At 36.5% G+C, this 72,089-nt stretch overlaps 3 protein-coding genes, 2 long non-coding RNA genes and 4 pseudogenes across 6 annotated transcripts; 3 read left to right on the forward strand and 6 right to left on the reverse strand.

Moving 5' to 3' along the window:
* The first annotated feature begins 4,188 nt into the window (after positions 1–4,188).
* Positions 4,189–5,716, forward strand: LOC112100240 (annotated as a pseudogene).
* Positions 5,717–7,701: 1,985 nt separating this feature from the next.
* On the reverse strand, positions 7,702–8,322 carry LOC112099795 (annotated as a pseudogene).
* Positions 8,323–11,417: 3,095 nt separating this feature from the next.
* On the reverse strand, positions 11,418–14,464 carry LOC18049512 (annotated as a pseudogene).
* Positions 14,465–23,590: 9,126 nt separating this feature from the next.
* On the reverse strand, positions 23,591–28,613 carry LOC18049513 (annotated as a pseudogene).
* A 1,939-nt stretch (positions 28,614–30,552) lies between these two features.
* LOC112100208 (2-alkenal reductase (NADP(+)-dependent)-like) lies at positions 30,553–44,117 on the reverse strand. The gene is made up of 5 exons (XM_024188904.1): positions 43,893–44,117; positions 32,474–32,648; positions 31,459–31,625; positions 31,267–31,349; positions 30,553–30,931 (listed from the first exon to the last, which is right to left on the reverse strand). Exons 1-5 carry the CDS (start codon positions 44,115–44,117, stop codon positions 30,553–30,555), a joined length of 1,029 nt encoding a protein of 342 aa, XP_024044672.1.
* A 9,319-nt stretch (positions 44,118–53,436) lies between these two features.
* On the forward strand, positions 53,437–54,032 carry LOC18049514. The gene is made up of 2 exons (XR_002906640.1): positions 53,437–53,526; positions 53,827–54,032. It is a non-coding gene; the product is annotated as an uncharacterized LOC18049514 (long non-coding RNA).
* A 1,614-nt stretch (positions 54,033–55,646) lies between these two features.
* LOC112099796 (protein FAR1-RELATED SEQUENCE 5-like) lies at positions 55,647–58,152 on the reverse strand. The gene is made up of 2 exons (XM_024187264.1): positions 56,813–58,152; positions 55,647–56,656 (listed from the first exon to the last, which is right to left on the reverse strand). Exons 1-2 carry the CDS (start codon positions 58,150–58,152, stop codon positions 55,663–55,665), a joined length of 2,334 nt encoding a protein of 777 aa, XP_024043032.1. The 3' UTR covers positions 55,647–55,662.
* An 8,029-nt stretch (positions 58,153–66,181) lies between these two features.
* LOC18049515 lies at positions 66,182–68,554 on the forward strand. Its single transcript, XM_024187265.1, has one exon. The coding sequence runs from the start codon at positions 66,182–66,184 to the stop codon at positions 68,552–68,554; it is 2,373 nt and encodes a 790-aa protein (XP_024043033.1).
* Positions 68,555–69,585: 1,031 nt separating this feature from the next.
* LOC18049516 lies at positions 69,586–71,922 on the reverse strand. 2 transcript variants are annotated; one of them, XR_002906774.1, is made up of 4 exons: positions 71,677–71,913; positions 71,402–71,541; positions 70,067–70,253; positions 69,586–69,982 (listed from the first exon to the last, which is right to left on the reverse strand). It is a non-coding gene; the product is annotated as an uncharacterized LOC18049516 (long non-coding RNA). The 2 variants fall into 2 exon arrangements; XR_002906773.1 differs by having other exon boundaries at positions 70,067–71,541; positions 71,677–71,922.
* Positions 71,923–72,089: the final 167 nt, after the last annotated feature.

Raw genomic sequence — 72,089 nt, forward strand, 5'->3', positions numbered from 1 at the left:
GCTTGACCACCCATTTAATGGTTCAAGTTAAGATAGAGTCGTAAAAGGGCATGTCTTAGTGGATATTATTAAGGTAATACCTGATCTTAATTTAAGGGCCATACTTGAAGTTAAGATTTGTGAAAAACTAGACATAAGTACTCACCTTGTAGGCTAGAGGGAATTGATGTTCATAATGTCATGCCGTAGGCAGAATAGCAACTGGTCATTGCTAAGATGCTTAACGGTATGAGAATTCCAATATGCGACAACTGAGGATGCAAAATAATTCTGCCCAATGCTATAGAAATTGCTGCAGCAACTGGTGTTAAGTTGATGAAAAGTAGTCAGCTCATAAAGAGAGTTTAATCATTCAACTACCTTATTCTCATTTGATTCTTCGACGCATTTTATTTAATTTATTTCATTACTGCATTGTTTCATTTTATTCTCTCACAATTATCAATTTCAATAGTAACCAACTTTGCATTTGTTCATATCGGAATCAAGGTAGATTACACTATTGTGGTTGCTGTAGTATTTCTAGTAACATCAATCCCTGTGAAGATGATCTTAAATATTCATCACTTTATTACTTATTGTGTACACTTGCACATTGGCATCAATACCATTTGATTAAAAAATAACCAACAAGGAGCTATTTCATGAGGCTCAAAGAAGCAAACTTGTATAGCAGACTCCGCTATGGCTGTAGAATTTGTAACTTTGGCTTTATATAGCAAGGAAGCTGAATGGTTAAAGGCATACATTCAAATTTGCTAATAGAAATTCATATTTGACCTAAACCAATGTCTTTTGTATCCATTCACTGTGATAGTGAGGCAACTTTGTCAAGGGCATGCAGTCAAATCTATAATGGAAAGTTTAAGCATATTGGTTTAAGACATAGTTATGTGAGACAATTACTTACAGATGGAGAAATTACAATTGACTTTGGGAAAATCATGCCAAAATTTGGTGGACCCCTTAACTAAAGGCCTTACAAGGGATATTGTATTAAAAACTTCTAAGGGGATAGGACTGAAGCTAGCATCATCTTATCACCAATAATGGAAACTCAACCCCACACTTGAAATATTACGATCTTGGGTTCAATGAGTAAAAGTACATCATATGTTGTGATAACAAGTACTATAATATTTTAAGATGTATCCCAAAGGTTAGTGCTTGATACCTGTAACATATGGAAAAGGTTAAACTACTTAACTTTTAATAGACTTATAAATATTTTAGTTACAGGGACATTCAAGATAAGTCTACCTATGTGAGTGTAGGAGTTGTTGCCGCTTCCTATGTAACTTGTCTAGTTACTAAAGCTCTCATGAAAATAGGATGTAGACATAAGGCCAATCTACGTGTCAACTAAAGAATACTTGAGAATTTGAAAACTTATGTGTGAGATATATCTGGTTAGTCAAACACGATCACTGGTTCAAAGCTTGTCTACCATGCCACCTTGATTAACGTTGATGTGTTGTCACTAAGTAAAGGTTCAAGTCCAAAAGCCACCTTAATTTATGCATAAGTTTTCCAAGTTAGTGTAAGATATTTTTGTCAAAATTCATTTATTTTGAAAATGGTAGGGAAGTGTTGGAACATTTTTTAAAATAATCAGTATCTTATTGTAAAGACATGTCTATTTAATTGTTTCCTATAAAAGAGGTATCTTTTACTTAAGGATACATCTTTTCATGGTGACATTTCATTTGAAATAGTGATGATTCAATTTGGACCATTGATTAAAATTAAACCTTGATCCAATGGCCATGAATGAAAGGGTATCATGAAAGATGACAACCCAAATGGAATGGCACAATTATGTCTATAAATAGAGGGCATGTTTAGGTCATTTAGATATGAAAAGAATGATCCCACACCACTCTTTTCTCGACCCTCTTTTCTAAAAAAAAATTCATCATTATTTTTTGTGCATTAAATATTCAATATATTATTCTCTACACAAACAATATATTATTTTTTTGGCAGGCCTACAACATTCAAGAGTATTTTGGTTTGCTTTCATCGATGCACAACGCAAGCAAACAAATGAGTGTTTCATTGTATCACGAAGGCATATTTGCTCAACCCATGTCCATCACTCAATTGGTGGGAGCAAATAACAACTTAAGGAAAGCCACAACCTTGAATTCCACATTATTTTTCGACAATTTACTTATTACCTTTTTTTCTTATTACATATAGAGTGTAAACATATAGCCTTACACAATAAAGTTTACTATTATTACTGCAATTCTCTACATTTGCAATTCCCCACAAGTACATACCACCAACACAGCGCTCGACATTTAGGGCAAGTTAATATCAATAATGGAGATTACCATTTCATGCTTAGATGAGAATTCAGAGTCTAGACCGAGCATGCAAACACTTTGTCAACTGTTATCCAAATGAATTTTAGTCAAATTTATGGTTTTACATAAATGAATAAATAAATGCTGGCATTTCAAATTATATTTATTTGGTTTGAGTAAATTTGTTGAGGGAGGCTCCGGTAGCTCGTCCAGTTGTGCAGGCACATATAGATCTTTTCCTACAGTTTAGCGTTTAATCAGTAAGGGAGACGGTGTCTAAATGAGTGTGATGAGTACTGAATAAACGGCCATGAATTGAGTGCACACAAGAGTAAATAAATAAAACTAAAAAGTTAGAGCCCAGTAACCCACGGAGTTACAAGCCACCCCAGCGTGGATCGTTCGGACTCTGATAGATTATCAACCAGAGTTGGACTGTTAGCACTTTTTCAAATTATCGAAATAGATTATATTTGATAAAACTCGCTTGGCTTATGATCTAATTTCAGTGAGAGCTCTTTACACAAGTACTACAGGTGCATCTTCAAAATTTCAATCAAATTCTATATATCGCATAGAAACTGCAGCAAGAACTAAAACAAGATTGTGCTCCGAAGAAAGGAGACTTTCATTTTGGCCAGCTTATTGGGCAATTTGCAAAGTTGATGGGTTGCTATGTTGTGGAAAGTGCTCGAAGTAAAGAAAAGGTGAACCAGAGTTGAGCTATTGAAAAACAAGTTGGGGTTTGATGATAATTTCAATTACGAAGAAGAGCAAGACTTGCATGCAGCTTTGAAACGGTTGGTATCAATGGATCATCTGAAGCTTTGTAGCTGGAGGAGATGGGACTTTAGAGGCAGGGCAAACAGTGGCCAACAAATTGAAAATATTCTATGAACGGTGATAGCATTTTCATTATCTTTTCTGTCAAAACTTAAGCCTATAAGTTAGAAAAGAATGTATGAATAATTTTTTCTTATCCTGCGTGTGTTTTCAATAAAGTATCGTAGCCTTACTTACTAAGTGTATCAATCTGAGCTCTTTGTTTTGGCTTAATGCTTGAATCGTATCAATGTGAGGCTAACAATTTTTTTCCCACTGCTCAAGTGCTTCCCTGAGGCATTGACAATTTACTTCGACAACGCAGGAAGGAAAATGATGGATGCAGTGCTCCTAATACGGAAAGATCTCACAATACAATTTTAATCATCCCAAAGGTCTACACAATTTTCAAAACATTTTCTTAAAGCTGATGCACATGGAAGGATTTTCAGCTATGATTACTTTTCCCAGTACCCGAAGTTTTTAAATACCGTGTTACCTTTTATACGCGAATAGAAGGGTGTTTATGCGGAAGAACCAAAGGTCTGGAAAATGCTCCTGCCACAGTGCTGTTCTTGTAGGTCTATTCAGTGGCCGCAATGTTGGGAATCAATCAGTCGTAGTTTCTCAGGAATGATTCAGCCTTCTTTTGTATATCATATTTCAATTCTTCTACTGTCTTTGTGGGTTATCATTCTGCCATTTTTACTTTGATTGTGACTGACTGGAAATAATATCTGTTTGTTATTGATTATTCTCATGGAATTTAAGTATCGTGCAAATTGGATAATTCTCACCATTAATTTTATGTGGTGCAGGTACTGATCTTGACTTTTGGTTTAGTTTTTAAGACGCATTTTGTGGAATATTATGCTTAAGGAGTTGGCTTTATCCTATTTTTGTTTGTTTCTTTTGGGAAATGGAAGGCTATAATTTGTGGTACTGATTGCACCAAAAGTGTTACCAAAAAATAAGATAAACAAAACACAGATTCTATCAATCTAAGAACTGAAAGTTTCTCTGTAAAAGATAGCCGAGAGAGAGAGAGAGAGAAATGGCAAGCGATGGTGCAGAGGCAGTGAGCAACAAGCAGGCGATATTCAGAGACTGTGTCTGGTTTTCCAAAAGAATCAGATATGTACTTGACCTCTGCCACTGTAAGCTTGAAGGTAGCAGAAGGATCTAACACAGTTCCTGTGAAGAATCTTTACTTGTCATGCGATCCCTATTTGCGGATTTTGATGACAAAGCATGAAGATAATGGTGTATTCACTTCCTTAACTCCAGGCTCAGTCATGCTTCTTTGCAAACTCATTTTTGCATGACTTTCAGTACTTATATGTGAACGTGTTTAGAATACAAATGATAAAATTTTCACTGGTGTGCTTTTTGAGCAACTTCTTTGTCAAATCTAGCTGACATGCAAATGATCTATTAACTGTTCATTTGAGCTGATATCATGCAGCCAATAGAAGGGTTTGGAGTGGCTAGAGTAGTAGACTCAGGACACCCAGAATTTAAGAAAGGGGATCTAGTTTGGGGAACAACTGGATGGGAAGAGTACAGTGTGATAAAAAATCCTGAAGGCCTCTTTAAAATTCATCAAACTGAGCTTCCCCTCTCCTATTATTCTGGAATTCTTGGTGAGTTGCTCTATTAATTTCATCTCTTGATTAGACTATACAACTAGTACTGATTATAATCTCCACAACATTTCTTTGTGTATTTATTTTTCCGACAGGTATGCCTGGGATGATAGCATGGGCTGGTTTCTATGAAATTTGTGCTCCTAAGAAAGGAGAATATGTCTTTGTTTCAGCAGCATCTGGTGCCGTTGGGCAGCTTGTTGGGCAATTTGCAAAGTTGATGGGTTGCTATGTTGTTGGTAGTGCTGGAAGTAAAGAAAAGGTGAATCAGCTGTTAAACCTTGGGTTACATGCCATTTCCTATCCGACTGTTACTTCCCGAAGTTTTTATAAGCAGTGGTTCATTTGGATGAGAACTTACTGAAATTTCTGCCGCTTATATATTAGATTGAGCGATTGAAAAATAAGTTTGCATTTGATGACGCTTTCAACTATAAAGAGGAGCAAGACTTGGTTACAGCTTTGAAAAGGTAAGTGTCATTGCATAGTTCGGAAGCTTCAGCTTATTTTAAGCATAAAGGATCGGCACATAATCCTTTTTCGTTTTTCGTTTTTGCCTTTGTCACGTGCTTTCCTGAAGGCATTGACATTTACTTTGACAACGTAGGGGGCAAAATGCTAGATGCAGTGCTTCTAAACATGAGACTCCACGGGAGAATTGCAGCATGTGGAATGATCTCACAGTACAATCTTAATCAGCCTGAGGGTGTATGCAATTTGATGAACATTGTTTATAAGCGAATTCACATGAAAGGCCGAGTGGTTTTCGATTACTTTCCCCAGTACTCAAAGTTTCTTGACGTTGTACTGCCTTTGATCCGCGAAGGCAAGATTGTTTATGTTGAAGACATAGTCGAAGGCCTGGAAAATGCTCCTGCTGCTCTGTTAGGATTATTCAGCGGCCGCAATGTTGGAAAACAAGTAATCATGTTGTAATTTGCAAACAGCTTGTATCATCTGGCCACAAACTAAACATAGTGTTATTCAGTGCTCCAAAAGTTATCAAGGAGATTTTTTTTTCCCTTAATGTTTTATGATTTAAATATCATTTTATATCATACTTGAGAATGTCACGCATGTGTGATATTTTAAAATTTCTGTTACAAGATTATAATGGTAACACTATTTTGGTTTTTATTTACATTTTTTGACCTTTTAAAACCATGCTTTCATATTTTCATAAAATTAAAAAAATCCAGGCTATGTAATGGCCTAATAGGCTTAATAAGCATGATTGCACACAAAAGGGGAAAAGCCCATCACGACCGCAGCCCTCCTGAAAACAGGCTTTGGACTCATGTTCCTCCTGAAAACAGGTTTTGGATTTGGACTCATGTTTGGTAGTTTTAGAGCCGGATTCGCATTAGATTTTTATTTTTAAATATTTACACTAAAAAATAGTTAATGTTAAAATATATTAATGAGTATATAATTACATAATTGACCTCAAGATTGTGGGCTGAGTAGTTTTTAAACAATTTGATTTAATTAACTAGGGATGGCAATGGGGAGGGGAGGGGAGGGGACCAATCTCCCCATACCCATCCCCGATATTTTGCGTATGTCCCCGTCCCCTCCCCATCCCTATCAAAATTGTTTAAGAGAATCTCCATCCCCTCTCCGAATAACTAATACATTTTTTTTGTTTTCGATTTTGAGTTACTCATATTAAAATAAAAAAATTCAAATAAAAGTAAAGTTCGAAATATATCTTACATTAGTATCCATTACAAAAGTCACATACATTAAATTAGTAAGTAACGCAGCATGCAAGGGATACAAACTATCATGAACAAATTAATAGCCTAATACAAAATTGTTACAAATAAAATCAAATTTAGATTCAAAATTAACTTTTCAATGGTGGCGTGGGCATTTTATAAATGTGGATTATTCCCTTTACAGCACAATAATTAAGTCGAAGCAAATCAAGAGCAAATATTATATTAGATTAGATATTAAAATTGTGATTTGCTATGGGCAATTATAACATCTATAAATAAATAAAAAATAGATTTAAGTTTAAAATATTTAATGAATATTCAAATTAAAACAAAAGTTTTGAGCTAATAGAATCTGTTCGGTCTTTTTAATGTCCTAAATAAAAATTTAGGACTTTAATTAGTTAATTAGGCCTAAAAGTTTAATAATATAAATATTTTGATATTTTTTTATTTTTATCAGTACTTATAATTTTATAATTCAAATTTTATAATTTATTTACTAGTAATTTTAAAAAATAAAAATTAAATTAAAAATTAAAATGGGGAAATGGGTAGGGGATGGGGATTCCACCTCATCCCCGTCCCCTCCCCGAATAAGAAATTGGGTAAAAAAAATTCCCCGTCCCTTCCCCGAATAAGAAATTGGGTATGAAATTATCCTCATACCCTCCCCAAATGGGGAAAATCCCCGAGAGTACCCGTCCCCGTGGAGATTTTTGCCATCCCTATAATTAACCACTCAAATTCAAATTCTCTGAGATATAAGAGACTAAAAAGTAAATTTGGACTTTTCCACCCATTACCTTTAAAAATAAATAAATTAAAAATATAATTACATGATTTAAAATATTGGAATGTTGCTGGCAATCAAGAATTGTGACAGTTTGCCATCATTGATTGACGTGTCTTGATGTTATTTAAACATAAATTTGATATCATTAACATCCTCATCATCAAAGCTATGCAGTGGTGCTTGACAATAGAACTTTCATTCATTATAGATCTATAGTCAACATTTTGAATTTAATTGATTGTACTAAAAATTATATTTCTTACATGTGAAAGTACTTCAAAATGTACTAAGTTGGCTCAAGAAAATTCTTTAGAACTATTAATAAATATCATCGTGAAATAACATTCCAGCCCAGCTGCCATTACTTATATTCCTTATGGTCCACAATACAGATGTATCCTAAATTATTCAAGAGAAACGTCGATTATTTGTCTGCCAAAGGTTGCGGCCGGTGAATATACCAACGAGAGTTTCAGGGCCATTCAAAAGTCCTTCAGCTGTGCCTTCCGCATACTCAATCTTGCTTTCTCTCTTATGTAAGGCAAAAGCATCTCCAAGAACTCGGGATAAACGCTACTGTAATCGAAAACTATGAATCCTTGCATTCGACTTCGTCCGAAAACTACGAACATCAAATTGTGAACATTTTCAGGCAGATCAAGATTGTATTGTGAAGTCATTTCTCAAAACCGCAATGCGGCCGTTTGGTGGCATGTTGGGAAAAACCGCACCTAACATTTGGCCCCCCAACATTTTCAAAATACTTTTCAATACCATCAGCAAAACACCTAGATTAACAGTTGAAAATACATTGAAAAAAATTAAAATTCTTAAGCCTGATTATTTTTCAAAGGGGATTGGCTTAATTTGTTAATCAACAAGGCACTAAAGCTTCAGAGTGAGCAGCACACTGACCTTTTCAGTGTTGCATTCAAATCCAGCTCCTCTTTGTAATTAAAAGCATCGTCAAATCCAGATCTATACTTCAATTGGTCAACGTAACATAAGATAAATGATGAAAACATAATTATTATTAAAAACTGTATGTTGGTACACGATCCAATTAACATGAAACTTGAAAGAAAGAACAAAAAGAGAGAAAGCAAATACTGGAGGTAGAAAGTGTTTTAATGAAGACATGCCCATTAAATTTCCTCAGAATTTCGAGGTGAAACCCTTTAAATTAAAAAAAAAAATCCGAAAGGTCAACAATTATAACATAGAATTTATGAAGTTAAATCGCGCATCTTGGAATTTCTTTAATTTTGTTTTTGATGATTTTCTTGGGGGCGTAAATCAGGTTGTGTCATACTGACTCGGGTCATCATTGGCTCATTACTATTGTAATGCGTCTACCTCTGGGCTTTCTCTTTTCTAATTTTTTTTTTTTTTTTGAAATAGCTATTATGTCAATTTAATAGTTATATAACAATTATGAAAGGTTTTGTTGACTTTTTTCTATTTTTTATTTCTTTTTAAAAGAAAAAATTAAGTTAATTGTATTTGTAGTTTTCTACCAGTCCACATGCCGACTAATTGAGCTTTTTATGCTTAAAATATTTTAACATCTCTAGATTTTTATGCGAGTCTTATTCATATACAATTCATACTGCATAATATCAACCTTAGAAACATAATTTTTGTACAAATTATTTTGTAATATACACATCTTAGGAATGAAAAAATTAAGATTTAAACAAAATAAAGGAAAGAAAATAATTGTATAAACTATGTCATTTGGTGAATACTTTTCCAATGAGATATTCTTGATCATACTAAAGTAGAGAATATAAGATTAAAAAATAGAATAAATGTAGATTTTAATATAGTACAATGTATTTTATCATGTAACGTATTAAAATTTTTTTTTATTTAATTTTTTATTAACTTTAATGTAATGAGGTACTCTTGATTAGATGCTCTTGTACAACTGAACTGAATGCTGCTGAAATGAACACGTATTCTTCTCCCATTTTCGGAGAGAAATTCTCAAACAAGTTCGCATAAGCTGTCAATCCAGGCATCCCTACGAAATAATTCAATATGCCACAGCTTAACCTAACTTTTCTATTGTTTATACATTTTTTTTTTTTAAGTCTTGGATGAAACAAGTGTCCTGCATTATGTACTACTAACTAACAAATATGCTGCTGCTTTAGTGTAATAAATGAAGGAATGATATTTAAATAACAAAATTGATAGAATATTAATAAAAAGTGATAAATAGTGTCAATTTACTTTTTTTTTTTATAAAGATAAATATCTACCGATTTATCAGTGTTACCGCCAACTTTCTATCAGTGCTATATCTCTTTTAACATTTTTCTTTTTAAAGTGTATACCTAGGAGAATTGCACTCTTGATGGAAAAAAAGACCATTCAATAACATTAAAATATTGAGCAAATAAGATTTACCGAGAACTCCAGCATAGTATGAATTTAATCTAATATTATTAGGTACTTAATCCAACGTCACACTTATATGTTAATAATTATTTATTGCAAACTATCATATGAAGTTAAGTTCAATCACAAGTAATTTATTAAGATTTACGATAATACAGGCATTAATATATCAAATAAGTTGTAGACTTTTAATGTATAGAGACTTAAGGATAATTTCTATTTTCATAATAGGTTGAAATAAGAATATATAGTCAGCTCACAATAATTTCTTTAATATTCGTTAAATGCACAATTATCCATTTCCAATGAATACAAGATCTTTTGGACGATTCTATAACAAAACTCCAATATTAGAGAAGCAAAATAAAATGGTTGTACATAATATGTTGTGTAATTTCTTTGGGGTGTTAAAAAGCACAGAAGTACAGCTCCCGCAAGTGGCGGTATGAAATTACTGCAGTAACACTAATGAAATAATAATAATAATAATAAAATGGGCAGAGCTATTTGAACCCACCAATTTTCTCTATGCTCCTTCTTTTTGTCTAAGAATTTTATTATCTAAATAATTTTTAAAAAAAATTACTTAATCAACCTTTTCATCTCTTTCTCTTCTCAATTTCACAAATTCTCATTAATTTATTTAAATATATTCTTTTAGTTACAAATAATTGGTCACTAACAAAGAGGAATAGGACCCATCCTTTAAAAATGAACATCTACAAATTTTATTAGTCATGAAAAGTAATGAATATTAATTAAATTAATTTTTACCAAACATGAAAGCTATGAATATGAAGGAAAAAAATTAGATATAAAAAACAAGAAATATAGATCATGATACACTAAGAAAAGTAAAAAAAAAAAAAAAGAATCCAAAAAAGAGTGATATTAAATATTTAGTTTATAGAATGTGAAAGTAGAAAGAGAATATATAATTGTAAGATAGAGAGAGAAAGAGATTACTAAAGAAAATTTTGAGATTGTGAAATTTTAAATTTTTAATAATGAATATATTTTTTAAATGGGTAAAAAGAAGAATTTAGTGGGATTAAATAGTCTCATCCACAATAAATTGATGAAATCGTTGGCCCATACTATTTTTGTTTTTTCTTTCTTTTGGAAAGATTAATTGGCCTTACTTCTTACCATAACTTTTGTCATTATATGTATGATTAGATGATGTTATTTTAACTTATATTTCTCACTTATTAGTATTTTTTTTTTTAATCCAATGGAGAATAAATTGGCATCATTAGATTTTTCTTTAACTTTTAATATGTGTCATTGGATTGTATAAAATCGATAGTTCAAAATTTATATCAAAATTTTAAGTCGAAAATTTAAACTAAAATAACATCTCCATTAGGTTTATTCATATAAAATCTGGAGTACTTTTAATATGTATTATTAATATTAACGTTTAATAAGTTTTCTTACAAGCTCATATGAGAATGAGATGTACATTAGTATGGAAATGAGATGTATGCTACATTTTAAAATTTAATGAATCTCAAAGAAACAGAGAAAATAAAAGATCTATTACTTGAGAAAAACGTTCATAAACATGGAAAATGTAGGCAGGTATAAGTTAATGGAAAGATCACATAATTAACTCATGATTTTCTTTCTCAAAATAACGCAATTAAAAAAATATATACAGTTGAATTTTCACAATTTTATTGCATTATTAAAAACTTACATCATAGAATTGTCAACGAGGTGACAGTGTGGAAAGAATAACTTCATTAGCAGAACAAACTTTCAAATCTGAAGGGGATTTAACTCGGCCAACCGAAAATGCCGGTTGGGTTGGTTGAAGAAGTGTTATGGTATCAGTTGCCAACATAAAAACCACTGAAGACATTGTAGGTCTGTCTGCTGGATCTTCTTGTACACACAACAACCCAATGTGAATCCGTTTCAAAAGTTCCTCTAGGATAAACGATTCCTTCAGTACTGGATCCATCAGCTCTTGTGCATTTCCTTCACACCACAGTTTCCACGTCTGAAATTTTTTTATCAAGCAACGAACTGGTAATTAAGCTATTGTTATGGCAGTTGATCGAAACAGTTTACAATATTTTAGCTCTAACGTTACATCTCACTAAGTTTTTCATTACCCGTGTTGTTAACAAACAACTTGATTCGTGCAATATAAAATCTCGGGATGTGTAGTGGAAAAGTAGACGCGTTGTAACAATAGAACTATTTAGAGGGTTAGATGTAGCCTATGAAAAACACAGATGGAGATAGTTACGTACATAAGTGTAAGAGAGATTGTAACATCTTTCAAGTTTTTTGGTTTGATATTCTGGACGAAAACGGTTTGCCGTTTATTGAGAAAACGGCTAACCGTTTTACTCCAAAGAGCATGTTTTATGTTCTAGAGAAAACGGTTCACCGGTTATTGAGAAAACGGTTACCCGTTTATGTACAGTGAGCAACGTATTTTACATTCTGAAATAAAACGGCTCACCGTTTATTGAGAAAACGGTTAACCGTTTATTTCCAGAAAGGCGTCAACTAGAAAACGGTTAGCAAGCTTAAAAATTTCAAGTGTCAAACGTTGCAAAATCAAACCAAAAAGAGTGTCTTTGAAGAAATACCATTTCGAATGGTTGTATTCTTTATTAAACATCTTCTTCATAATAAGAAAGATATACAATAAGATATATCAGATTTTTTGTAAGGTTTCATATATGTTCTGGAAATACAATCTTATTTGCTAGAGATTGTATTCAGGATTTGATATATCTTGGGGGTAATTTGCCATTAAAACTCTATAGCAAACCAAGATTGGTGAGGGCAAATAAAACCTTAAAGGAAAGTGTGCAAACACGTCTCAAATCCTAAGAAATATTCTTTGTTCTTTGCCTCCATATTCTTATAATTCACCAACAATAAGTGAGGAGGCTTTGACCCTGTTCGTAAAGATAAAATCTCGTATTCTTTCTCCCACTTATTATCTCCAGTAGAAGAACCCCGAAACTAAAAACATCTGATTTAACTGAAAATAGTCCTTCCAAGGCATATTTTGGGGCCATGTATCCACTGTTTGAAATTGGAGAAGCAAAATTAGTAGGTAACACCTAGAAATATTGTCCTCTGGGAAGAAAAAGAAACAACAAATAGGGATAAAATGTACTTACTATGTTCCAACAACTCGGTTAGTATTAGCTTCACTTTGATTTCCACCAAATACCCTTGCGATTCCAAAGTCTGATATCTTTGGATTCATCTTGTGGTCTAGCTTTAAGGTCTCGATGAATAATTTTCAGTCGAGAATCTTCATGCAAGTACAAAAGACCGCGCGCAATTCCATTAATAATGCACATCCGTCTGTTCCAGTCCAGCTGCACACTCCTCGTTGAATCTATCAATGAATTGAACAAAACATATAACTTGACTAATCACTCTGTACTGCTATATGGCTAAGGAAATATTTGGATTGTACAAGGAAGCTGTATTTAGTGATTATTGGATAAAGAAAATGAAAATAAGTCAATCTTAACCATATACACATGCTAAAATCAGCACGAAATCCGAGTTTAAGGAGATGATAAATCCAATAATTCTAACTTGCGCGAGTGAATATATTTGAGAGGCAAACCAAAGAGTAGGAAATCGAGGCTTTTGTTGGGCATGTACTCGCAGATAAGCAACAGTTCATTTCCCTCTAAGCAGCATCCCAAAAGTCTCACAAGATTTTTGTGCTGTAATTTGGCAATTAAATTCTTGAACTCTTGTAGCCCTTGCCCAGACGATCTTGAGAGCCTCTTCACTGCAATCTCCTTGTCATCATTTAATACACCCTGCAAACAACATATTATTGTTTTGTAACCAACTGCACTATGTCATGGTGACACTCACATTACCATAATGTGAACAACATTGCCTCTTAAATAGTTCCTCTATAAATTGAAGCCATCATCTTGTGATTACTTACCTTGTACACAGGTCCAAACCCGCCTTCTCCAAGCTTATTTTCATTAGAGAAATTACGTGTAGCCTCGTGTATCAAATCTAGTGGGAACAAAGGTAATTCTTGAGATTCCACCTTCTTCTTTCCTCGTAAAATACTATACGAGTAGCCTTCATCATCATCATCATCTCCAGTTCTACCTTCTCTGGAGCGAAGAAATTGAAGCACTTGCTGTTTTGCATTTTCCTCTGGAAAGCATGTTTTCGTTTTGCTTAGCAAAAAACAGAGGAAAGCAGAGCAGAGGTTGACATAGTTTCTGTAATACCAAGTAAATGATCAGTACCTTTATTTTTTCTATTTCTTTTCCTTATTTTCCGAAGCAAAAAAAACTAACGTCATGACTACTTCCCAAAGCAAAGAGTTTTACTTTTAATATTCAAGATTATGAATAATGACGATAAATTAGGAGAATGACACAACCACTGTATTTTAAGCAAAAATGATAATGATGTAAATGGATCAAAGAGGTTGGAAAAATGTAAATTAGCTACATCAGAAAATTAATTGGCGATAGAAAAAATTACTTTCGAATGCCGTCTCATGTATCACTAATTAGTTGGTGATAATAGATTGTCGTATTAGTAATAATACAAAAAGTTAACAATACCTGGTAGTCTGGTACCACACCCAACTTACTAAACATAGCTTTCGGGAAGGCATGAAGCAGTGGTTATACACACAGGCACACAAAAACACACGCAAAGGTTAATTACCCTCAGATACATGTACTCACCTTTTGTACTTTGGTACTTCAAGCATATTATTCTTCTATTCATTTTTAGTATGTATATAAATATTATTACGCATAATTAATATATCGCCACGGTAAATAATAAATAATTAAAAAAACACCCACAGAACAGTACACTTAAAAAACTCAATAATTTTGCTTATTTGTTTGACGGCTGGTCCGAAAGGGCATGCCGCTTTGAGCTTTATTCTCCGTATTATAAATGGCCACCGACAACGATATTTACTTTTTTTTTTTTCAGTTGTTTGTTTTGCCCGTCGGGTTTGTAATAAAATTACTTCAGAATTTTTTATTATTAAATAATTAAAAAATTAATTTTTGATTGCTGTAAAATTTAGTACTCATATCAATTTTATTATTATAACTGTAAAATTTAAAAATTATGTGCAGTGCAATCAATTAAAAAATTGAAAAAATTGTGAAAGTTACCGACAATGATTTTAAATAATAAGAAATTTAGATCAATGTACATTTGTGCTAGTCAGTTTGTGGGTGTGCAGATTATAATCAACACTCAACATGTCCAATCGTAATTCAACATTTTTTTATCAGCTTGTGTGATACATTTTCATTTTGGGCTTGTGCAAACGAGGCAACAACGCAATTTTCTTCTTTTTTAAAAAATGTTCTTCATTTCTTTTAATTTTTTTCATTTATTTTTTAAATAATTTAATAACTTTTTCCTTCCAACCACATTCACACACTTGCCTCACGGCTCCACAAAAATTAAGATCACAAGATTCACTCATTCACAAATATTTATATTTCACTAAATATTTTTTACTTACTGGATGGACTACTCTCACCTACAAAGTAATAAAATTAATTTTTGTCTTTTTACCACTATATAATATTATATATACACGCCAATATGCTATGATAATTCACAATTCTTTTTCCTTTTTTTTTTCCTCTCAAACTTTTCAATATTCCAAAAGCCAAAATTACCATGGATCTTCAAGAACACAATATGAATGTAGAAGAACTTCAACACCCTCAAGAACACGGTGTTGATATAATTGGACCTCAACAAAACAACAATGCAAGACTAAATCAGTCCAAAAGTCGTCATTTAAATGAGCTTTTTCAAAACTTTACTACAATAAGGAAGGAAATAATATATAGTGGTTTGCATCGTCCTTACAAACGGATGATCTTCATGAGCAACTATTATCATCGGGAAGTTATTTATTCAAAAGTGCATGGTACAAAGGGTTCATGTCAGCATGTGTCAAATTGTTTAGCTCGCTACCTTAGACAGAGACAAAATTAACCTTGCTCATTTACCGTATACATAGTGTGATTAATCAATGTTATTTCATGCTTAATAATCAATATTTTGTATTTTCATACTTGTTATTCGTCGATTTGTCATAATACGTATTTCGTAGTTGTAACTTGTAAGTTGTGACTTGTGATTTGTTATAATTGATATCTCGTAGTTGTAACTTCTTGTAATTGTTATTCCAAAATATAATTTTAATTTTCATTAATAATTACAATTATCTATGGAATTAAATTTATGTATTGTTGTGTTATAATTGGTTATTGTGAAATTAAATATAAAGTGGTGAAATTGTGATAAATTGATAATAAAATGTTAATTACTCCCTTAATAAAAATTATTATTGATGTTGTTATTATGATGAAGATGATGATGATTATTATTATTATTATTATTGGGCTGGTGGATTTAAAAAAAAACACGTCAGGCACGTGAGATTGAATAAACTATGCTAGGCAGGTGGACATTTTTAAGCACACTGAACAGATTGGCCTTTTATGGGTACAACCCATAGCACGGTCCGAGCACAGCACAAGTGGGCTTGTGTCGTGGGCTATGCCAAGCCTTTAAAAAAAATTGGGCAGAGCATGGCACAGCCTATTCACTTGGTGGGCTGTGCCATGCCGGCCCATGGGCTCTAGTGGGACGTGCTTTGCAAGCACAGCCCGTTAGCCATCTTTGGACTACTCTCTTTCAAAATACGAAGCATAGCTCTTTAAAAAAAATTGTAAATCAACTATTATTAGAAGTCCGTGGGACTAACTATTGTTGTACTCTTTGGCTAATAATGGTGTTTTGTATAATTTTAAAACAAAAAAAAAAAATTGAATAATTAGCTCAGATTATACGGCTGATAAATTATATACCACATGTTTAAATTTTTGGTAAGATGTGCATGGAGATGGAGTAAATGGATTTGTAGGAAGTTTTTGTTCGGTTTGAACCATCTTTACGTGAACGGTTAGAGAGGGATTGACTTGCTATCACTCTAATGACAAATTATTTAAAAAAAAGAAAAAAAAAAGAAAAGAAAAAACATGTATCCTGATATCATGGATTTTACCTTGCAGTACTAATATTGAATTTTTTTTATTTTTTATTTTTCTCTAATGATTACGAGTCCGTATGACTAAATACATTAAATAAAATAAAGTTAGTAATATTAAAAGTAATATTAATTTTCTAAGACTCATTACTAATTTCTTTATTTTATTTAACATTATTTATTTTTACGAAAGAATAAATATAATAATAAGCCTATGACTATCTAATATTAAATAAAATAAAATATTTTTAAGACTCACTGCTAATTAAACAATATAAGTTTAAAACAATCTAGACTTATGTGCTAAATATTTTAACTCTTCAACATTTTGAGTTTTTAGTAAATATCAGGAAGCATGAAGTTAATATTCAAATAGATAAATGTCTACCGTTGAAACTATCTTCTTATTAAATCCAACAGTAAAGGATTGAAATCACCAAAAGATAAAAATTAATGGTATCTTGCAATTGTTGCAAGGTAGTTGAGTCCATATGTATAGAAAATTCTAAGATCACAACATCAATATCATGATTATTGTCTACCATTAGATTAGATCAAGAATTCACAATAATTATAATATAATAAAAGAATTTAATTAAATTACATATAATTGGTTACAAGCTGGTTAAATATTGTTTTAAAAGTAAAATTTTACCAGTTTAAATTTTTTTTTAAAAAAAAAGGAATTTGCTTTTAAAAGAATAATAAAATATAAAGGCAAAATTGAATCCCTAATTATCAAATTGCAAAAGAGAAAGTCACACCCACTGCCGCGTTAACTTCCATTTGGGTGCATCACCAATGGTTAGTGTGTTGTTTTATGGAATTTATGAATTATAATATATGTTTTAATAAAAAGAAAGCTTGCAATATTTTTTGTAACGATAAGCCTAGTGTAGTGGGAATGGTTTTATTTATTGAGTTGACAACTCACTCCTCATCATTACTTTTTACAGATTAAGTACTTTGTTAAGAGATGTGCTTATTATTGGAGTTAAACACTCATTTCTTTTTTACCTAATTGAATAAGAGAAGGAATAAACTCATGTTGCTTTTAAATTTATTTATTTTATGAACTTCTAATTGGGGAGTTATGAGACTTTTGTTATTTTTATGTCTTTGGGATAGATTATTTAGTAATTGACACATGGATTTGTGGTTTTTAGTCGACTAAATATTTGAAGTATTACAATTTGAGATTTTTGTATAAGGATTTGGATTTGTTAGTAATCTCGTCCATCGTGTACTCTGCAAGTCTGCATGTATTAGATTTAGGGTGTCACATGCAGTCTGCCTCTTGGCCCTTACTCTTTTTTGTTCTTTCTTCTTCTTTTGGAAAGATTAATTGGCCTTACTGCTTACTCTAACTTTGGTCATATATATGTAGTTTTAGATGAGGTTATCAATTAATTTTTTTTATGATTTAATGAAAATGAATTGGCATCAATGCCATTTTAACTTTCAATATCTTTTATTGGATTGCATAAAATTAATGGTTAAAAATTTGTATAAAAAATTCAAGTCAAAAATTTAAATTGAAATAATATCTCCATCAGTTTTATTCATATAAAATATGTTAATATATATTATTAATATTATTTGAGTGGTTAAAATATCACTGCCTACACATGCACACATTTGGTCGAGGTTGTAACCCCTTCGTGATTAAAGCAATATTCTAAGAGATGTTGGGTGTATCCAATCAAGAAAAAGTCAGATGTGTTTCCAATATTCAAATAGTACAAAGCGCGGGTAGAACTTGAATCCAGAAAAAAAAAATCAAGTGCTTGAGGACAGATAATGGTGGAGAATATACAGACAGTGAGTTTCTTACTTTCTATAAGCAAGAAGGTATTCAGAGGCAGTTCACAGTGGCATACACTCCCCAAAAAAATAGAGTGACAGAGAGGATGAACAGGACTCTTACTAAAAAGATAAAAGTTATGTTGAGAACTGTTGGTCTACCCAACTCATTTTTGGCAGAAGCAGCCAAAACTGCATGTTATGTAGTAAATCGGTTGCCATCTACGTCAATTAGGTTGAAGACTCCAATGGAGATGTGGATTGGAAAGCCAACTAATTACTAGGGGTGGGCGCGGTTCGGTTCGGTTCGGTTTTTTACTAAATTTTTCATAATCGTTCGATTATGATTATTTTAAAATCATAATCGCGATTAATCAAATTACCGAAATAATCAAATACTCGATTAATTGAAATAATTCGATTCGATTCGGTTCGATTATTTCGATTATGGGCCTATTGTGCCTATTTTGGGCTTTTTTAAATTTAAAACCTTAAATTAATAAATCTACCATAAACATAAAAAGTTAACAAATAAAAAATCAAAATATATCTCAAAGTATATTCAATAACACATAACATGTTCAAATAACAAGTTTAAATCAAAATAAATAAGCAAAAAGTCTTTTAAAAGTAACAGAATCTATGGAATTAAGCAACTAATAAAAGAGAAAAACTCAATCATGGAACAAATATTTAAATAAGTTTAAACGGTACAGAGTAAGTTAGAAAACAATGAAACTATCCGTATTCCGTAGAAACAAGGCAAACAACTGCAAACAAGAATACATACTATAAAAATCCAACAATCACAATGTTTTTACAAAATTCTGAACATACCACAACAATCAGAGGAACTAAATGGGGAATCCACATGCACATGGAAACCAGACACTACAAAAATTCATTTTCCCATTCCCAAAGTTATAAAAAGGACAAAGATCACCAGGGGAATAATTTTATAAGCACAAGTTTATTTCAAGCTTAAAACTGCATGCTGCAAACGGCCATTTGTTTATTCTGTCGTGAAGACAATAAAAAAGGCAAAACATATTAATCAACGTGTTCCTCAAATTTGCCTTCAAAGAAAACGAAACAGATTTCTAAGAATGCGTGTCAATAGCACGTGAAAAGCCAAAACACAATCACAAGTTGAATTATGTGGCACTTTACAAATTAAAATTAAATAAACTTAATCGAAACTTGAGTTTTGATTTTATTTATGTTCATCACCAAATTGCACTGTTTTCTCCAAATTGGAGTCGAAGAAGAATCGTGGAAATTGGTTAAAACCAATGGCACCAGTAAAAACAAAGGGAGCATTTAACGCCAGCAGCAGCAGCTGTTTGTTTGATTACCTTTTCACGCCAGCAGCAGCTCAAGTTCTTTGCAAAAACAGCTCAAGCTCAAGCAGCTCAAGTTACCAGTAGCAGTTCACAACAGCAGTCAGATGGCAGCAGCAGCAGTGGGGACGCAATTCCAGCGGTGAAGGTTCGTGAAGGATGAGCAGCAGCAGCAGCAGCAGATTTCAGCGGTGAAGGTTTGTGAAGATCAGAAGATGAGAAGAATCAAGAATGTGTTAGATTAGGGATTGTGTAAAAATCAATTTGCGTTCGGTTTTTTTCTGTGGTCGGTTCGGTTTTTCGATTTTTTTTTTAAACCAAAAACCGAACCGACTGATTTTACTACTTCTACTAAATTACTATTTCGGTTTTTTGGATATAAAAAAAACCGCAAAAAAACCGAACCGAACCGAACGATTCGGTTCGATTTTTGATTAATCAGCTTTTTTTGCCCACCCCTACTAATTACTCCTACCTACATGCATTTGGATGTCTTGTTTATGTGATGTACAATACCTAAGAAAGAACAAAGCTGGATCCAAAATTTAGAAGATATATCTTCTTGGGGTATGCTGATGGAGTAAAGGGGTATCGTCTGTGGGACCCCACTACCCACAAGATCATCATCAGCAGAGATGTTATTTTTGTAAAAGATCAACTGCAAAGGAGATATGGGGATGATAGCACTGTAAAAGAAAAGTCAGAGACTATACCGATATATGTAAAAAAATAATTTGGGGGGGAGAAGATTCAGATTCTTTTAAAGCAGCACCAGAGCACGAGCAACAAGAACCAGTCGAGTCCGAGTTCATAGAATTTCGACGATCAACTTGTGAAAGACGACCACCGGCGTGGCACTCGGAGTATGTCACAGAGATTAACGTTGCATGTTATCTTCTAACAGAGGATGGAGAGCCGTCAATTTTTCATGAAGCTTTAAACATCCCAGATGTTACTTTGTGGATGACAGTAATGTAGGAAGAAATTGAAGCTCTATACAAAAACAAGACATAGGAACTTATACCGCTACCACGCAAAAGAAAAGCCATTGGAAACAAATGGGTTTACAAGGTCAAGCGTAATGACAATGACCAAGTGGAGCGGTATTGTGCAAGATTGGTGGTGAAAGGATATGCTTAGAAAGAAGGTATTGACTTCAACGAAATATTTTCTCTGGTAGTTTAACTCACAATAGTCAGAGCAGTCTTGTGCTACATTTGACCTACATTTAGAACAGTTAGATGTGAAATTGCATTTCTTTATGGAGAACTTGAAAAGGAAATTTATATGCTCCAACCAGAAAGTTTTGCAGAAACAGAAAAGTAAAACTTGGTTTGCAGGTTGAACAAATTTATATATAGTCTCAAATAGTCATCGAGGTGTTTGCATAAGAGATTTGATTTCTTCATCATGAGCCTTAGATATAACAGACTCAGTTCAGACCATTGTGCATACTACAAGAGGTCTGAGGATAATAATTTCATCATTCTGTCGTTGTATGTGGATGACATGTTGGTAGTAAGCCCCAACAAAGATCAAGTTTAAGAATTGAAGGCACAGTTGGCTAGGGAGTTTGAAATGAAGGACTTGAGACCAGCAAACAAGATTTTAAGCATGCAAATTCACCGAGACCAAAATAATAAGAAGATTTGGCTTTCTTAGAAGAATTGCTTGAAGAAAATCTTGCGGCAGTTCAACATGTAAGATTGTAAGTCAATTTCTACTCCACTTCCTATTAATTTTAAATTATCCTCAAGTATGTGTCCCCGTAATGAAGCAGAGAGGAAGGAACTGTCTCGAGTCCGGTATGCATCTGTAGTGGAAAGTTTGATGTTTGCTATGATATGTACTAGACCAAACATTGCACAAGCAGTGGGAGCAGTCAGTCGATACATGGTGGACCTTGGTGGAGAGCATTGGATAGTTGTGAAGAGAATTATGAGATACATCAGAGGAACCTCAAATGTTGCATTATGTTATGGATTATCAGAGTTTACTGTCAGGGGCTATGTGGATTCAGATTTTGCAGGAGACCTTGATAAAATGAATCAACTACTGGCTATGTGTTTACACTTGCGGGAGCAGCTGTAAGTTGGGTTTCAAAACTGCAAACTGTTGTGGCATTATCTACAACAGAAGCAAAATACATGGCAGCTACACAAGCCTGTAAGGAGGCTATTTGGATACAAAGGTTATTGAAGGAGCTCAGGCACAAACAAGAAAGTATTCCCTTATTTTGTGACAGTCAGAGTGCCTTGCACATTGCAAGGAATTCAGCCTTTCATTTCAGGACGAAGCATATAGGAATACAATATCACTTTGTTCGAAAAGTAGTGGAAGATGGAACTGTGAATATGCAAAAAATTCATACCAATGAGAACCTAGCAGATGCATTGACCAAGTCAATCAACATTGTCAAGTTTGTATGGTGTAGATCCTCCTATGGCCTAGTAGAAACATAAGCAGTACGACGATGGTGAAGACGAAGGAAGGTGTGGAGATTGATTAGATCTCAATCAATTCCCCAAGTGAGAGAATTGTTGAAAATCAGTACAAGGCTTCTAGAAATTGTTGAAAATCAGTGCAAGACTTCTAGAAATTAGGTGTCGTCATTGACATTTTAATTTAGTAATTGCCGACCATGGACAAAATAAAATGGAGGTGGGTGAGTTAGGTGGCTGCCAAACCTAACTTGTGGAATTTATTAGCCAACAATTGGCTATAAAAGGGGAGCCATGCAAATGAGTTTTGGATCCCATTTTGAGTGCATCCGAAATCTTATAAAAAAGAGAAAAATAAGTTTTTCTTTGTAAGCATTTGTTTTCAATATTTATAAATGAGAGTGTGGATGTAATAAATTGGGTTTTGGGTAGTAAGGAATTTATCTCAAAATACTTGTAATTCTCCTTATATAGTGAAAAAATTATCCTTTTATCTTTATCCGTGGATGTAGGATAAAAAGTCGAACCATGTAAACTCTGGTGTCCTCTTTGTGCTTATTCTTTATTTTTCTTCTAATTTCATTTTAGATGTGGCCCTACTTCATCCATCAATTTTCTAACATCAGGGGCTCCTCCTTTGCTTGGAACAGGGGTATTCAGCTGCTGTGGAGGTTGATAGATTATGTGTTACACAGCTTATTCATAGTCAGACTTTATCTACTAATGCATTATCTTCTCTTGTCAATGGCATCCTGAAGCTCCTCTCTCGCAATTGGCAAGTTTCGATGCATCATATTTATCGGGAGGCCAACTTCGCAGTAGATTTCCTTGTAAATTTCGCACTCTCAATTCCTCTTAGGCTCCATGTTTTACCTGCCCCTCCCCACGGGGTTGATGTTTACTTGCGTGGTGACAGTTTTGGGACTACATTCCTCACATTGTTAAGCTTTAGCTTTTGCTAGGCTCGCCTTTCTTTATCAGTTAAAAAGAAAATGAATAAATCTCAAGGAAACAAAGAGATATTCCCAAAAATAAAACATCTATTCCTTGAGAAACACGTTCATAAACATGGAAAAACTAGGCAGTTATAAGTTAATGGAAAAATAGCATGATTAACTCAGGGAAAAACAACATAATTAAGTCACGATTTTCTTTCTCAAAATACTACTATTAAAAAATATACCGTTTGAATTTTCATAATTTTATTGCATTATTGAAAACTTTTATCATAGAATTGTCAACGAGGTGACACAGTGGAAAGAGTAACTTCATTAGCAGAGCAAACTTTCAAATCTGATGAGGATTTAACTCGGCCAACTGAAAATGCCGGTTGGGTTGGTTGTGGAAGTGTTATGGTATCAATTGCCAACATAACAACCACCGAAGACACTGTAGGTCTGTCTGCTGGATCTTCTTGCACACACAACAACCCAATGTGAATTCGTTTCAAAAGTTCCTCTAGAATAAACGATTGCTTCAGTACTGGATCCACCAGCCCTTGTGCATTTCCTTCACACCACAGTTTCCATGTCTGAAATTTTTTAATCAAGACATAAATTGGTAATTAAGACATTGTTGTGGCAATGCCGAATGGGTCAGTCTGCAATATTTTAGCTGTAAGGTTGCATCTCACTAAGTTTTATTATTACAACTGATTCACGTAATAAAAAAGTTGGAATGTGTAACAGAAAATTCGACACGGTGTAACATTAGAACTGGAGAACTGACAAAGCTAACTTAGAAACACAGATGGAGATAGTTACGTACATAAGTGAGGAGGCTTTGACCCTGTTCGTAAAGATAAAATCTAGTATTCTTTCTCCCACTTATTATCTCCAGTAGAAGAACCCCAAAACTAAAAACATCCGATTTAACTGAAAATAGTCCTTCCATGGCATACTCTGGGGCCATGTATCCACTGCTTGAAATTGGAACATCAAAATTAGTAAGTATAAAAAAAAAAGGAGCACTTGGAGATGTTGTCCGACAGGACGGGAAGAAATAGAAACAAAAAGGACAAAGGACAAAATGTACTTACAATGTTCCAACAACTCTGTTTGTATTAGATTCATTTTGATTTCCACCAAATATTCTTGCCATTCCAAAGTCAGATATTTTTTGATTCATCTCATGGTCTAGCAGAACATTACTGGCTTTAAGGTCTCGATGAATAATCTTCAATCGAGAATCTTCATGCAAATATAAAAGACCTCATGCAATTCCATTGATGATGCATATCCGTCTTTTCCAATCTAGTTGTACGCCCCTCATTGAATCTATTGATGAATTGAACACAAAATGTAACTTGATTAATCACTTGTTATGCTATATGGGGAAGGAAAGATTTGGATTATACAAGCAAGTTGTTTCTGTTGGGAAAATATGCTCTTTAAAAGCATATGTGTTTATTTAATTGTAATAAACAATTTTTCTGATTAATAAAATAAATGAGGTATTTTATTCAAATATCTTAATTGCATTAATATTTGTATTAAAGTCCATTTAATCATATTATATATATTTATGTGATCACCATGTGGATTCACAGAAGACATAAATACAAGTTATCTTATGATTAAATAAATTTAGTTCGCAGTTGATAAATAAAGTTGGGCACTTTATTTAGGTATAGACTGTAATAAATTCATTGAATGATTTGTCTTAATCATGTATGAATTTATTGATGTAGTACGACTACATTGAACAGGATCACATATGAGATTTAATTAACTTTGTAATAACTGTCAGACTTATTAAATCTCATAGGCGTTGATTTTACTGTAATCTTAATCTTGAGTTAATTATGATTTCATGATTGTGATTGTTATTTCATTTGAGTTACCAATGGGCACGACACATTCTTGTGGTCAAGATTACCCGGTATCTTGGTGGGAGCAATTATGAGTATTAGAGTTATGGATTAACAATATAGAATTTGTACAACACATCTCTTGATAGGTTTTCGGTACTTGATCATAGAATTCTCTGGCCAGAGTGTGTCAACATATTTAGTATGTTGAAAATGATCATTAGAGAAAACCAGTAAGGATCAAGGAATAAGATGTTATTAAATTGATTGGACAGTTGAGATATCAATTTAATTAACGATGTGGTACAAAGGATTGTACAGTAAAGAAATCAATGTGGCTTGGGACGAATTATTATTCGAGCATACAATTATGGAAGTCAGTTCCAATCTTTTAGTGGAGTAGATTTGGAATTAAATAATTGGGCTAGTTTAATTACAGGCCTAATTATTGTAGCCACTATTGTATGTTCCCAAATGATCCCCGGGTTAGCTCATTTAATTGACTGCACCACTACTGGACTAATAAGTAAGATAACTAGCTATTTGGGTCAAAAGCCTAAATATATCATTTAGTGGGAGGCTCCATTTAATTAGCTTTTGTATAAGGGGCCTTATGTTATTTTACAAGGTGGGTCCCCTATTGAAAAAGAAAATAACTTGAGTTTTATTTAGGGCATTATTTGGAGCCTAGGGTTTTCACTAAATGGAGATATATAAGGCTTATTTTCTCTAAAGAAAAAAAAGAGAAGTCATTTTATACAGATCAGAGAAAAAGATTTTTCTCTCTATTGTTGAGAGAAAAATTTTCTCGTGCTAGTTGCTTTGGTAGTGATAAAGGCGCCCACACGTCAAGTGCAGATCGAACCTGAGTCTTAACCTGGAAGATCATTGGAGACTGTTCGTGATCTAACAAGCGTGGTGGTGACGGATCGTGATCTAGGAGCCTAAAACACTTCAGCAGAAAAAGCCAACTCGGATTTTCAAGGTACGATTTCTAGAATACAAATTCTTATATATTATATGAGAGCGATCTTCAAAAGGTTTTATAAAAATTTAAAAAAACCGGATTTTTCCCCAACAGTTTCTAGTGGTCATCGGATGAAAAAATAATGTAAAAATAAGTCAATCTTAATCTCATACTATTATAAATGTATTATATGGTATAAAATCTTTGTCCGCACAACTCAAATCAGTATAAAATCTGAATTCAAGGAGATGAGGGTAGAAAAGAGATTTAAGGACCGACGATTTTGAGAAATTAATCTAATAATTCTAAATTTCGGGAGTAACTATGTAGCACTAGAAAGTTTGAGAGGCAAACCAAAGAGTAGGAAATCAAGGCTTTTGTTGGGCATGTACTCGTATACGAGTAAAACTTCATTTCCCTCTAAGCAGCATCCCAACAGTCTCACAAGATTTTTGTGTTGTAATTTGGCAATTAAAGTAACTTCATTTTTGAACTCTTGTAGCCCTTGCCCAGACGACCTTGAGAGCCTCTTCACTGCAATCTCCTTGCCATCAGCAAATATACCCTGCAAAATACTTACAATTGTTTTGTAAGCAACTGTGTTACGGTGCAACTCACACTACCACAATGTGAGGAACGTGGCCCTCTAGATTGTTTCTCAATAAACTAAATCCACCGTATTCTGATTACCTTGTACACAGGTCCAAACCCACCTTCTCCAAGCTTATTTTCATTAGAGAAGTTATGTGTAGCCTGGTGTATCAAATCTAGTGGGAAAAAAGGTAACCCTTGAGATTCCACCTTCTTTTTTCCTCGTAAAATCTTATACGAGTAGTCATCACCCTTATCGTCTCCAGTTTTACCTCCTCCCGAGAGAATAAATTGAACCACTTGCTTTGCTTTTTCCTCTGCAAATTAAGCATGTTGAGTTCTGTTTAGGGAAAAACAGACGAAGGCTGCAGAGCAGAGGTTGATATAATTTCTGTAATACCAAGTACATGATCATTACCTTTATTTTTTCTATTTCTTTTTCTCATTTGCCAAAGCAAAGAAAGTGACAGCATGACTGCTATTAGTGCTGATACCATTGCAAAGATGGCAAGCCGATTTGCTTTCCTTCTGTTCACTGCTTCCCAAAGCAAAGGGTTATTAATTTCAATATTGAAGATTATGAATAATGATTATATATGAGGAGAATGAGGCAACCAAAATGTTTAAGCAAAAGATAATGTAAATAGATCAAAGAGGTTGGAACTCGAAAATAAATTACTTATGAAATGACTATTGCTATGCTTACAAAATTAGGACACAAAGCTCTGTGTAAGCTTGTGGTGCGGCAGCTTTTAAACTTTAGCTATTGTGAAATGGAAGCTCTAACTATGAAATAGAAATCGATAATGATTGGTAAATATGACTTTTAAGTAATAGTTTTGAGGCTCTAACAAATAATATAAAGAACATAGAATTTTCATCAGCCATGGGTAAAATTACCTTAACTTTAAAACAATGTGTAAAAATCTACAGAACAGTTTAGAGACCTTAGCTTTTAAAGTACAGCTGTATATATCTACCAAACATTTTAGATCTGAGTTTTAAAGCCACAACGACGGTACCATAGGGAGCCAAAACTGGTATGCTATCTCTTGTGTGAGAAAATCTTGATTAGTCAATAATTGGTACCACATTATTACTCAGAAAGGCATGATGAAGTAGCTATATATCTTAGTTAATTACCCTCAAATACATGTACTCACCATTCGTATTACCGGTCTTACTAGTTGCAGATGGGATTGGCCCTGGAGCTAAAGTTGCAGGGACCTTGGAATTGGGTAAGGGTTTTAGCTCGTACCTCATGTTACAACTCGGCAGTAAAACTTTAACCCTGGAGTGGCCTCCTGACAAGCACTCTGGCATATATTCAACGGCATGTTCAAGGCAATATTGGCAGTCATCTATTGACAACTCTGGTATGCACTGCACAAAACCGTTTAGCGAAACAGAGGTAGTGATGTTTGTGGCTTCGGTTGCGTAGCTGTGAATAATTGAATCAATCATGTCTTTGAAGGATTGAGTCAAAATCTCCGCAAAACTATCTGGTACTGGTACAGTAACATTTTGTTTGCTTCCGGAGCATGTAATTGTGTCCACGTCCAGAACAGGTAACGAAGTATCAGAATAGCGAATCATGCACTCATCAGACCATACAATTGCCCTCTTGGTGCCATTACACTTTTGCATAACGGTTTCGCCTGCAGCAACTATGCAGTTCTGGCACGATTGCATACTGACGTCGATTCTACAGAGGTAAAGACCATAAACGGTGTCCGGAGACTCCCCTTCTGATGCGTTGTAATAGATGGAATCCTCAGCTAGTTGGTAAAGGTTTTTTTCCAAGAGGCATTTAAGGTTGTTTGAGAACTCGCGGGAAGCTTTATTATCAGCTTCAGGGCAATACAAGGTGGTGTTTTCATCAACATTATACATGATCGGCATGAAAGATTGTGACATAACTAGAGATAGAAATGAAAGCAGGTAAAGCAAGCAGTAAGTCCTCGAGACAAAGAATACAACAAAAATCGGCATTGCCCCACTTGTTCTTGAATCTTAATGAAATATTTTGTTCTATAAGTGAAGTAATAAGGACCATTGAGAATTGAGAAAGGATTGATTGATTTAAGCGTGAAGCGCAAAAATATTAATTAGAAAACGAAAAAATCATTGAAAAGGAGAAGAGGCCGGCATGAACAAAATAAAGGAAAACAAGACAATAGCTACAATAGTGTGAAGAGGCCGGCGCAAACATAAAGCTGTCGCACAAGAGAATCCGCAGTGTCTCATTCTTGCCTTGTCATTATGGAAAGAAAATTTAGTTCAAAGGATTAAGCCGAGGAAAAAAAAAAAAAAAACTCGCTTATAAAATTTCTTTGCCAGAATTCTTCATTATTTCACATTAACCAAAAGAAAGAGGAAATAAAAATGAATGGAATGGTGAGTAATAAGCAAGTGATATTGAAAGAGTGTGTGTCTGGTTTTCCAAAAGAAACGGACATGTGTATAGCCACAAGCTCCATAGAACTGAAGGTGCCAAAAGGTCCAAATGGGGTTCTGTTGAAGAACTTGGTCTGTGATCTATCTTATGCGACCCAGAATGAGAAAATTCAAGGATCTTATGTTGAATCCTTTAAACCTGGTTTGGTTAGTACATTCTCGTAGCTATTTTTTTTTTCACATTAATTTCAATGTCTTCTTATCCTTTGCTAGTTCTAGTATTTATAAAGTTTTCTGATGAATGCATGCAGCCCATAAGTGGATGTGGGATGGCTAAAGTTTTGGAGTCAGAGAATCCAGAGTTCAGGAAGGTGACTTGGTTTGGGGAATGACTGGATGGAAAGATCACAGTCTCATTACAGCTCCCTCTTTGTTCAAAATTCAACACACAGATATGCCTCTTTCTTTATTCGAATTCTCGGTAAGCTCTGATTATTCAATATATTAATTCTAGATCAAACAGTGGAACCATTAAGAAATTTAGGCTTGTTTTTGTTTTATGCTTTAGTAGGAAATTGCTACAAGTTGAGAAAATTGAGTTGTTTGTTTTGTTCACCTGAAATATTCAGGGTGTCTCTTGTTCTGTTATGTAGACTAAACAGAGTTCAATATTTAATTTGAAAGGCTTGAAACAAGATGTGTAAATTTGTGATAACCACAAAGAGAGAAAAATATAATGCCTTAAATGGAGAGTAATAAGCAGCATATATTCAAAGAATCTGTCAATGTTTCCAAAAGAAACACCCATGCATGCAACCACAAGCTCAAGCTCCATCGAGTTGAACGTGCCAAAATGTTCAAATGGAGTTCTTTTGAATAAGTTGTACATGATATTTTGATCCATTCATGCGACCCAGAATGACACAAGGGAAAGGACATTGTGTCGATTACAATAAGCCTGTTTTGGGCATTCCCATAGGCATTTTTCTTCATCAATTACGGTTTATCTCCCTTAAGGTTTTCTATAAACAAATATCCGATGAATTTTAAATTTGTTGCATTTATTTATTCTTCAACCTTTGCATTGTGGCTTTTCTCCCAAACAAGGCATTAAAACTAATCATTTTTTATGTGCTTTCTCTGTGGCTGTCATATTTTATCAGCACAATACACTAACCATCTATTAAGGCTTCTTTTGATAGCAATTGAGTAGCAGATTGGTTTAGTAACATTATCAAAACTGCGACCACAAGAAGGTGCTAGGCTAGCTGTTATAAGTTTCTATATTTGATTCAGCAACTATCATAAAACTTACACTCCTTTGATCATATTATTTATTAGCTTTATCAGTAGCACTCTCTCTCGACCATTGAAATTTTGTGACGAGTAAAAACATGTACCGTTCTTGTCAAAACATGTATCACTAACTAATTCTTCATTCAGTAGCAACTTCAACCACCTGTTTCCCCACATTCCTGCCTGAGAATAGCCCGACAAGAGCTGCAGGTGCACTCTCGAGACCTTCAGCCTTATCTTCGACATACACAATCTTTCCTTCTTTGATGCGAGGAATCATCATTTCCAGAAACTTTGGATAGAGGTGAAAGTAATCAGGAACCAGGAAACCTTCCATACGAATCCGCTTCGATATAAGACACGTCAAGTTGTGTACCCCTTCAGGCTTGTCATTATTGTACTGTGAGATCATTCCGCATAGAGCAATTCGACCCTGGATTCTCATGTTGAGTAGCACTGCATCAAGCATTTTTCCGCCAACGTTTTCAAAATATATGCCAATCCCTTCAGGAAAGTACCTGTCAAATTGGCAAATCATTGGCATGACATTTTAAGTCCCAAGTAAAAGATCATAGAACACCAACATTTTGATAAGAAAGAATATCGTACTTATCAAGCTGTGGTTTTATATCTTTCTCAATTCCTAAACTGGGACTAGAGGCAATGGAAAAATCTAGTACAATTTCTTTTTTAAAGGCTTTTGATTTTCTAAAGGACAGCATTTTTAGTGATCTTTGTTGATTTGCTAAACTTTACAGTAACCCCAAGACTCTCAAATTACAACCTGATATTAATCACCTTCCCAAATTACAATGATATCTATTAAAGATGCAACAAATTTTCTGGTACCAACCTTTTCAATGCTGCATCCAAATCAGGTTCCTCTTTGTAGTTGAATGCCTCATCGAACCCAAACTTATTCTTCAGTAGATCAACCTTACGGTTGAAAGTAACAGAAAAGACATTATGATGAAATTTCCTTTCTTAAATTAAATGTTTGAAAGTAAGATGGGAACACTCAAGCACTTGTCAGACTGTTACATACCTTGTCTTTGCTTCCAGCACTTCCGACAACATAGCAGCCCACCAATTTTGCAAACTGCCCGACAAGCTGACCAACTGCACCAGATGCTGCTGATACAAAGACATACTCTCCTTGTTTAGGAGAGCAGACCTCAAAAAATCCAGCATAAGCAGTCATTCCGGGCATACCTATCAAGTATTATACTGTATTAAACCAACTTTGATCACTAACCCGAGTGCAAAAAGATCAGAGCAAAAATTTGAAACAAAATTCTCTGAATATATAGAATTTTAAAAATCTGAATCTTGTTCACACTTTAACATCAATAATAAAATATCATACGGACTCTGTTATATTCTTTATAACAGAACAAGTTTTTGTAGTTCATAAAACCATGTTTTTGTTTGCTTAGTGTCATGCCTCGCATCTTTCTGGGTATTTAATCCAACACTTGGACTGTGACCCACCATCCATGGGCAAACTGGTCTCCAAGTAATCAAATGCTCAAGTGAGCATTTAGCTTTTCATGACTGTCCAATTAACACTTGCAAGCCATTAAAGCAAAAGCTGCCGCATTTTCAGGTATAAAATGCATTTTTTGGCTTAATCACAAAACCAAACTGATAAAATGAATTAAAAGTAAAACCAAGCATTTAGTTTGTGAAAACTGCCTGAGAACCTAGGAATCTGCATTTTCCTACATGTTCAACTAGCTATTGAAGGATCTTTTACTCGTGAAATTGTGCCAAAAAGCACAAGAACTAACTTGATGGAGTATATCAATCAGAAAACACCACTATAGTGAAAATGCTTAAATTTAAGTATGCAAAAGGGGACATATCTATAAAGCTAAACAATGAAAGGCTCACTCTATCTCCAATTAGGACATTCTAACTGTCATAGACATAAAGGACAGCCTTATAATTAATAAATTTCCAAATTTCACATCATATCCCACAGAGATATCCAAAGTATTTAGAGTTAATCATCCTAATTTTCCTTACATTCTTAATTATTACAGCAAATAAAATCTTACCAAGAATTCCAGTATAGTATGAAAGAGGCATATCCGTGTGTTGAATTTTGAACAAACGTGGAGCTGTAGCTAGACTGTACTCTTCCCAACCAGTCATTCCCCAAACCAAGTCTCCTTTCTTGAACTCTGGATTCTCAGAATCCAATACTTTAGCCACCCCATTTCCGACTATGGGCTGTACTAATTAATCAAAATTTCTGTGTCACCAATTCAATTTCAAGCACAAGACTTCACACAACATACACCAAGTAAAAGAATAAAGGGAACATAATTTACCAATTTGATGTTAAGTACGTTCAAAAAATAAGCTAAACCAGTGAACTTAAGTTCATTGACAATATATTTGTTAAGTAAATACGAGCACCAGGTCGGCCATGCTATCATTTCCACCCCGGCGTGGATCACCTCAGCCTATGGTACGAGCCGAACACAGGGACAAGCATAAACCGACCAGAGGGGAACCCCTGCTAGGGGAATGTACCGACCAGAGGTATACACCGACCAGAGGTATACACCGAGCCGATACCTGTCCCCCAGAAAGCGGGAACACGATCCCACAGAACCGCGGCCGTTACGCTGTTCCCAGAACACAGAATCGCGGCCGTTACGCTTTTCCCAGAACACAGAATCGCGGCCGTTACGCTTTTCCCAGAACCGTTGAGGGACACGTAAGTCCCCACGTTTGCGACAATGCAACGGTTAGAGTCCCGTGAGGGGCTGCCACTACCCGAAAAAGGGGGGGATGAAGGGCAAACGGAAAGGTGGGGACAGCGGCTATAAAAGAAAAGGAACTCAACGGAGAAAGGATAGAAAAACTGGAGAGAGGGAAAACGCTGCCAAATTGCAACCAGACCATTTTCCTACGAATTTCAGATAAACTTCTTGAACCCAAATCACATTGTTTTCCCGTAAACACCTTGAGCTAACTTAGGCATCGGAGGGTTTACGCCGGCAAAACCACCGGCGTCTCTGATCCGTTTTTTGGTGAGCGCAGGTCTATTGAGAGGAAGGGGGACGATTCCAGTTCCAGTGAACGAGCAACAACAGATAACACAAACGTTGGTGAAAGAATCTGGTCGGTCAAAGGGCGAGCAGATTTCAGCATCAACATTTTGGCGCCGTCTGTGGGGATAAGGATAAAAAGCTACCACCGAATTAGCACTTACCGGAGAGACAGAGAACAAGTAGACATGGATTTGTCAAGGAAGGACGCTTTGAGGGAGGATAACGAACCGGGGGAAACAATCACCCTTCGGGAAATTGCAAATGAAGCCCGAGAGAGGGTGACGCAAGATCGATTGGAACGGATGGAGAGGCAAATGGAGACTCTCGCCACCATACTGAATGAGCTAAGAGATGAGCGGAGAAGGGATCGCGAAATCCCCGTGGGGAGAGATGATGTGGGAGCAGAGCCCAGCATCCGGAGGCATAGAGTCGAGGAGACCCCTCCGCCAGCGGACCAACCTTATGGGGTTCATCCCCACAGAAGCACTGGTTGGATTCCTGGAGAACAAGTAGACGAAGGGAGGAACCAACCTCGCCCCAGGCAAGTACCGGGAGCTGATGGCCGAGGAGTCAACGCTGATGAAAGAGAGCTCAGACAGCGGTTGCAAAATGCCGAGCAGGAGCGAGATCAGATAGCTGCACGTGATCCTGACCGTGCTGTAGAATTGGAGGGAGAGGTGCGCAGACTAGCGCAAGTGATAGAGGAGATACAGGGTAAGAGGAAACCCCCGAGCTGGAGGATAATGCTAGATGAAGAATCTCCGCTATCAGCTGAGATCATGGGTACCATAATCCCAAGAGATTTCCGCTTCCCCGACCTCAAATACTCCGGGCGAAGTGATCCACTGGTGTACATTGAGCGTTTCAACGACATGACAGGTGTGCAGGGGCTGACACCAGCTCAGAGGTGCAGGGCGTTCCCGTTGACGCTAGAGGGACGAGCCCGAGAATGGTACCGCAAGCTGCCCCGAGGAAGTATAAAGGGGTATGAGCAGATGTGTCAGGAGTTGGCCGAGCAGTTCCGAGGGGCAGTAGCCCCAGAGGACGACATGATGGAACTGATGGGGATGAAACAGGAGGAGCACGAGTCCCTACGGGATTTTGTAAAGCGATACCACCGAGCCGTACTTGATTTGGGAGCTTTCAATCACCCGCAGGCGTTGAGGGGTTTAAAGGAGGGTGTGAGGATAGGCCGGCTATGGTATAACCTGAGAAGCCCCCTGGTGCAGAATTATTCAGCAGGGTATGAGCAGGCGAGACGAGATATTGAAATTGAAGAGGAGAAATCAGCAAGACTAAAAAGTGAACAGCTAGAAGAGCTGAGGCGGAAGGAGCGGAGAGCCCCGAAAGGGAGCGGGTTGGGAAAGCGAACTGGAGAATCTTCAGGGATGGGCGGAACATCAGCTCGGTCCCGCCCTTACCCCATAACTCCGAGAGCACAACAGTTCCAACACAGCCGGGCTCAACCTCCACGCCCCCTAATCCCAGAGCGGCAGCGAGAATTCCGGCAGATGGCTGCCCACCCCTATCACAACACTCCCAGAACATTACATGCAACCGATTCCAGGGCCAGTCGACTAGATCAATTAGCAACTGGGACAGCCCGAGGTGACATTCATGATAGCCGATCAGTTCAGCTAATAGATCAGAGCTCGGCCTATAGACAATACACTCCATTAAAGATCTCCATGGAGGAACTATATGAGAGGATCGAGGGAAGAGGCCTGCTATACCCTCCAGCCCCAATAACAAAACCGGCTCATCGACGGGATAAGAACAGATTCTGCAAATTCCACGACACTCACGGTCACACAATCAGCCAATGTCGTGACCTGAAGATTCAGGTGGAAGATTTAGTAAGGAACCGATACTTGGATGAGTATGTAGACGGAGTGTCCCCTGTCATTGAGTCAGAGTACATACGGGATGAAGGAGTTGAGAGGAGTCTGGAACGAGAACAGCCGACCATCCGTGTAATAGCAGGAGGGCCAACATTGGCCGGGGATTCAAACAGAGCACGGAAGAACTATGGGAGATACGCCATGGCTGGCAAAGAAGTGCTTCTGAATTTACCGGCAGCCAAAAGAGCAAAAGTGCGGCAAGTTCCTATTATGTGGACGGAAGATGACGAAGAGGGTATTTTGTATCCTCATGAGGATGCCTTGGTGATTAAGGCAAAGGTGGCCGGTACAGAATTGCAGCGAATACTGGTAGACACGGGCAGCTCAGTAGACATTCTGTTTAAGTCGGCCCTAGATGATATGGGGATTTCAGATTTGAAGCTGGAGCGGACAAATACTTCCTTGAAAGGATTTGGAGGGGGACGGTTAACTCCCTTGGGGATCATTGAACTCCCGATTACTGTGGGGACAAAGCCGTTTGAACGAACGATGATGCTGGACTTCGTCGTGGTAGAGGAAAGAAGCCCTTATCAGATGATATTGGGGAGACCGTTCATGAGGATAAGCCAATGTGTAATGTCCACGCATTATCTAGCGCTGAAGTACAGAGTAAATGGAGTTGTGGGTGTAGTAAAGGGCGACCAGAGGATGGCCAGGAGCTGCTATGCTACAGCGGCCAAGGAAACGTTGCAGGTCACCTCTCTAGATAACCGGGGGGAGTCAAAAAACGGTCGCCAGGAACCTGTTGAGAAGCTGGAGGAAGTTATTGTTAGCAGGAGTGACCCGAGCAGAGTGGTTAAAGTCGGATCGGAATTGGGTGAAGAAATAAAAGGCGAGCTGGTGAAGTGTCTACAGTCCCATGCGGACATATTTGCCTGGTCTCATGAGGATATGTCAGGTATTGATCGAGGGGTAGCTTGTCATAAGCTGGCAGTCAGGAAAGGGGCAAGGCCGGTGAGGCAGAAAAGGAGGTGCTTCAACCAGGAACGGTACGAGGCCATAAATGCGGAAGTAGAAAAACTGCTGAAAGCGGGATTTATAAGGGAAGCCAAGTACCCGGAGTGGATTTCCAATGTAGTACTGGTAAAGAAGGCCAATGGGAAGTGGAGAATGTGTGTAGACTTCACGGACCTCAACAAGGCATGCCCGAAAGACAGCTTCCCCCTACCAAAAATAGATCAGTTGGTGGACTCAACCGCGGGTCATAGTCTGCTCAGTTTCATGGATGCCTTCTCCGGATACAACCAGATACCCATGAACGAGCAGGATGAGGAAAGCACGACCTTTATAACTAACATGGGTTTGTTTTGCTACAGGGTGATGCCTTTCAGCCTGAAAAATGCAGGAGCTACCTATCAAAGGTTGGTGAACAAGATCTTCAAGCCATTGATCGGACATACAATGGAGGTATATGTGGACGATATGATCACAAAGTCCAAAGAACCAAGGGATCACGTGAAGCATCTTGAGGAAACCTTTGAATTACTGAGGAAGTACGAGATGAAGCTAAACCCGGAGAAATGTGCATTTGGGGTCAGCTCGGGCAAATTCCTGGGATTCCTGGTGAGCCATCGAGGGATTGAGGCCAACCCGGAAAAGATACGAGCAGTGATAGAAATGAGGTCGCCACGAACAGTAAAGGAGGTGCAGAGCCTTACGGGGAGGTTGGCAGCATTGAACCGATTTATTTCGCGAGCCACTGATAAGTGTCACCCTTTCTTCCAAGTCATAAAGAAAGGGAGAAAGATGGAATGGACACCGGAATGCGAGGAGGCATTTGGACAATTGAAGGAATATCTAGCCCGCGCCCCGTTACTATCAATTCCGAGAGAGGGTGACCAGCTGTTTTTGTACTTAGCAATCTCTAAGTGGGCTACCAGCTCGGTTTTAGTCAGGGAAGAAGAAGGGAAGCAACGCCCGGTATATTACGCAAGCAAGGCCCTAGTGGACGCAGAAACCAGATATCCGCTAATGGAGAAATGGGCGCTAGCTCTGATAACGGCGGCACGCAAACTCCGACCATATTTCCAAGCCCACCAGATTGTTGTGATGACCGACCAACCCCTTCGGCAAGTACTTCAAAAACCGGACGCGTCAGGTCGGTTAGTAAAATAGTCGGTGGAGTTGAGCGAATTTGACCTGTCGTACAGGCCCCGAGGGGCAATCAAGGCCCAAGCCCTGGTAGATTTTATGGTGGACCGCATTGAACCAGGGGAAGGTGTCCAGGAGGGACAACCAGCAGAACAGGAGGATTCGAAGGGGATATGGTTGGTGATGGTTGATGGTTCACGTAGTGAACAGGGATCCGGGGCAGGAGTTATAATACGAAGCCCAGAAGGTGTTGAGGTATCCTACGCTGTAAAGTTCGAATTCCAGCTTACGAACAACCAAGCTGAATATGAGGCCTTCATTATTGGTCTCGGTCTTGCACATACGCTACGAGCAGAAAGGGTTGAAATCCGAGCAGACTCCCAGCTAGTATGCAACCAGCTCAGCGATCAATTTCAAGTAAGGGAAGAGAAATTGGGATTTTATGTAAAGAAGGCGAGGCAGATGGTCGAACTATTCAAGGAAGTAGAGGTGAAGCAGATATCCCGGAACGAAAATTACCGAGCTGACATGTTGGCTAGGATGGCCGCAACTGTAGATCCCAAATTACCTAAATCAGTTCCACTAGAGGTGAGGACCTCACCGAGTATAGGAGAAGAAGTAGAGGTAATGAGAGTAAGCACTGAAGAATCCTAGATGGACCCGATCCTTGCATACATCCGCGATGGAGTTTTACCAGAGGACAAAAGGCAAGCGAGAAAGCTAAAATGCCGAGCAGCGAGGTACACATTACTCGATGGAGTACTCTATCGCCGAGGATTCACTTTGCCCCTGTTGAGATGTGTGGATGATGAGGAGGCAGATTATGTATTAAGGGAAATTCATGAAGGAATTTGCGGCAATCACTCGGGAGCGAGAACTTTAGCCTTCAAGGCACTCCGACAAGGATACTTCTGGCCAACCATGCATTAGGATGCGAAAAGGATGGCAAAAAACTGTAAAACCTGCCAAAGCTTCTCCGAGGTTCCTGCACAACCCCCAGAGAAGCTGACCACCATGACATCCCCGTGGCCTTTCGCTCAATGGGGAATCGACTTGATCGGACCGTTACCTAAGGGCCGAGGAGCGGCGACACATGCAATTGTGGCGATAGACTATTTCACCAAGTGGGTGGAAGTGGGAGTCCTCAGCCAAATCACGGAGAAGAAGACAACAGATTTTATTTGGAGAAATATCATCTGCAGATACGGGATCCCCTATGCCATCGTTACAGACAATGGGAGACAGTTTGACAACGGCAACTTCAGGGAATTTTGCCGAAATTTGGGGGTGGACCTGAAATTCTGCACCCCCGCACACCCCCAGGCAAACGGACAAGTGGAAGCAGCCAACAAAGTGATAAAGAAGCTCCTGAAAACTAGACTGGGAGAGAAGAAGGGGGCCTGGGTTGACGAGTTACCAGGAGTGTTATGGGCTTATCGGACAACTCACAAGACCGCCACAGGGGAAACTCCGTTCGCCTTAGCATTTGATCATGAGGCGGTAGTCCCAGCAGAAATTGGAGTGGGGACACATCGAACGGAATATTTCAACGAGGAGCAAAATGACGAGCAGATCTGCTTAAACCTAGACTTGCTTGAGGAGAAGAGGGCAGGGGCATCGCAGAAAGTGGCCCAGTGTCAGCAAAGGATGATGCGTTATTACAACAAGAACGTACGCGTGAGGCAATTCCGAGCAGGAGATTGGGTACTTAGGAAGGTGAACCAAAACACCAGGGAACCTAACCATGGCGCTCTTGGCCCGAAGTGGGAAGGCCCGTACAGGGTGATACGCGCCACTGGACCAAGAGCTTATAAGTTAGCATACCAGGATGGGCGAGACGTGAAAAGGTCGTGGAACGCCGAGCACTTGAAGAAATATTTCCAGTAAGCAAAATGCTCTACTGAATTCTCGTTCTGACAAGTTATTTCTGTTAAATGCATGATAGCCTGTTATACATGCATATGATCTATGTTTTTTGTAAGGCATTCAAATTTCAATAAAGATGAATTCAGCATGAAGTCCCCTGGTAGCAAGACCAGTAAAAATATTACTAAGGCAACAAAGTGCCTGTTTCTGCTCGGTCAACGAAAGACCAGCAGCTAAATTTATGAAAATGTTACTAAGGCAACAAAATGCCTGCTTCTGCTCGGTCAACGAAGACCAGCAGCTAATTTCTCGAAAGTGTCACTAAGGCAAGTAAGTGCCTGCTTCTGCTCGGTCAACGAGGACCAGCAGCTAAATTTATGAAGATGTTATTAAGGCAACAAAATGCCTGCTTCTGCTCGGTCAACGAAGACCAGCAGCTAATTTCTCGAAAGTGTCACTAAGGCAAGTAAGTGCCTGCTTCTGCTCGGTCAACGAGGACCAGCAGCTAAATTTATGAAGATGTTATTAAGGCAACAAAATGCCTGCTTCTGCTCGGTCAACAAAAGACCAGCAGCTAAAGCTACGAAAATTCTACGAAGGCAACAAAGTGCCTGCTTCTGCTCGGTCAACAAAGGACCAGCAGCTAATTTTTCGTAATTTTATTAAGGCAAATGAGTGTCTGCTTCTGCTCGGTCAACAAAGGACCAGCAGCTAATTTTTCGTAAATTTTATTAAGGCAAATGAGTGTCTGCTTCTGCTCGGTCAACGAAAGACCAGCAGCTAATTTTTCAAAAAATTTTGCTAAATGCAAGTAAACACCAGACAAGAGATCCAATAGAAAGTATCTGGAAATCTCATAAATGTTCAATTCTTTATCAAACGAATACAACTCAAGAGTTCATACAAAAAAAAAAAAAAGGGCCTAAAGATTATGAGAGTCAGCAGCTCCAGCAGCTGAAAGATCAGCGACCTCGGGAGGTAAAGGGTCAGCAATCTCAGGAGGTGGGAGATCAGCATTACCGGGAGGTACAGGCACGGACCCTTGTCCTACTTCGAAAGCACGTCCCCCAATTTCCTCCTCCTGCGCCCTATCCAAAGGAGCCTCCACCTGATCCTGCTCACCTTGCTCCTTATCTCCCTGGCTGGCCCCAGCCATATACCTCTCCACCCCAGATTTCAGCTTGCCCATGTCGAGCTCGGGGTATTCTTCCTTGAGTACAGACATGATACACTTATAGCTGAGAGCAACCACGGAGTTGTACTCAGCATCCAACCGATCATCCACATCAGCGGATTTGCTTTTCTCTTCAGCCAGCTGGTCACTCAGGGATTTGATCTCTCCCTCAAGGGCGGTCCTCAAAGTATCCCTTTCACTTTGAGCAACTTGAAGGTCAGACTTTAGGCCACCCAACTCGTCCTCAAGTTTGGAGGAGGTGGACTCAGCAACCGCAACCTTCTCCGCCAGCTCCGACATCTGCTGGTTCAGTTCGGCCAGCTTCTCCTTGGAACGATCAGCAGAGTCAGCTTTCTTCTTCAGCTCCTGATTGTCAGCTTGAAGCTTCCTCTCATGGCGCGCGGCCCCGGCCTTGTAACACGAAACCATGGTGGCCAGCCTGAAGGATACTCTCTGAACAGAAGCAGCCAACTCTGAGAGGCCCATACTCTCAATGTCCTTCACCATCTTGGGCCCCACCGATCTTTTGTAATCCTTCTGATACAAGCTCAGGTAGTCGCCTTGTTCCCGAGATGGCAGAGGGGAGGATCGGTCCCCAGACTGGAGGCTGACCTCGGGACTCTTGTCAGAAGTTCTCTCCCCACCACTCTTACGGGGCGGGGGAGGGGGCAGAGCAGGAACAGGAGCCTTGGATGGGCTTACGCTGGTTTTCTTCGGAGGAGGAGGTGGGTTGCTGGAGCTGCCTGAAGCTCGACCACGCTTTCTGGTCATAGCACTGAGAATCTTGTTATCCATCCCGGCAGCTATATCCACTAAGCCCGAGCCGACCAGACTTGTTGGTGACAGGAGGTCTTGACAGGTAGACGCGTTCAATAGAGCCGTTTCCACCTGAAGCAAAGGCCGATCTTCAAGCCCCCCGATCAGACCCCACGATTCTGAAATAGCACAAAAGGTTAAAGAACCCAATAAGTAGCAATTTTATCAATAATATAGGCAAAAATGAACGACCTGGGGTGACAAAATTCGTTGGAAGGTAAATATCACCACCCAGCGAGTGAGCTGCTGGACACCAATTCCCCCCAGCAAAGAAGAATTTGTTCTTCCAATTTTTGCACGAGGAGGGGAAGCCGGTGATTGGTTTCCTCTTCGCAGAGCTCGACATGAAATAATACCAGCCTGCTTCCCTCGGGCTACTCCTCAGCTGGTATAGATGCTTCACTTCAACAAGGGAGGGCTCCCCTGATTCACACCTCTTCCACAACACATACATAGCCGAGAGAACCCTCCATCCATTGGGATGTAGCTGACCTGGGGCCAGGTGCATATCACCCAATATCTTAGCAAAATAACGTTGAAGGGGCAGCCGAGCTCCTAATTTGAAGCTCTCCAGGTGCATCGTCACATACCCCCGCGGAGGCCGACTGGGGGCGTCACCTTTTCCTGGAACTACCAGGAGAACCTCTGAAGGAATGTCGTAAAGGTTCCTCAGCTTGAACAGATCGGTTTCGGTGGTAGCACAAGCTGTGTAGTCAATAGGGTAAGAATCCGCCTCTGCCCTATGACCAAGATGCCTTCTTTGAGGAGGTCTGCTCGGTCCGGAGCTGCTCCCCTCACCATCACCGACTCCTTCAGGAACCCTAACCCCACCATAGCTGTGGTTCTCACCAGAGCCCGAAGCAGGTCCGCCTCTATTACCTACAAGCTCTATTTCGGGGGAGGGAAAGACAACTAAGGGGCGTGGATACTCAAGGGTATCCCTCCCATGGGAATGACCTACACTACTGGAGGGACCTAAGAAGTCGGTGGGTATTGGCACGTTGAGGCCTGAACTCTCCGATTCTTCATCACTCTCATCAGCAATCAACTTTCCTCTCCGGTTTGACATATTGGAATCCCAAAAGAAAATAGAGAAAACTCGAGTATATGGACACAAAGAGGGCAACACAGAACCCAATCAACAACAACCAGAGGAGAAGTTAAAAGCAATACCTGGATTGAACTGTCACTGATGGCGCGGCCGTGATAGAGAAAAAATCCAGCAAGTGGATACTCCAGACACGAGAAGTGTAAGCAAAGTTCAGAGAGGGGGTTAAGTAACGACGGAGAGACGAGTAACAAAACGATGACGATGTGAGTCTAGGGATTTGAAACGAAAAGGGGGAAACGAAGGCATTTAAAGTGATGGAGACGCCAGCTCACTCACCGTACATCGAGGACAGATAACCCGTCGTTTCAAATTTCAAATACGAAGAGTCTGGAGATGCCACGTCACTAACCGTTACAAAAGGCCAAGGTAGATGTAAGCCCAGATATGCAATGGGCGCGTGTTCATTTAGGCCCATGCTCAGGTCGGAATCTCCTCAGAAGAAAAATGATATCTCAGATCCGCCCCATTAAACAGAAGACCAGAGGAAAAACCCCCGAATGGATAAGATCCGACTATCAGTTTCTACTCTTGACTCATTTCACTCGCAAGACCAGAAACTGGGGGACTGATGTTAAGTAAATATGAGCACCAGGTCGGCCATGCTATCATTTCCACCCCGGCGTGGATCACCTCAGCCTATGGTACGAGCCGAACACAGGGACAAGCATAAACCGACCAGAGGGGAACCCCTGCTAGGGGAATGTACCGACCAGAGGTATACACCGACCAGAGGTATACACCGAGCCGATACTTGTCCCCCAGAAAGCGGGAACACGATCCCACAGAACCGCGGCCGTTACGCTGTTCCCAGAACACAGAATCGCGGCCGTTACGCTTTTCCCAGAACACAGAATCGCGGCCGTTATGCTTTTCACAGAACACAGAATTGCGGCCGTTACGCTTTTCCCAGAACCGTTGAGGGACACGTAAGTCCCCACGTTTGCGACAATGCAACGGTTAGAGTCCCGTGAGGGGCTGCCACTACCCGAAAAAGGGGGGGATGAAGGGCAAACGGAAAGGTGGGGACAGCGGCTATAAAAGAAAAGGAACTCAACGGAGAAAGGATAGAAAAACTGGAGAGAGGGAAAACGCTGCCAAATTGCAACCAGACCATTTTCCTACGAATTTCAGATAAACTTCTTGAACCCAAATCACATTGTTTTCCCGTAAACACCTTGAGCTAACTTAGGCATCGGAGGGTTTACGCCGGCAAAACCACCGGCGTCTCTGATCCGTTTTTTGGTGAGCGCAGGTCTATTGAGAGGAAGGGGGACGATTCCAGTTCCAGTGAACGAGCAACAACAGATAACACAAACGTTGGTGAAAGAATCTGGTCGGTCAAAGGGCGAGCAGATTTCAGCATCAACAATATTCAATAATAAATTTCCTAAAAGCAAAAGAATAAGAAGCCATGGAAATGAAAAGAGTCGCTATGAGAATGAGTGCACAAATTACCAAGCCGGGTTTAAAGGATTCAATATAAGATCCTTCCCCTTTGGTCATTCTTGGTCGCATGTATGGATCACAAGACAAGTACAGGTTCTTTAACAGAACCCCATTTGAACCTTTTGGCACCTTCAATTCTATGGAGCTTGTGGTTACATACATGTCTGTTTCTTTTGGGAAACCAGACACATAGTCTTTCAATATCACTTGCTTGTTACTCACCATTTCAGCCATTCTTTTCTTTCTTTTAGGATAATATGAAACACAAAGAACTCTAGCATAGAAGTATACGTAGAGAGCTGAATTTTGTTTATTTTTAGGACGAAATCGAAGAATTTATTAATTTATAATACTTCCATTTTTTTTAAAATAATGCTTCCAATTTAGTTTTCGATAATTTGATGCTGGCCTCTTCACGCTATTGGCTGCACATGTCAACTTTTTCCTTTGTTTTATTATAACTCACAAGAGTAATGATAAATTTTTCTCAGATTTAAATGAATTAATTATATGATTTATATTTTTTATATTGCGTAATTTTAATGTAAAAACTACAACTCCATTGGGGGAGAGGGGGCGAGGAAAACACCTTTTAATCTAAAATTTACTTAAATGATCATGTAAGACTAATTAGTTTTATAATTAATCACATTGACTTTATCTTTTATCAATTATTATATCATTTGAGTCTAGTTAAAACTTTCCTAATAAATATAAATACAAAATACAAAATACAAAATATAATACTAAAAAATAATAAATTAAATAACTTACATATTTTAATGTAAAAAATAAAATAATTATATATTTTAAAATTTATTTCGAATATTAAACTATTATAAATATATCCGAAAAATTTGATTAGCACTAACCCAAAAATGACTTTAAAGATTTATAATAAATTAAAAGTAAATATTGAATAAATATTACAAATAAAATAATTACGCCTGAATAAATTCTTACTAAAGCCCAGCCTCATGATTCTAAGGCCAAGGCGCGCCCAGAATAATAACTGTCCCACTTCCATTGATAGTGTGAAGTGGCCGACAGCATAAATTCAAAGCTCGGACACAACTATAAGCAGATAAGATAATATAACGTCTCTTTCTTTGCCTTGTACTTTCCTTTACTTGCATAGCCTGTTAACCCTTTTGCTTTGGAAAACTTATTCTTGCATAAATTTCATTTATCTCCCTTAAGGTTCCATCTAATAGATTTCTAATGAATTTTAAGATTTTTTTTAGCAAATAATGTTACATATTTATTGTTGATGGAGTAGAGAAAAAATATATATAATAATAAAAAATGAGGTTGGTGCTAGTTCGTTCAATGGATAAAATTTCTATAGGAGATTTGAAATCGAACAAATTTCTGCCAAATGGATTGTCAATGGCTAGATACCAAGAGCTTATGTTTATTTAATCTCAGGTGTGGGTTAGATTGGGGTGCATGAAATAAAAATAAATAAATAAATAAACTTGATGTGATGAATTTGCAAAAATCAAAAACTTTTGTTCTCTGAGTTCTTCTCCACACATAGCAAGAAGGCCAGCGATAAAAATCCTATATCGTAATTAGAGACTAGAAGGAAGGAAACATCTAAAGAGATTTTCAAACATCTTCACTAATGGAGTTGAGTTGGGTTTGCTAATTTCAAGGTGGGGAAGAAAAAATCTAGTGGACAAACTTTGCAAATAAATTTAATAATATATAATGCTAATATTTATCTTTTTCAAGAAAAATTATATTTATCTCATTTAACAATTTTCCCACTTTGAAAAACGTATTTCCTTGAAATAAACAAGAGAAATCGAAACGGAAGAAAAGTTTATCAAATTCATTAGGGGTAAAAAATTGATATTTATTTAAGGATTTTTATTATGTGGTCCACTTGATAAGTCACTTGTCTAAATAAATAAATAAGTAAATAAACTTATATTACTGACCCACCCACTTGTTTTAATTGAAGTGATAAGATTTATTAATATTATTTCTTTGATGGAAGGAAATGTAAAATCTTTTAACTTATGAAATACTACTAGAAAATTAATCCCTAACCTATCTAAATTTATACTTGCCAAAAACATATTTTTTTTATCTCAAGAAAAAAGGCTATGAAGTGGAATAGGTTAAAAACTGTAAAGTAGAATAGGGTAAGACACATTTTATAAAATTTAGTGAATGTAAAAACACTTAAAGCTCAAACGACTATGATCGAAGGTATAATTCTATCTTTAATTTAATTATATTAACAATTTAAACTTAGCCAAAAATCATTCGTATCGAAAAGTTTACGGTTTAGTTATAATTCAAATCCTCCCCTAACCTAATCTTAATCAGCTCAAGGAGGATTAAGAGCATGATCGATGAACATTATCATTCCAGTTGTATCTTCTCTAATCATGAACACAAAACACTTTAGTGTTACAGTACAGCCGTCAAATCTCAAAAGTAAATAGGGCCTTAATATACTCTACAAGTTATCGTAGAAGCCCGCCATTTATACTCAATTGTGTTATCTGGAAATCAAGCAACTAACTTAACAGATTCTGGTAACGTGGCCTGCCATATCAGCATCTGCAATGTGCACCCCACTACTTAAACAATTTCTAGATAATCTAATTTCGGCAGCAAATCATGCGCAATAATAATAAACGAACAAACAAATAGAGATTCAAAATTTACTTTCTTTGGAAATCGACTTGATTATAAGTAGCTTTCTAGATATTGTCCACAACATGTGTTGAAAGAAATCCCGAGAGAGAGTGACTCATCAATCCAAACACCATTGGCCACAGACAAGCGGTGGCCGCCGGCCTTCTGTTGGACAAAAGGACGACGGCGAGTTTGGAAGAGAAGTTGTTAAGTTGGTGGCTGGATTTGGACTTGAGGAAGGAGAGCGGCTGGTCGAGTGTGGGGGCCCTTGCTTCCGGCCCCGATTAGGTGCAGCAACCGGTCACTATAAGAAAATTGATATCGTACAACAGAAATTTTAATCAGAAATTAGTCATTTTATATTTTTTATGACACAAAATAAATTGTTAAATGTTAATCGAGGAAAGTGCATCATATTAAGTTCAAGCGACCAAAATTATTTTTGTCATATAAGATAATATGCTTTTGTGACTAAATTGTTTATCCCAAATTTAAATTAAACACATGATAAATGGTATTTAAAACAGTTAATTTAGATGTTCAAAAGTACAATCAGCCAGCGACATTACATTTTCATCAATATAGGTGATTTATAACGACTAAAATGTTTGTCTATAGGATCTCGATTCTAAATGATAGAGACTGTTAAGCCAAGATCAGATTTAGTATCCAATCAAGAATCACCATGACCTAGCTGAACTCTCTAACAATGACCTAGAAACTGGCTAATCGAATTCACAAAAAAGAATCACCCAGAAACAGAAAGCTAAGAACAACAAATATAAGTGGTTCAGCTGGAGACAGCCTACATCCACTGAAGAACAGAGCAGCAGTTTTTATTCAATCACCAAGAACAAGTTACAAGTTTTGAGACGAAGTAACAAGCAACACCATACATGATTTCCCAACCCTAAGACTTATTTATACAAGCTTAAGGACCTTGGAGAAGATCCCCTGTTAGCCAGCTGTGTTATGGATTGTTAGCTAACAAACCCAGAATTCTCCCGCCTTTTGTAATCGTTACGAACAGCCTTGAGGACACATGCTGATTTCTTCAAAGCAATAAGCCCCAAAACGACAGTCTCCAACGCCGTATAGAATAAGTAAAGCACGTGACATTCGTGTGCTTTACTTATTAGTTTGTAGATGACGACACAGGCTTGTCATACAGGCTTGTATGTTTATTACCTGATATGTCGTATACCAACATGACCTCAAATTGACATGACAGTTGTTCTTCTGGAAATCAGTTTAAAGTTCATACTTTAACAGAGACGATAAAGTAGGTTTGTTTTAGTAAATGTTTATATGTGAAAAGAAAAAAGTTAAAACTTACTTATAATATTTATAATAGAACGATCTCACTACTCTATGTAAAAGAAAATTCTACCTAATTAATTTGCTAAACAGGACTCTAGTACACGTGTCGTCTTTCTACTTCGCCTTATTACTAAAGGGGAAAAAAACGCTAATAAAATGTTGAAAAAAATAATAAATATAAGTCTGATTTATCGTGTTTGCAATTAATGGAGTAAACTAGGTCTGCTTTATTGTGTTTGCGATTAAGTGAGCGAACCAAACGTGACTCATAGTTATTTTCCTTAACATTTTCTTCTGGTGCAAGAAACAGAATCCATACGTGTTATCTGAAAATTAACTCAATTCAAAATGATTAATGATGTGTTTGGACATTGCAGTGTGGTTGGGATGAACTATCATCAATTCATCATATTTCGATGGTGAGAGTATTCGTAAATTATTAAGGTTCATTTGGTAAATTCAAGATCCAGAATCTTTGCCATTGGAAACTACTTTAGCCTTTATCATGAACTTAGCTCAGTTTGTCTCCAATCCATCTCTCATTCACAATTTCACATCACATGTGACTGTATTTGTCACATTAAATGGAATCAATAACCCTAATGATATGTCATGATCAGAATTGTATGATGAAGATCATTCTTAATCAAACGTGTATGTATGTCTATATATGGGCGGATTAGCAATCCCCTAAAATATTTTTAGTTTTACATCCATAAATATCTATTAAATTTGAGATAAATCAATGAATGAAATTAATTAAAATTAAATATTTTCGCTCTCCCTTTAAATCGTTCTCCTTAATATTTTCTCTCTCCCTTTGCGGTGCACTTTCTTTCTCTCCCTCTCTTTTTCTCTCGCTTTTTTTATCTCTAATTTTTTTTCTCTTTCTCACAAAAAACTTTTTACTCTCTCCAAATTCAAATGGTCAAATCAAGACCACTATGGCAAAAATCATAGCCCTTGTATAAAATCCAAAGATGGCAAGAATTGCAGACATATATTATGGAATAAAAAAAAAAGGATGAATCTTCAAATTATTGTGTATTAGTATATTCATTTCAAGTCATTTACTATTTTGCATAAATTATGCTGTTGAGCTATATTGAACAATGTTGGGTCCATTCGCTGACATATTATTGTCTATGAGTATATTCATTTCAAATGCTTCGGTTTCATCCCATAAACTGACAAAATTCGCCGGAAATGGTGAGTAAAATAACAAAGAAGTGATACTGAAAGGCTGTGGCTGGTTCTACAAAAGAAAGTACAAGCTCCATATAAATGAATCTGCCAAAAGGTTCAAATTGGGCTCTTTGAAAGAAAATGTTACTTTTCTTGTGATCCATACATGCAACCATAACGACGAAACGGGAGGGATCTTTTGTTGAATCCTTAATTAAGCCTTGGCTTGGTTATTGCACTCTCTCATGTATAGCCACTCCATTAATTAATATATGCATGGACATGGCTTCATACTCTTTTGCTTTAGAAAAAATTGTTATTGAATATATTGCATTTGATGACTACCGTTAGGTTCAGTCTAAATAGATTTCCCAAAATTTATTATAGAACTTTTGGAGTTAAATTTTTATGGGATTCTAGATATTCTTTTTCCCTAGGGAAATGGACATTTACACTCTTAAAATTTGAGAAAATAGTCACAAAAAACTCTCAAATTTTTAGAAAGGGATATCAAAATTTCTTTTTAACCATAATACCTTTTGGATAGAGTAATTAGAAAATTGACTTTAAATTTTTTTAATTAATACAAATTTAATATAAATAATATAATTTATCTAGTAGACTAATAATATTAAATTATTTTTAACATTTAAAATAATCTTAGAATTTTAAAGTATTATATTTATTTTAATAATATATTTGTATTTATTTATAAAGACTTTCGATTAAATATATTTTGCAATTAATAAATTTTTTTACATAATATTCAAAATAATTTTAATTTTAATTTATTTGTTTTAATAATATGTTTCTATTTATTATGAAAAATTACTTTAATATAATAAAATAGGTCTAATAGATTGTAAAATATAAAAGTATTTTGTACATATTAAAATTATTTTAATATGTATAATATTATTACATTTATTTTAATGCCATATTTCTATTTATTATAAAATTTTAGGGTCAATTTTTTTAATTTTAGGAAGTTAAAAGATATTATGGTAAAAATAGAGTCTTGATGTCCCTTATTAAAAAGTTGTGGTTTTTGTGACTATTGTTCCAAAACTTAGGAGTATAGGTGCCTTTTTTTTTTCATTTTGCTTATTATAATTATTGATTGGTTGAAAGAAGAGTAGTACCTAAATTAATATATGGGTGGATGATTGTAGGTCCATCTAATAATTAGTAAAATCTTTTTGAAATAATATAACCGGTTTGGAGTTTGAATTCCATTCACATTAAGGGCGGGAGGAATTTAGTTTCATCTATTTAAGGGGCCGAGTATTAAGAGAATTAATTTACACGATTTTCAAAATCATATATGATGAACCGTTTATCATATTTTGTTGTACTAGGTAAACTATAAATTTGGTTTTATTTGGTATAAATTCATTGATTGTGGTGGTAGGATACCCTAGTATGACTCCACTACGTTGAATTTATATTATACGGTGAGTTGTGTGTGTCTTAATATCATTTATTAAATATGTGTTTGAAATTAAGGTTAGACAACTCTAACTTAAAAATTACAGTACTTTAATACAAAATAAGACCTAAGTTGATGATGGTGGGTAAACATATAAACATTAAATGGGTGGCAACTAATCAACCTCAATTAACACGTAAATTATTGAATTCATGACATAAATAGCCTTTCGGATTAGGCTTTTTTTTTTTTAAAGTATATCTTTCAACAATTTTAATCAGAAAATAATCACATAAGTTAAGCTGACTATTGTCCCAATCCTATATCAGGTTCTAATTTATCATTTTATCTAGAACCAATTTAGTTATTGAATGAGCTAAGAAATTACAAATTCTTTTTATATGCTAAATCTTAATATTTATCAATTTATCCATTATTCCGTCAAATCTCAAAAACAGCAAAAAAAAATTTCCATTATTTTTTTTTTAAGGTAAAAATCAACTTCCTCGTTTTTTTTTTTAATTAATAGCGATCGGGCTCCAATATCTATATTTCAATTATTGGAGGTCGTCGTCAGTCGGGACCACATGATAGTGAAAGAAAAAGAATCAACCTTCATGAATTGGATGATTTGCCAACAGATTATTGAGTGCGGACGCAAATCGATACCCTATCAAATGAATTATTTGTTTATTTACATATTTATTTGGGTAAATGTTAGTTTACCCCTGATGATATGGTTATCTTCAACCTATACCCTGACATTTTAGAAATTGCAAAGAAACCCCCAACTTTTGTTAAATTGACTGTTGACTTTAGTCTTTATACTATACAATTAAATAATAACGCAAAAACAAAATCTAATTAATAAACTAAACAAAAACAAAATCTAATTAATAAACTAAACAAAAGGCAAAAGAAAATGTCCATCACTCTCTATTATATATTTATATTCATCATCACATACACGTCCATCATTATCATCAACATCCAAAATTTTGATAATTTCGAATTGAGATTTTTTTAAGGATTAAAATTTGATACAAATAGTAAATCAATTGAAAATTTTGTTTGTTGAAAGAGAGAGAAATAGAAAATACATAAGAGAAAAAATAAAAAATTTATTAATTTAATTATTTTAAATATTTTTATTTTTGAGTTATTAGTACGGATATTTTAATAATCAACATTGTTCAACTAACGTATTTAGTGGAATTTAAAAGAGAAGTTAAAGTATTCAATACATTGGGGTCATATTGAAGATAATAATATTATAAGGGGTAGCTTAAAATACATCACTATTAATCTGTGTTCGCGACGCTCCATGTACGCTTTGCGCCCACGCTGACAGTGTGTTGTGTGCTATATATATATATATATATATATATAATCTCCTTAAATTACATGCATATAATTTATAATCCTCTCACATAAACAGTGAGTGAACCCATATTATTTACTATTCATATTAAAGGGCTGTAACTTAACATTAGCTATATATATATATATATATATATATGGATCCCTCTAAGTTACGTTTATTGTAACATACAATCAATGAAAAGATTGGTTGGTCAATAAACGTTTGCCAAGTGGATACATAAGTGATAAAATTAAACTGGTTTAAGCGGTTGAAACCGGTCACCAAAAACAAGCAACGCGAGATACTCCCTTCTACAGCCGGTCTTGACTGGCGTAACGGCGTCGTTTTCACCTTCAAATTACCCATCCCTTCCAACTTAATCCAATCGCCATCAAAATTCAATCCTCCACCACCGGAGTCGTTACGGCTCACAAGAGAAGAAACGTGACTGATGCTTGGTTAAATTTTCTACTTATTTTCAGAAACTATTTTCTTTCTCCCTTTTTGGTTGGTTGTAACGCTGATGTTCTTTGGTTACTTGAGAGTAACAAATTGATTGGATGAATTTTAGGGCTCGAAAGTTGGGACATCGAGGTATAATGACGGGAGAGGCATTGTAGATATCTCCGGCGAACGATCCTCGTGGAAGTCCCGCAAAGGAGCAGCAAGCCGCTGGCGTTGGCATAATCCTCCAGATCATGATGCTTGTACTCTCTTTCGTCCTCGGCCATGTCCTTCGCCGTCACAAATTCTATTATCTTCCGGAAGCCAGTGCTTCTCTTCTCATAGGTATTATTTTAATTACTTTTATTCCCTTTCTTTTTTTTTTCTTTTTCTCGCTAATTTTACTTTAATTGCTGGCTGAATAATTATCCTTGCATCGTATATTTTTCAGGTTTAATTGTTGGTGTACTGGCTAATATCTCTAATACTGAAACAAATATTAGGTATTCATTTTCTTTTAATGAATTAATGTCACTGGATTTTCCCTTTTTGCTTCTATGATGTGATCCTAAAACTCTAGTTGCTCAGGTGCAACCTGTCTCGTCATGATTTTGTTTTCCTGGCAGAAACCTGTTTTTTCTAACTTTGGAGCCATTGTGACATTTGCTATTTTTGGAACCTTTTTAGCCTCAATGGTCACGGGTATACCAGTTAGTGTCCTCTTTCTATTGTGCTCTTCATTTTGTTTTTGGGCTATTCCAATGATATGGATTTGCATGTGGCTTAAATTCGAGGTTTCATATGCTTTGGTTTTCATTGTCTGTATCTGATTTTTTTTTCTTAATGGTTGGTGTGCGTGTATGGTGTTTGTAGTTAGTTCCCATGTGATGCATTGGTTTTTGGGGAATCTGTTTTGAACGATGCAGCAAGTCTTTGTTGATAGCTATGATGTCCAATTTTCTTGCGAGTGAATTTTCTGTTTTATCCTAATAAACATTTAATGTGTGAGAATTGATCTTTTTGTATGTGTCACAAATGGTAGATGGCGATATCCTTGTACCGGTATGTAAAATTTGCATTTGTCATAACCAGTTAGTTCATTATGTGGGTTAGGATTTGGGATTGAAGTAAGCTGTTCTTGATATGCAGGGCAATGTCCTTAGTGAGAAGTCATGCTTCATCTGGGCAAAATTTCTTTATGGTGATTGTCAGGTTTCTTGAGACCTTTGTTGGCTCAATGTCTGCAGGTAGTTTTTTCAATCTGTCTTGCAGTTTTGCCAAAAATTATACTTTATGTTATAATTTATACCATCTATAGTTTTGGGTGTTCTGCTTTATATTCACTGTGAATTTTGCTTATTTATCCTGTTCTGGCCTTTTTTCATGCTCTGGTTATCGTCGTGTATGACAAACAATTATGGTAGAGTGAGAGCTAGCGCTTATTCCTTCTTAGGAGCCATAGATATAGATCCTATATCAATAATGCAGTATTGCTATATTAATCCCTTTTTTCATTAGATTACTAATAATGCAGTATTGCTTTGCAGGTGTTGGAGTTGGATTTATTTCTGCTTTGATATCCTTTTTTTTTTAGGGGCTTTATTGATTAAATTTGTTGCACTGACTTTTATCTATTAGAATGTTTTGTGAAACCTTAATTCCCTGAACCTTTTCAAGTATGCCAGATTGGATATTGACAAGTGAGTACTGCATATTATTATTTATTCTAAGGCCAAAAATCCATCGTGCATAAGAAGATCCTGATTAAAACATTTTGCTGTGATTCTCTTTTCACTCTCCAGAACTTAGAGTGCTGTCTCTTTGTTCTTTTTCCATATTTCTCGTAAGTAGATAGTGAGGGAATTTGAGGAATGGACTAAGAAATCATGGAGGATAGATAGTGACTTACAAACTGTTGAAATGAAGATGCAGAAAATTTCCAGATCTGTCAAAGAGATGGAACTTGCACAGCAGGCTGTGTACTCCAAGAAAAAGAAGGTCTCTTGGAGCTGGTAGAAAAGGGAAAAATTGTAGCAAGAACTGAGAAGAGCGGACAAAATGAGAGTATCGACGGCTGCAGCCGCCGAGATGAAAATCCAGCTGTTGGAGCACATAGAAAGTGTGACCGGGAATTGTTCTTGCTTATTTTTCAGGACATGTAGAATACTTGTGTAGAGAAAAAATGGTCTGATTCGTCCATTTATTTATCGTACTTAAATGGCTACTTCAGTTATCAATGCTATTTTGATTTTTTAATTATGCCAATGTGAAGTATTCCTTGTAGTAGTTGCGCAATTTTTGGTTGTATCAAACCTTGATTCAATTAGCAATGTGTGTAGATGTACTGGCTGGTAAGTGTTGGAAAGCTAGAATTAATGTTTGCAGAAGAATTAAATAATAATGGCATTTGAAATTTGCATTATACACTTGTACAAAAATTTATGCTTAGGAAATTAACTGACTGTTTCCATATAAAAATCCGATCTCCAACCAGCAACCTCTATAGTAACAAAAAAAATTTTGCAACATTGTCATCGTTTTGAAGAGGTTACAAGGTAGTAGTGCCAATAAATCCCCAGGAATACATGCTCAACCACCTAATAACAGTGTTGATATCAAGAAAAGTTCAAAAAAAAAATTTCAACAAAATCCAAGGCATCCAGCCATCTTACTCCGAGCATGAAGGCCTGCAAAACCTGAAATTTGAATAAGAAAGCAGAATTTCAACATCAGCTGTAATGGTTGATGCAGCCACAAAAGCAAAAGAACAACTTATAGTAATTAATCAAACTTTTAAAGTAAAAGATTTTGCGTATTTCGGATAAACCATTCAAAATGTGAGTTTATTTTGATATTTATAGAAATGTGCTTCTTAAGATAAAGAGTACATTTTCAGATCTGTATAAATTCCAGCCTCAATAGTAAATGGCAAACTTTGGATGACTCACATAAGTAATCATGAGTTAAAACAATGTGGAAATTTGCAAAACTTAATTTGAGACTCACATATCCAGCAAAATCAGTCATAAACCCATTTTAATCTATAGTTTCCAGAAGTAGACCACACAAACTTTTACCTGTCATTTCCCAAACTTTGTCACCAGTATATCATGAATATAAATGTTTCCTTACTACCAAACAGAAGACATTACCATTGAAGAAGTTAAAATTTAACTCGTAACTTAATGAAAATCCCTAAATCATAACCTACACCTTCCATTTTCATATAACACAATGCAAACACAATCCCTCAATATGTTCACACAACAAACTACTCCCATGTATCAGCAACATAAATAAACTGAAAACAATAAACTCATAGCTCAGGCAAAATGTTACCTTCTTAACTGAAAAAGTGGTTAGCGAGCAATTTTTGTACAGTCTTAGCATGCTGTACCATTACCAAAGAGATTTATCTCGGTCGGTGTAGTGATGCCAACGGATTGACTATTGTTAAGCCATGACCCTGAAGCTTGCGTTGGGGTAGGTTCTGAGCTTCCATCGATATATCTGTTGGTCCGAGTGGAGGTATTATGGGGTGATTCTTCTATGCCATTGTCCGACATGTGGTCGCTACAATCATTCCTGCCATATATGTTTGTTGGGATGGGTAATGGATTCCTCGTGCAAGTTCTAATCGTATGACCAGGCTTGTTACATCGGCTGCATTTTCTTTGTTTTTTTTGGGCCTTTTTCGGCTGTTTCGGTGCCCCTTTTGTTAATACAAGCATAGGGTCTCGAATGACATCAGGATTTCTCTCAAAATGTTGTTCAGTTGTTGTCAAGGACATAGATTGTAACCGCAATGTCAGACTGTAGATTCCTTTCATCGCTTCTTTGTATGCTTCGAGGCTGTTGCCAGCAAGATACTGCAACCTCTTGCATGCTGCATTGACTGATCCTATACGCACCAGTTTGCTCATGTACACCTTCTCTGCTTGGTCATCATTTTGCGAAGGGTTGTTTATCTTTGCAGTTTTAAGCCACCGCATCAGTTGCATACATTCTGGAATTGATTGAACATCCTCAGCCTTTAAAACTGTATATGAATGTGAACAAGGTATGCCCAGCCTCTCTAGAAGTTGGCATTGACATGCAGCAAGCTTGGTTTGGTGATGGAATACAACCTTCCACTCTTTGTTTGCCTTTCGGAACTCCCCGATGCTGTAAGTCCGGGTGCTTATGTCATCTACATATCCTTTTATAAAAAGCAATCCCTCCTTATTCAGCTCCGCACGGACTTTCTCAAACATGGACTTCGTGTAAATTTCCCCAGCTTGCTGCTCATATTGTCTTAGGTGGGTGCACAATACCGGTGACCCATATGAGCTGTCAAAATCATATTTTCCCTCCATCTCTCGCTGTTTGCTCATTAACCTGTCAATTTGATCCACAAATTCTATTAATCGAAGTTTCCTATTCACATAATAGTTCAAGAAAGCATTAAATCCCTCGCATCTCTGTGTGCTTCGCATCCCCCCCAAGAACTGCCCTTTGAAATAAGGTTCTGCCCATAAATTTCTGTCAACATACATTTTCTTCACCCATTCATTACTTTCAACTTGATGTTTACGCACCATCGCATCCCATTTATCTTGAAAATCTTGATAGTCCTTTGTGTAGAGCATGCAATCCTTGAAGTCAGCCGTAAATTCTGTTCTCCCGACATTTGATTGTGCATTCCTCTCAAGGTGCCAACAGCACAGCCTGTGGATCGATTGTGGAAGTGTTGTTGAAATTGCTTTGCGCATTGCCTTGTCGCCGTCAGTCAAGACTGCCTTTGGATGTTTGCCCTCCATAGCATCTAAAAATGTCACCAGCAACCACGTATAGGCCTGTTCAGTTTCTGCCGTCAGCAAAGCAAACCCAAAGATTGTTGTTTTATAGTGGTGGTTAATGCCTACAATAACAACTAAGGGTTTGAGGTAAGCATTTGTCCGGTAAGTTGCGTCGAATGCAATAACATCTCCAAATATTGCATAATCTGCCCTACAACCACCATCACACCAAAAAATATCACCCAATCTATGTTCGTCGTCAATTGTGTACTCGAAATAGAAAGAAGGGTCAGAACTTTTCTTCCCATTCAGATATGCTATGCACGACTCAGAATCAGAATCCTGTAGTTGTTTTCGCTTCTGACGTGCAACCACATTTTCTACATCCCTTCTCATGTAGCCGACCTCGGTATATCCACCAGAACATTGGACCATGTACTCATGAATCTGAGAAGGCCTTATGCCCACACGCTGCATTACAGAAGCAGTTGCCAAATCCACCTTAGAAACCTTCCTGTGTGCTCGAATGTAATGAACATGATGCGGCGGGGTCAAGTTATGATTGTGATTTGCAGTAAAGATTGTTGAGATCCAGGCACCTTTTTTCTCATCAAACAGAATCCGTAGTCCTGTCCTGCATCCAGTTCTAGTTAGGGGCCTTGCTGCCCTTTTCCTGTTGGTGTTCTCCAAATACTTACAAGGCCTGAACCCTTCCCTGCTGCAAACCCATCTCCGACCCTTCACTTTGCCATTCCCATCAATGCGCTTTGCATCTTTCCTTACTCCAAAACCCTTCAACTTGGCATACATGAAATACAAACTCTCTGCCTCATCTTCATTGACAAATTCACTTCCTACAGCAAAACGATTCTCCAACATTTCATATGTAGCTTCCTGTTGTATGATGCCCGACTGTGGATTAGTACTTGTTTCATTCGGTAAAGGGTTTTGATGTACCAGATGGGGTTCTGTATGTGTGTGTTCCCCCACATTTTCACCATCTGCATGTACATCACATGAAATGCCTTCGTTTGGGACGAAATGTGCCCAATTCCTAGCAGCTCCTGTGATGAGAACACTGTAAACTTCAGTCATCTTCATATGGGGGGGGGAGGGGATTTGTTTTCGGAATTGTGCTCATCATTGAAGTTGTCACATAAGAAGATGACGATTTCTAAGTTATTGGATAAACAATGGTTTTCATGTACACTGTTATTACCAATGTAGCTATAAACAAATTATACTGACCAGTGTGAGAACAATTACGGCTATTTGCCATAACAAATAGCCCAAAGTCGTTGTTATCTGCGAAATTGATGTTTTCGGATAGTTATGCTGGGCGTCCCCATCTGACAATCAATTTTCTGCATACAAAAATTTCAAGCAATAACATCCATGTTATTGTGTAGCCCAGGCTCTTCATTCATGTTCAATCCATTACTCATAAACAAATGCGTATTTACCTCGCTTGTTGGAATAGGTTCGTGCTTAGCTATTCCGTTCTCGAATTGGCGCCGATAGGCGGTTTCCCTGTCAGTCTTTGTAATTTCGTCCGGTAATGGGATGTTCAATTTTGAACGTGCGAGGACTTTGTGAATCTTCTTCATTCCCGCCCTTTTTTCCCGTTGCACGTTTCAGTTGTTAAATTTTCCGTACGGCTTTTCTTCTCCCGGAAGACAATATCAGTTCACTGCAGATATTGTTAGGCCAATTAGGAATTTCTTATTCTCCCGCCTATGCCACGCTCAACGGCAGGTGCCTCCCACCTCGTCATCCCGATGTCACAATGTCTGTCAAATATCAGAAGAATTTTGTGATTGATTGAAATGAAGAAAGTTGAGGAAACCCCGCTCTGTGTTTGGTTAGACTACAGGTCGCATTGCCAGCAACATTAACTTGTTTCACTAGTTTACAGATGTTTGTCTTTTTTTGATTAATTTATTACACTGAATTTACCTTAATATCCTTATCATATCTTTGTCTACCAGGCTTTTATTTAGCAAGTTCTCATGAAAAAGCAATCTTTCAAATTTTTGATGTAGAAGTCATGCAAAACGCCATCTTAACAGATGAATTGGTTTTGCGAGTTAGAGTTATGAATGATTAATTTTTGTCTGCGTACACCCAGTGAGGATTATGGCCACTAATGAAATGCCAAAATGAAGTCAGTTCAGGGAGACAGACTCGTGGTGATGAGTACCCGAATGGATGGAGAAAAATTGAGGAAAATAAGAAGAAAAATGGCCTAGGCTAAATTTGTGTTTAAATAATAATATTTTCGTCAAATCAATAAAACTTACAACGACACGCAACCAAGTGGGGCGGAAACTTGTTGCACATTAAAAGACACGTGTGCATATGGAACTGTGCTATGCTGGCAACACTGCCGGGCACTTTTTTGTGGCTTCAAGCCTTCAAATTCACCTTTGTTAAATGGATTGCCACGTATTCACTATTTAGGGAGCCCAAGAATAATGCTACCAAACTGTGGGACTGTTGCCTTTAAGGATCCATAATAAAACTGTGGCACTGTTGGCACCCTCAAAAATAGTTCTTATAATCCTTTTCATTATCAAATAAATGAAGAGGAATCTGACTCCTTCTAACATCTATTTTCATGGCCGATAAAAAAATCCCCAATTTGAAGTCCTAAGACTCCATGGTACGCATAATAAAGTAGGAGGAACAAGACCATAGGTTTCGGTCGACTGTTTAACTTAAAAGACTATTAATTCAAAACTAAACATTGAGAAAATCAGTTATTAGCCATTTATAAGTATAACAAAGAAATTATTTTTAGTCAATTGTAATTATAATAACAAATACATAGTAGATTAGTTTAAATGAAATTAAAAATTATTTAAATATTTGGGGAAGATTTTTGTCCTTTCTTTTATTAAACATATTTAATTTTATCAAACAAATATTGCACATAATCTGAACCAACCATTATTAGATATTGTATAATCAAGTAATGATTAAGTCAATACACTCGAATTTTTTTAATTTAACCCACTTACATCCATGTTTGAAATGGATTGAAGCTAATCCTATAATCGTATGACTGAATTCTAGTTTAGTCTCATAATCTAATGTAAAGTGAAGCTTCGCAAATGTTAGCTAAATAATCAGTTCAATTAATAGACGGATCTTCCCCTACAAAATAATCTTAAGCAACCATTATTATATATTGTATATTGAAGTAATGATTAATTAAATAGACAAGTGTTTTTAAAGTTAACCGAACTTAAATCCATGTTTCTAATCGGGTCACTAATCTCATAATATTCGAACTGAATTGAAGTTTAGTCCTCATTATCTACTCTTATGTGAAACTTGGCAAATATAAGATAATTAATCAATTCAATCAATAGACGGATCTTCTTCTGGGCAACTTAGGCGGTTGCCTAGGGCACACTATAAACAGACTATTAAATATGTACAAAGGCATCTTTCAACAATCTAATTAACCATTTCACTCTCATTTATTTTGTCCATATATTTTATCTAACACTCTATAAAGAGCCACATATCTTTATTGATAAATTTATCCATTACTATCTATTTTAAACAAAAAAATACACAAAACCTTCATTGGATTGGTGAAAACACTACTTTCGAATGCATAGGTTATGCAAGTTCTCCAAATTGCAGGTTTTATCTTTCCTTGCTCTTATTAATTAATTATGTTATTTAGTGGCAGATCTATAAAAATAATTTACTAAGGTCTAAATTAGATAATAGTAAAATACGAATAACTAAAATTTTAAATTTGAATCTAAGTTTTTATTTATTTTTTTAAAAGTTTAAGTTTAAACTTTAAGGAGGTTCATAATTTATAGTGACAATTTTAATAAATTAAATGGGGGCTAATTAGAAAACTAAAATATTAGACTCATGAATTGTTGAATCAGTTATTGCCACTATTGGCCCCTGATGTTATTCAGTTGTTTTACTTTTTTTGTAAGAATATTAATGTGTTCATGAGTTGTTTTTTATAAGGCTTTTGCTACCTTACATGTACAACCTCTCACAAGGTTGGTGGGCCCAAGTGGAACCCACACCTGAGTTTGTGAGAGGCTATACCTTACATTGCATGTAAGCTAGTAGCTCCTGATAATTATCGACCATAATTGATTGCTTAATTACTCTTGTTTCACTAGAACAAAAAAAAAATTGTCTACTATAAAATAATGCATTAAGATACAAAAAAAACTTCAGGCACAATAGAAGGGCATTATAGTACCATTTTGAAAGTTTATAATATTCGGACGCATAAATCGGAAGGAGATTTGTTGGGTGTAAATACTTATGACCGAGAGAACCAACTGAGAACAAAAATTTGTAAACCAGATAACAAAAAACTATTACCTTATCTTGAGAAAATTGGAAGAAACATGCAAAAATAAAAAGCTGAATTATACACACGACCAACTTCAAAATTTCGTTTCAAGTTATCAATTAAGTCCTATGGATATATAACAAATTTTATAGGACTTACATTATGGACTCAAGACGGTAAGCAAGATTAAGGGCATATATACATTGTTTTTTTATATATTTTGGGGATAAAATGATTTGTGAATACTTTAAGTATCGCTTAGTCATAAATAGATCATAATTAAAGTATTCTAATAATACTTTAAAATATAATTTAAAAAGAATCATTTTAACGTACTACAGAAAATCGGTCTCACGCAACAACGATAATTGCAGACCACCAAACAAAATTATCGTAAAAATTAAACAACATCGAGGTCAACCTAAGTACTATGAAAGTGTTTTGCCATGGATGACGAGGATACGCACAAACAGCCCCATTCATAGAGCAAATAACATTACTTCTACCATTAACTAAGGGATCCGCTATATATTACATGAGTAATTCGAATTTTGTACTACATGCAAATACATTTGTAACATCCATCCATAAACTGGAGCAAAACGTAGATTAGTCTGGTATGAGCCATGTGGGGAGAACTGTGGCACATACATTGGTATGTTCATACGCCTCAATTACAGGACTATTAAGATCTGGAAGTGCATCTGCCAGTGTATAGAGATTCATACAATTTGTGCTGTCCCTTTCGCTTGAGGAGGAATAAATAGACTCTTCCAACACTCGCGGATCACAATCAAGATCAATGTTTTCTAAGGTCATGTGCATGACTGGAGATCCCTCAAGGAAGTGTTGCACCGTCTGGTTCCAAATATCCCTATCATCTTTGACTTCAACAAGCTGATTGTCCCAAGGTTGAACCAGCGTGAGCCTGAACTGCTCATTCGGCAAAGCACGCCTACCTAGAGTATTGGCAACCAGACCGTACCAAGTCCATAGCTCCAAATACACTCTACCAATATAGTGTTCGTCCCCGTCGAACTTAACAAATACTAGAACGGATCCATTCACATCATCCATCTGAACATGTGTTTCAATACCCCACGATGACGGTCATAGGGTTAAGGGTTTCAAGTGCTGCAGATATACCATATATAAAGGAAGTAAAAAAAATTGATAAAAATGATTCAATTGTACCGAGTTGTGCTTGCTGGAATCACCAAAACTTATTATGAGTACGACTGGAAAGATGAACAAAAGTAAACTAACCTGGGCTTGTTCGTTTCTTTTATTTGGAGTTATTGCTGAAAGCTCAACTGGTGAAAGCTTTGCTTTCTCTCCTGATTTTGGTTATTGTTTTTTTAACTTTTGAACTAAGAACGGTGGGGTTGGTAGAGGTGAAAGTGAAATGAGTGGCAGGTGGAGTGGAAAGTGAGATGTGTTTGGTAAAATTGAAAGTGAAAGGAGTGGTTGGGAGCACTGAACATAATTTGGACTCTGGAGTGGGTCGAAGGGTGGCGTTTCTTTGGGTCAGTTTCAAAACTGAGACTTCAAACCAGTTGACTATTTACAGTAATAGTTTTCTCCCTATTGGAGGGGACTTTTTGTTTTATTGCATTTTTCACTTAACTAAAAAAAGTCATTTCCATTGAGGAATGACTAAATCACTCTACCGATAAACTAATTTGACCTCACAGAATAATGAAAGAAAAATCACATAATACAGAAAAAAATATGCAAATATATCAAATGGACCGAGTCCAATTTGTTATAAAAATCAAGAACACAAACAATGTTTCTGAACTATCCCCGGGCTATTTTGCAATTACACATTAACAAACTCTTAATTTTAATTTCTTCTTTATCGAGAACACATTACACATGGTTAAATTTCTATAAAATCGTGACAACAACATCCAAGAGGTTAATGTCCCATCAAAAGGGGGGACCTACAACGCCATGGCCTTTGAAAACCTCACTTCCTCACGTCACATCCCATACAGGGGTTTGGGGGTGTGGCAATTCCAACTGTTGTTGTGTGTGGCGTACTTTAGACGTAATGTAGCACCAGCCCAGCATTAAATGGTTCAACCTAACACACGCGTGAAAGCTTTGCTTTATCAAGAAGAAATTGCTCAATTATATTGTTTAATTTTTATTTTAATTCTTATTGTACGTAAGGAAAATTCATTCTGACATTAACTGTGGGTCTGTGCAAAATTACTGCTTATTCAAATTCATGTGTAAGTGGAAGGTGAATGGCGGAATTTCATAACATTTTCTAGCTTATTGTTGACATTCTGTAGAAGTAATTATAATTTCGCGATGCTTAAGAATTAACAGGAACGACCATATATGTGAGTGTGGTGATATGCGTAACAACTTAATAATAATATGCAATTTCTCAACATAACCCAATAGTGAAATATTAAATATTTATACTTCTACTGTGAATGGCGGAATTTCATAAATAACAAGCTATGTTGAAGGTATGTGCAAGACATCGGTGGGAGGCTTGAAAACATTTGAAGCGTATGCAATTTTGTGAATCAAATAATGAGCTATGGAGATGGTTGACAATACAAGGGTTACGTTTAGCACGCAAGATTATATTAGACTCATGAATCTATATAGTCATAAATAAAATTGAATAGCAGAAAAAGTAATAAATGAGAAAATTAAGTATAGCAGTTATTGTGTAATCATAATCTAATAATCAAATAAAAGACATAAAATATTCTAAGCATTACACGTTAAATTTTAACAAATATTTTAAAATATGATACGAAATCATGTAATTAATAGGTGTTCCATTATTCGTTAATATTTATAATGTAAGGCTATGTTTGGCTCGGAAGATTAAAGTGGATTGACTATACGATCTGGATTCGATTAGATTAGTAAATAAAATATTATTAAAATACTTAAAAATAAAATTATTTATTTATCAAAATGACATAAAAATCAAATGATAAATGGGATGTTACTTAATAAAAAGTTTTTAATTCATATAATATAATATTAATAAATTATGTAACATTAAATGTTAATACAAATAAATAAATGAAAGAAGATGTCATAGGTAAAATAAAAAAAAATAAATTACTTAATTTTAATGGAACCATGAATAAAACTAAATAGATAAATAATAACAATACATAAATAAAGAAATACAAATAAATCATAATAAGACAAACATTGTTAGTCCAATCCGCCTTAAACCATGAAAAAATGAGGATAACTAATCCTATCAATGTGAGGTCACCTTTCTAACTAGATCATATATTATAAGTAAAAAAATTTAATTTATTATAGTTGTTCATTAACCAAAATTATAGTAATTAATATTATGTGTAAATAAAAAAATGATATAAAATAAAGTCTCATGAGTTGGAAATTTCCTTCTCAGATATTGTCCCATCAAAAGAACGGTGTGAAGTAAACATATTAATCGATATATACTTCAAAAGTTTACTTTCAAGAGGCTAATATTTTCAATGTTCATGTATGTATCTGATTTAAAAATTTCTTTCAATAACACCTAATTTGTACTTCATAGGATTTCCTTGGTTCCTATGCACTTCGTGTTCTTCTTATTTTCAAATGCATAGGTTTGACTAGTAGTATGGCGTCCAAGTTTAATGTCATCTACATAAATATTTACACCATAATTTATAACAGTTATTATAAATTTTTTAGACAAGTGTAATTAAAAGCAACACTTGTACACATAATATTTCATGCTCATGAAAACATTAGGGAGAGATCAGATTCGTTGGACAAAAATTGGCACATATCATAAAATAGAGAATTTTAATTAGGAGCATTGTTAAAGATAAATAGCCAATATTTCAGTATAAGAGAAAATAAAATTAGATTTGATGCAACTCTCGTATGTCTCTTATATTAATTTTGCTCCTCTCCTAACCTAATTTTTCCAATCCCTTTTAAAATGATAATGACACATGGCAACTATAACATTATAAGGCTTAGATTCATTAACCAAGAAAATGATTTAAAGGCTAGGATTTTGTCCCATGCCATCTCACACCGTGATTGAATAGCAGGATAATTGAAGTATCGATTGCAACTCAAATAAATAAACTATATTGAAAATACATGCATAGTAGTGAATATTATATGTGGTGTCATACAATCGTAATTGTCTATGTTATTGATAAGGTCTAAATTATGATAGGATCGTAAGTTAAATAAAAAATAAAGGTAAAGGTGAATATATTATTTTGAGAAAGCAATTGCCGTAACTTTGGCCTCCAACTGTTCTGGTATTTGGGCGATCCAAAGGAAAAAATTAACGCAATTGGCTACCACTTAATCTTTGGAAAAACAGAAAAAAAATAAACTAAATTACTAAGGCAATCCCTAACAGAAATCCACTGAACATAACAAAAGCAATTTGGCCAAGCAAGCGGCCAAGCTCCGTCTTTTCTATCCAATAATCATATGTCAGAGGAGTTGCCGAATGTGGGAACAAAGAGAACGTTAAATCAGCTTACGACGTAAGAACATTTCGTGCCATGCCAATGGATTTTGTAACTGCTTCTTTTTCGCGCCACAAAGGCTATCCTGTGATACAAAGTCAAATCGATTGTATAAATACGGATGGGGGCTGGTGTTCGCGGAAAATGTTTGGCAGGAAAAAAAAAGTAGATAGCAAAATTGGAGACAATCTTGATGATCAATGTGTGGTTGACTGTATCGTAACCAAAGCTCGCCTGTTGCAAAGTGTAATGATATTGAGTTGATATACTTACATGTGTAATGATGGAAAACTCTGCCATGTGTGATAAACATTCTTCAACCAAAGAAGGTGGGACAGAAAAGGAACTGGGTCAGATTGGGAAACGGAGATTCGCAACTGACGAGACGGATGGCCGGCGAAATCCTACAATTAGTAAAAGGAAAGGGAAGAGAAAGGTGTTTAGATCATTGTTTCAGTCTTTGCAGTATGGAGAAGACTTGGTCCAAAGCTGTAATCGCCACCTAACAACGGTGGAAGAAAAATTGGCAGAGAAAAAGAGGAAGGCTGCAGGGGGTCTCCATGATAATGAATCAAACAAAAGCAGAGGCAGAGATAAAGGTGGTTCGGCAGTGAAAATTTCTGATGATGAGGTTTGGAGAGACTTATACTCAGGATCTGATTCTGATTCAGATGATGCCATTTACAAGGAGTTGGGAAAAGCAATACACAGACTCGAAGATGCAATAAAGTCTGTAGGCATCCCCAGCAAAAGCGTGGTTCAGAATCCTTTTGCAGTTGAAGATTCAGAAAGTGAAGACGACCCTTTGCCGCATATAAGCGACAACGACGATGAAATGGAAGGCTATGATTCAGAATATGAGTGGGTTCAAGTGGAGGACAACTTCGACGAAACTCCTGACCTGCTGCACGGGAGGAGTTTAACATTCTCACCAGGAGATGACAGCAAAATTAATTTGCATTTGGGGAAAAAATTTGGTAATGGACTCGTCTTTCGCCACGTAGTTAAGGCTGTAGCAGTAAGGGATGGTTTCAACCTATGCCGCATTACCAACAATGAGCAATGTGTGTCCGCTGAATGCTCAGACATTACGTGTGACTGGCATATAGAGGGAAGAAAGATTGGCCGAGGTCCTATGTTTGAAGTCACGAACATTAATCCCATCCATAACTGCCTGCCGAAGGGAGGACACATAATAGGGAGTTCGAGGTGGATAGCGTATACTTTCCTACACGAGTGGAATGAAGATTCTGAGGTTACTTTAAAGAGAGTGGGTGATGAAATCCGTCGCGTATATGGGTTTGATTGTCCGAAGACTAAACTGCTGGAAGCGCAAAAAATGGGCCGGGAAATTATAGGAGCTGACCATGCTGATTCATACACATGTCTTGGCCAGCTGGCTACTGCAATTGAGGACATGGATAGCTCGCACAAAGTCCATGTCGAAACCGAATGGTGCACTGTTTCACAGCAGCCAAGGTTCAAAGGATTCTTTCTTTGTTTGCGTGAAACTGTATGGGGTTTTGCCTTTCGCTGCAGGCATTTTATTGCGCTTGATGGATGGCGTCTTGGAGGTGAATTCAGTGGGGTTATGTTGACTGCCGTAGGAATCGATGCCAATGATGGAATATGGCCTGTTGCCGTTTACGAAGTTGAAGAGGAATCAAACTCCACTTGGTATCATTTCTTACTCAAGCTAGGTGAAGTGTTGCGGGTGGAAAATGGGGAAGGTTTTTGCTTTATTTCAGATGGTGAGAACGGTGTTGAGGATGCTTTAGAAGCCTTAATGTGTAGGGCGGAGATAAGAATTTGTGCTCAGACTGTTTATGAGCGGATGAAGGCAAAATTCCCAAGCAATATACTATGGCAGTTGTTTTGGGGGGCTTGTCGCAGCACTAATGCAGCAGAATTCTACAGACACTTAGATGAAATAAAGGTATTAGATGAGAGCTGCTATGAATGGTTGATGGAATCTAAATGGGAAAGGTGGGCTTTGCATTGCATGCCTACTTGGGCAAAATGTACCCATGTTACGAACAAAATGGGAAAAAAGTTTTATTTGTGGATGCGTCAATACTTTGCACAAAGCATCACGAGAAGAATGGAAGCGATCGTGAGGAAGACAAGAGATTTGTTCGAGAGGAGGTATGCAGCGTGGTTGCCATGGAAAGGGAAGCTTCCACCGGTTGTTCGTGAAAAGGTTAACAACGCAATTGAGGCTGCAAGAGAGATGAATGTGGAAACAACTGAGGGGCAAGTCATGCATGTTTTAGACAATGGAATTAGTCGAGTCAGCGTTGATATTAAAAACCAATGTTGTGACTGTGGCAGTTGGCAGCTTAGTGGAATCCCTTGTGCTCACGCATCAAAATGCATCTTGAATGTAGGGCGAGAGGTTGACGACTTCGTTGATCCATTGCTAACAAAAGATAGATATTTGTCAACATATGCCTTAATGATGCAACTGCTTCCTGAGGAGAAATGCTGGCCAAGTTCCAAGTTTGAATCAATATTGCCACCACAAAATGCCAACACTCCCCAGCTGACCGTACATAAGGCCAAAAACAGCGACTTAAGTTGTTCGAAAGTAAAAGAAATTACTGTGGTAATGTCTCTTTACTTAATTCAGCCATGTGGATTATGTGAATATCTGTAGTAACATCATGTTAAATTTCGGTGTAGTACTACATTGTAATTCTATACTTGCTCCATGTCTGCAGGATTTGCTTGAGGAAGGAGAAGTTTCTGCTCCCACAAGCGTGTATTGCTGCTCGAATATTCACAGTAGCTCAGAGGACTATAGCAGTAAGTTGTTTATAACTTACAGTACACAGCAGTATATTCAATTTAATTCATTTTATAGTTTGTTTTTCGCTCATACTCTTACTCTTTAACTAATAACAAATCTATAATTATGCAATCATTATTATGAAGCAGGATCCTTTTGATATATGATAAACTGAGCAGTGATGGTTTGTTGTTGACTTGGACGAGGAAGTGCAGAGGACTGCATTTTTTTGGTTCTTACCGCTGATATTATGGTTTGTAATATATACATAATCATGCGTGACTCTAGGCAACTTTTTGTGACTCTAGTGATGGTACTTTTTGATGTAGAAACGATGATGATCGTGTTGTAACCTTGGATTTATATCTTCAAAGCTAGCAACTTGTTTATGAATATTGTTTGAATGTACAGCAAAACGCATATATTTGTTGCTTCATTTTGATCCTCAATTTTAGTGGTTATGGTTGCACAGAAGAATGTCGTTTCTGTGTATTGAGTGTTATTAATCTGCAGTTGTCATCAGTTATACGGAACTATAAAGAGAACACTCCCTTAAGTGGTAAAAGGACACAGCAAGATATTTAGATTGAAACATCCAAAGTGCAGGTCACAGCATCATGCAGAGACATGAAGTAGTCAAGACAATTTTAAATTTGAAGTCTTTTAGGGAAAAGCACGGAATTGTAGCCATACTGAAGCTTCTGCACAAAATCATGTAAACTAATATATGTGATTGGTCATGAATCAAATTTAGGGCTTTTCAAACTTCAATATAACTTTAAAGTACTCTTCTTCCACACAGCTTAATTGAGGACACATGTGAAGTTGTTAGCTGGCAGGTGTAGTAAACTAGGAAGTAGATAATGATAGATCAAACAAATTACATATAGTTCTGCATGAACAATGAAGTTATTAATAGATTAATCGGTTAGAATAGTCTTCAATAGATATTACAAAGAAAATGGAACAAATGGCCGCTTGAGTCAGAGATGTTTAGCACCGGCATGATGGAACATTACAATAAGGATATATGCAGACCGGATTTATAAAATATGGACAGCAGTCTTCCAGGAGCAACTCCCTTGCCAGCAATCTTTGCCACGTGCTCCCACTTAAGAGGTAACTTCAGTTTATTTAGTTTCAAGATCATGTCTTTAGCACGTAGGAAACGGCCATCCCTTATGTTAGCCAAGAAATTTTCCAGTTCTTCATACTTTGATGGCCCACAGCTACTATAGTATGCAAGGATGTGAACTGGTTCCTGTATGCATCTGTCAAACCCCTGCTCTTCTCCATCTGATGCAAATTGGCAGCAACAATTAACCATAGGAAGCAATGAAATGAAATATTGAATAAGCTGATAAAATGAGATACACTCACCTGATAAGTGATGTGCCGCTTTCCATCTACAGCTTCAGGCAAAGATGGGATTGCTGGGGTCCTGTAAAAACAAAAATGTTTTGACAAGACCCTATCTGAAGGCCCTTGGACGACTGAAATTGCACTCACACTTCCCCCCTTGATGAAAATAAGGAAACGAATTCATCCAAGCCAAAGAAAAATGAGCCTAAAAATACAAATAATTATAATTTTAATACAGATTGCAATAAGGAAAAACATCAAACAAATTGAACAATCTGTGGGCAATAAAACATAATATTGGTCCTTTATCCCACAGCAAAATCTGTATTTTTTCCTTCCTTATCATCTTCCTCATCATCATGCATCTCATCTTCAATGCCACCATACTTTACTTGCAAAAATTTTTATTGCCTTTTAACCGTGGACAATAGCATACAAACGCAACAGCTATTTAGTAAAACAAATTTTCTAAACTCTTGTGCGGACCTAACAATTGTAAGAGCCTCCAGTAATAAAATTAAAAAGTTAATTCCAATAGACATATTGATGGAGTACAACAAATCCATTCAATGTGAACAGGGCAAAACATTTTTAGGATTAATTAAAACTACATACTGATAATCTTATCAGGGAGAGTTTAGTAAAATATGTTATTATACTACGAAGCATCAATTTTAACTGATCCAGGCAAGTTACTGAACAATTTAAAATTAAACAAGTGTCCCAACCTATTCTTAAAAGCTGGCATAAAAAAAAACAAAAAAAATTATCATAGGCTGTTATGAGAATATCTATTGTTTAAATACAATATACTATTAGAACCAGCAAAACAACTGGACCTATGTTTTCATGATTTTATATATTATTAATCAGAATTTTTTCATTATCTGCATGAGAGAAGACAAGAAACAAGATAGAAAACCTGTCATAACATTATGCCTTGATAGCATTGCATTCAACATAAAAAGTCAAGATAACCATTTCCAAAGTTGTAATTTCCAACAAAATGAGGTTTTCACTTCCATAACTAGAATTCTTGCCCTCAAAACATCAATATTAGCTTCATCCAAGATAAAGTCAGACATTGTGTCTCCCGTAAAAGCAATTTCAGGTTTCGCACAGTATATGTAATCTGCCAAAATGAAAACTCAACCTTGAGGAAGCAATAAACGGAAATTAAAAGATACAAAGTTAAAATATAATCCAAAATCCCAAAAAACTTCCAGATTTGACCTAAAATATAATGTCATTTTAAACAAACAAACATCCTCCAGATGGCATAGAAAAGGAAGCAGATTTAAATAAAATTTTGAAAAAAAGGGAAAAGAATGAATTATGCATCGAGGACGAAACTGTGGGGACAAAAACATAGACGATTTGCAGACAAAATACAAGACCCCCGTGTCTGGCGACTTCAATTTCTTAATCTCATCCCCAGGAAGGCCAAGCTGCTCTCGCTTAAGTTTCTACTTCACAGAGTAAATTACATAACCCTGCAATGTGTCAGGAATAAAGCCAGTCAGGAAAGCATAACACAGCTCAAAGTAGATTCTAACAAAGCCATATAATTAAATCAAAATTAATTAAAAAATTTAAAAAAATAAAGAGAAACGAGAAGGAGAACTAACAACGTCATCCATGTGGGCGTCGGAGATAAAGAGGAAATTTTGAGAGATAGCTCGAGAATGGCATTGATAAATCGAGAGAGGGGAAAATAATGCAAGTCTCGTGGCCTGCTATCGAAAATTCTTCCACTTTCTACCCTTGTAATTGCATCCTCCTCTCACTCTTCTCCTCTTTTTTGCCTTTCCTGCCCTTCTGTAATTCAACGGCAGCAGAGCCCTTCTGTAATTCAATGGCAGCAGAGCAATCAATCGCCTGAGTTTGCAAAAAAGCATTCAAACCGTTTCATCCGGTGACCCATCTCTTCAATTAACCAATTCAGCCGGTTTGCCATTCCAATTATTTTTGCATAAATTTAATAATATCCGTTAGATCCAAATTCAAGATATCTGACGGTTATCATTTCACTGATCGTATG

The sequence above is a fragment of the Citrus clementina genome, unplaced genomic scaffold (genome assembly GCF_000493195.1).
Source record: "Citrus clementina cultivar Clemenules unplaced genomic scaffold, Citrus_clementina_v1.0 scaffold_3, whole genome shotgun sequence".
NCBI classification, from domain to species: domain Eukaryota; kingdom Viridiplantae; phylum Streptophyta; class Magnoliopsida; order Sapindales; family Rutaceae; genus Citrus; species Citrus x clementina.

Coding starts and splice junctions, on each gene's coding strand:
- LOC112100208 (XM_024188904.1), bottom strand. CDS start 44,117: ATGGCTGAAATGGTGAGTAACAAGCAAGTGATATTGAAAGACTATGTG. Junction 31,626..32,473: donor ATACTATACTGGAATTCTTG/GTAAGATTTTAT, acceptor AATACTTGATAG/GTATGCCCGGAATGACTGCT. Junction 30,932..31,266: donor TTGGATGCAGCATTGAAAAG/GTTGGTACCAGA, acceptor CCAATTTGACAG/GTACTTTCCTGAAGGGATTG.
- LOC112099796 (XM_024187264.1), bottom strand. CDS start 58,152: ATGACTGAAGTTTACAGTGTTCTCATCACAGGAGCTGCTAGGAATTGG. Junction 56,657..56,812: donor AATGAATGGGTGAAGAAAAT/GTATGTTGACAG, acceptor TCAAATTGACAG/GTTAATGAGCAAACAGCGAG.
- LOC18049515 (XM_024187265.1), top strand. CDS start 66,182: ATGGAAAACTCTGCCATGTGTGATAAACATTCTTCAACCAAAGAAGGT.